This window comes from Aulonocara sp. 'chitande type north' Nkhata Bay, linkage group LG4, assembly GCF_057382095.1.
Source record: "Aulonocara sp. 'chitande type north' Nkhata Bay isolate Kocher_YH1m ecotype deep benthic linkage group LG4, A_spYH_male_GT1.1, whole genome shotgun sequence".
In the NCBI taxonomy this organism is placed as follows: domain Eukaryota; kingdom Metazoa; phylum Chordata; class Actinopteri; order Cichliformes; family Cichlidae; genus Aulonocara; species Aulonocara sp. 'chitande type north' Nkhata Bay.
Window position 1 is genome coordinate 16,536,556 of NC_141347.1, and position 72,089 is coordinate 16,608,644.

The 72,089-nt window shown below is 40.4% G+C and overlaps 2 protein-coding genes across 2 annotated transcripts; both read left to right on the forward strand.

Annotated features, from left to right (window-relative positions):
* The first annotated feature begins 395 nt into the window (after positions 1 to 395).
* On the forward strand, positions 396 to 18,356 carry LOC147332282 (NACHT, LRR and PYD domains-containing protein 3-like). Its single transcript, XM_086290782.1, has 11 exons — positions 396 to 408; positions 931 to 1,167; positions 1,638 to 3,507; positions 4,122 to 4,304; positions 4,389 to 4,556; positions 5,128 to 5,293; positions 5,685 to 5,831; positions 6,989 to 7,194; positions 9,268 to 9,441; positions 9,557 to 9,606; positions 17,103 to 18,356. Exons 1-11 carry the CDS (start codon positions 396 to 398, stop codon positions 17,633 to 17,635), a joined length of 3,747 nt encoding a protein of 1,248 aa, XP_086146908.1. The 3' UTR covers positions 17,636 to 18,356.
* A 3,987-nt stretch (positions 18,357 to 22,343) lies between these two features.
* LOC147332283 (NACHT, LRR and PYD domains-containing protein 3-like) lies at positions 22,344 to 35,060 on the forward strand. The gene is made up of 12 exons (XM_086290784.1): positions 22,344 to 22,377; positions 25,167 to 25,179; positions 25,381 to 25,403; positions 25,496 to 25,732; positions 27,329 to 29,198; positions 30,646 to 30,828; positions 31,448 to 31,615; positions 31,739 to 31,912; positions 32,649 to 32,852; positions 33,326 to 33,499; positions 33,588 to 33,637; positions 34,243 to 35,060. The coding sequence occupies exons 1-12, from the start codon at positions 22,344 to 22,346 to the stop codon at positions 34,752 to 34,754; spliced, it is 3,642 nt and encodes a 1,213-aa protein (XP_086146910.1). The 3' UTR covers positions 34,755 to 35,060.
* The last annotated feature ends 37,029 nt before the right edge of the window (positions 35,061 to 72,089 follow it).

A 72,089-nucleotide genomic window follows, 5' to 3' on the forward strand; every position in this document is an offset into this window, starting at 1 on the left:
AACTTTCAATAAATGCAAATATACACAGGTTTGTGTGAAGTGATTTTTGTGATGGCAGACTAAGCGTGAAGGGATTCAATGTTTCTTTCCCGATTAAAAACATCGCTCAAAAAAACAAACAAACAAACCAAAAAACGTAAGGCTCTTTTTCTTTTTGCGCAACCGAAAACTTATAGTATCAACAAAATGAAACCTCTGCATGAGTGTGAAGCTTGGACAATTGAATTTTTCCTCTAGTTCTGCTACAGCAAAAGCAAACTCAAGGGATGTTGGTTACCAAGGTTTTCAAATATTTGTGTAGTCTCTCTCTCTTCGGTGTTGCATTTGCAGACTGTCGCCGAATACCCACACTTGAGGGACAAAAGCACTGGGACACCTTCAGGAGCTGCTCGGCCATGGATGCTCCAGGTGGATGGTTTTTGTGCTGATTTTAATGCCAGAGGAGCTTTGGCGCTTTGCAGTTACCAAGTCAGCAGATCGTCTGTGTCTTTTACACATTATGTGTCTCAACACTTGGGAATCCTGCTCTGTAACTTTATGTAGTCTGTGCTTGCTATCCAAGTTGCTGTGGTTCCTAAATGCTTCCGCTGCTTACAGTTGATTGTGGAATATCTAGGAGGGAAGAAATATTACAAACTGAGTTGTCTGTGAAAAGTTCAGTGACTGTTTCAGAACAACCTATTCTTTCACAAAAGTTTGTTAGAGTAGTAAGAGGAATTATGTGCCTTGAGATGTCTGCCCTTGAAACTGTGCAGAATGTTTAAATCATCTATGGTGCTGGGTGGGCTTGAGATCTGTGTGCAGCACTCATGTTAAAGCATTGTTTAAAGTAATGGAAACATTATTCATTTCTCCCAGGTTTCAGGATTATGGATTTGTCTTCTAAAGTCCTAAACAACATGTCTTACATTTTTTTTAACCTTTTCATAGATGCAGCCTTGGTGGACAAGAACCGCACTAAGCTCATTCAAAGCGTCACTTTGGTGATGGCTATAGCTGATGAATTGAGACAGCGGGGTATGATCCATCCGGAGATATACAACAAAATCAAAGCTGCTGGGACTAGCCAGGATCAGATGAGGGAGCTCTACAATTCACTGACTACTAGAGAAGTCAAATTTGCCTTCTACAAAATCCTCAAAGAAATTGAGCCACAGACGTGTGAAAGTATGTTTCAGTTGTTTGGTAACTATGTATACAGTGCATAGGGAAAGCATTTACAGCATTTGACATTTTGTCATGTTACAGTCTTAATCCAAAATGGATTAAAGTCAATTTTCACCTTAAAAAACAATAATTTTTTTTCCAAATTTCTAATACATTCATGTGAATGTGAACCAAACAGTTTTCACTTTATGTATCCTTCTCTGTGTAGAATTTATTTTAAAGTAAAAAAAAATGTATCTATTTTGGAATAGGACGAAATGTGGAACACGTGAACTGCTGTGAATACTTTTCGGGTGCACTGTACAATTATTAAATACAATTAATATAATGTTACAAATTTGCGTAAACTGCAAATAAACACAAAATGCAATGGTTTTTAAATCTCATATCCACATTTTATTTAGACAATAGAAGATAATAGAAAACACATGCTTTATTTTGAAATTGGTGGTTTTCCTCTTTACCTACAGCAGAAGATGTCATCAAGGAGGTCATCAAAAAGAACAAAGAATATCTGAGGCAGAAGTGTCAATGGGAGTTGGAAGGCACTGGGAAGTCTCGTAAGGATGAAAAATCATTGGATAAAATTTACACAGAGCTTCACATTATACAAGGAGAGAGTGAACATGTCAATAAACAACATGAGATCTGGGAGATTGAAGATAAAGCGAGAAATCAAACTGTTGAGTGTACAAAAATCAACTCTAATGACATCTTTAAACATGAGAAAGATGACAAAGAAGTGAAAGCAATTAGGACTGTGATGACAAAGGGGGTCGCTGGCATTGGAAAAACTGTCTCTGTGAAGAAGTTCATCCTTGACTGGGCAGATGGAAAAGCCAATCAGGACTTGGACTTCATCCTTATGTTTTCATTTAGGGAGCTAAATTTGGTCCAAGATGATCAGATTAGCTTTGAGAACCTTGTGAAAACATTCCATCCAGAACTTAAAACCATAGCAGTTGCGAAAGCTTTGGCTGATCGTGAAGTTTTGTTCATCTTTGATGGTCTCGATGAAAGTCAACTTCAGCTGAAATTCAAAACGACCACAATACTGGATGATGCTACGAAGGTGTCCTCAGTGGACACTCTGGTGACCAACCTTATCAGGAAACATCTTCTTCGCTCTGCACTTGTTTGGATTACCTCAAGACCAGGAGCAGTTCGACGCATCCCTATTAATTATGTCGACCAGTGGACTGAGGTCAGAGGATTTGATGATCCACAAAAAATAGAGTACTTCAGAAAGAGAGTTGAGGACAAAGCAGTCGCTGAAAAAATAATTGAACACATAACAATGTCACGGAGCCTGTACATTATGTGTCACATACCTATCTTCTGTTGGATTGCTGTGGATGTTTTTGAGTACTTGATGCGTAAAATGGGAAACACCAAAGATGAAAACCAAAAAATACCCACAACTCTTACTGGGATGTACACACACTTCCTTCTTATTCAGATGATGATAGCTAATGAAAAATATGGCAACCAGGAAGAGCAGGAAGAGCCTGATACAGCAGAGCTTTTTAAGTCAAATGAAGAGTTCATTTTGAAATTAGGCAGGTTGGCTTTTGAGCAACTGGAAAAAGGCCGGATCATATTCACTACTGAAGACCTGAAGAAGTATGACATAGATATAACGAAAGCTGGAGTTTACTGCGGGTTGTGTACAGCAATATTCAAAGAAGAGAGTGTGTTCCTAACAAAGAAACTTTACTGCTTTGTGCATCTGACAGTTCAAGAGTATTTTGCTGCTCTCTTTGTATATCACAGTTTTGCAAACAAAAAAATAGATTCTGAAAGTCTCAAGGATTTCATGCTAAAAGGGTCTGATGAAGAGCTCAAGTCTATCTTGGAAACAGTTCCAGTGGATCTACCTTTGAATGAACTGATTGAAATTACAATAGCTAATTCGGCTCCTAGAATGACCGGAGAACTGGACATGTTCCTCAGGTTCCTTATTGGCTTGTCTCTACAATCAACACAAGACCTGCTTCAAGGCCTGATTAAACAGACTGAAGAGCATTCAACAAATATTGAGGAAATTCGGTCAAGTCTATTAGAAATAGATTTGTTTGACTGCTCAGCTGAAAGATGTCTAAACCTTGTCCACTGCCTGACTGAGTTGAAAGACAATTCCCTACATGATTCAGTACGAAAGTATCTGAAACCAAATTGTTTTCCTGAATCACCGCTCTCTCCTGTTGAGTGTTCAGCTTTGGCTGACTTGATTCTGATGTCAAACACACCTCTGGATGAATTCAATCTCAAGAAATACAGACCATCAGGAAAAGGTATCTTTAGACTTCTTCCAGCTGTGAGAAACTGCAGAAAAGCAAGGTGAGTTGGTGCTTTATACAAGAATGTTATTCAGTTTACCGCACTTTATCTATAATTGTATGTTGTTGTTTTGTTTTGTTTTTTACAATTATTGTTATTGAACAGAACCAGATACCAACTATGTGACTTTTACGCTCAGTTCCTGAATACCTTGTCCTATGCAGTTTTACCTAGGACCGAACTTTTTAATCCATACATTCATGTTAACTGATTTATCTGGCATTTTGACATCAATCATCTGTTTAAAATATTGTTCTTTTCATGCTGCAGGAGGTGTTACAGTTAGCTAATTAGCGCCTTTACCATTTTGTGTGCCACAAAAGGAATATTTGAAACATCTAATGCTTATTTTGATTTGGTATGTTGTTGTGGACTGGTTCTATATAAGTAAAATGAAATTGTAAGATCTAATTGATCTTTTTTTTTTTTAAATGTTCAATTAGGGAAAACTAAATCCTTTCCCCTATGGAAATCCCGTAATATTGGACTGTGTCAGGGTGCAGATGGAAAAGGGGTTTATTGAGTTCACAATTTTCTATTAAGTTAAGAAATAATGTATGCTTTTAAAAACTGTATCTGATATTTAAACAATTGTCCTTTTATTAATTCTACAGAATCTCAGGTGTAAATGTTGGTGTTTGGGAATATAAAACTATCTCTTCAGCTCTTTGCATGCCACACTCTGTGTTAACTGAACTGCACATAGTGAATAGTACTTTTGGCAGTAGGGCGGATAAATGTGCAGAAACCTTGGCTGATGGACTGAAAAATTCTCAGTGTAAACTAGAAGCTCTAAGGTTAGTAAAATTATCATATTTATATGATTGTTTTGTAACATTTTGTACTGAGTTCTTTTGATTTTGTGTCCTTTGGTCTTGCAGTCTTTCTGGCAAAGGGCTTGCAGAAAGAGAGATGGAAGATTTTGCATCAGCCATAAAATCAGTCATCTCAAATCTAAGAGAACTAGAGTTGAGTGGTGACATACTTGAGGACTCATTGTTCTCTGTACTGTCTGTTGGTCTAGGCTGCCCTAAACTTGAGAAGCTCAGGTCAGTTTAAGATATCGTGGTATGATGTGTTGCTTTTTGAAATCTTTTAGCCTACTTTACTTTGTCAGACAGGTTCTAGTTAAAGGAAGTCTTGATTCAACAGGTCCGGAAGTAACCAGGCCTGGGTGTAGATAGTGAAATTGAATTGAGCCTTCTAAAAATACCCAGTGGTCAGAACTAGAGCTTCTTCTTCCCTGTAGCTAAAGGAGAAGATTGTGGATCACCAAGTTTTCTGGGGATGAATAAATTTTGTGTTCATGTAAAGTGCTTTGGCTCAGAATGGGAGCACTAATCTGCAGTAGTGGGTCCTGTTTGGCAGAGGAGAAACAGCCTTTGCTGATTTAAGTGGATACATGTGAGGTGACACCATACAGTAACTCTAATTGTAAACAGTGTTTAAAAGATTAACAATTAGTCAAAATCTTCTATGTAAAAGTGTCTCCCCCCACAGTCACTAAAATTCACAACTTAGTGTCTTGTTTTCTTAGATTAGAAGGACATTTGCTAAAACTTGGATAGTATAATCTATGTTTATATCTAATCTAATGTTTTTTATCCTCTGTGCCAAAAGAATGAACCGACATTATAGGACTGCGGAAATCTGCAAAATGCTGGTGACAGCATTCACATCCAAACCTTTTTACCTGAGAGAACTGGAACTAAACTACACCCAGTTTAAAGACTCGGAAATGAAGATCCTCTCAGATGGACTGAAGAACAAAAACTGTAGACTGGAGGTACTGAGGTAAAGCACTGCATCAAAAAAACATTTGAAGCAGGATTTAGATACTTGAGAATTTTTACTTTTGAGTTTAAAATAGCAAAAAATTGTATGTATATATATATAGTGTGTGTGTGTGTATATGTACATATCTATCTATCTATCTATCTATCTATCTATCTATCTATCTATCTATCTATCTATCTATCTATCTATCTATCTATCTATCTATCTATCTATCTATGTATGTGTGTGTGTATATATATATATATATATATATAGCGTTTTAGGTGATCTATTCAGGCAGTTCCTGGTTTTAGTTAGCAAGGTAGCCGACTCCTGAGGAGTCAGCTGGATGGTAAGAACAAGATCCGGGCTATCCAGACCTACAACCTGCCCATGATCAGGTACCCTGCTGGGATAATAAGCTAGCCAATGGAGGAGATAGAAGCCATCGACATCAAGACAAGGAAGCTCTTCCCCATGGACGGTTTCACCTCAAGTCTAGCACCTGGAGGCTGTATGCTACACGGAAGGAAGGAGGCCGGGGACTGGTGAGTGTCAGCACCACAGTCCAGGATGAGACAACGAACATCCATTACTACATCAGGAAGATGGCCCTGACCAGTCACGCATGCTCAGTGAATACCTCAGGCAGCAGAAACCCAAGAAAGAGGAGGAAAAAGAGGAACTATCATGGAAGGACAGGCCCATGCACAATATGTACCACCGGCAGATAGAGGAGATGGCTGATATCCAGAAATCCTACCAGTGGCTGGACAAAGTTGTACTGAAAGACTGCACGGCCATATTCTCTTAATATCATATAGCTATTTCTAGAGGCAAGAATTTTTATACTAGATTCTGTTTTAAATCAGGTTGTGATCTTAAAGTCAATAACACTGATTTTAACGTAATTACAACAATTGTAATGTCTTTTAAATCTTAAACTACCTTTTCCCCAGTAAGGGTTATGGTGAAATTTAAGTTGTCCTTCGAAAGAAGCGTACTTATAGTTACACTCTGGTGAACTGTAATCGTGTTAGGTGATCTGTTCAGGCAGTTCCTGGTTTTAGTTAGCAAGGTAGCCGACTTTGTGTAACTTAGGCTAACGCGTTACGGCGAGCCTTTTCAGTGTCCGTCTAGCTTTAACTTGTTAGCAGGCCACAAACCGTATTAGTGTCTCACTAGCATTAGCTTGTTAGTCAACCTCAGGGTTCGGTTAGCATTAAGTTGCTAACGATATTGGCTAGCAGAATGCAGCTAACATATCACAATGACCTGACTCCCGCTACGACTAGCTTGGATTTAATCCCCACTGCTAGCTCTGACTACGAACAGGCTAATGTGTTGCGATGAGCCTGGTGTAGCCTGGTCTCACCCCCTTTCCGCTAACTATGTCTACGGCTCCTACCCCCGCCAAGGGGTCAGAACCAAAGGCCAAAGAGGCTGCATCCCTCATACAATGTGTATTATCTGTATGGGTGCCAAGCATGCTCAGGCTTCACTGGTGGACCCTCAGGGATGCCCCCATTGTGCGTTTATGCCAGAGAAAGTCCTGGAAAGGAGGCTGAGAGTAGCAGCAATGAACATTTTGGACCCCCACCTGTCGGCTGCTATTGCTACGAGTGACATCCGTCATCGGCGAGCCTCCATGAGCTGGGCGGACATGATGAAAGAATAGTCCCTGCTCATGCCCCCATTGTTCGAGGACTTCCTTGATCAAAACGTGGGCGAGTCGGGTGGCGAGGACGGAGAGGGTGATGCCAACTTCGACCTACTCAACCTAGAGGACATGTATGATAAAGAGGAGCATGACTCCACCTACCCTCCCCAGCAGTCCAGGTCACTGAATGGGGCAGAATTTGCACCCCCGGCGTACAGCAATTTATACAAGGTCTGCAAATGGGCTGCTAGGTATCCCATGGCCAGCCGCCCAGGATATCGAAGGGGCAGGACACAACCTGCATGATGGCAAGAGGCTCCCACCAGCCTCAGTCAGAAATTCTAGAAGACATGGGCTGTCAGCTGGATTCGGGTTCCCTAAATCCAGCCCTCTGGGATGAAATCTGCATGGTTAATGATCTCATCCTTCGCTCCTCCAGGAGAGCAGTCCAAGGTTGTGGGCGTGTAATGGGCCTTGCAGTCTCGGGTGAGAGAGACATGTGTCTAAACCTGTCAGGCTTAGATGATGCTCAGAAGGCTGAGGTCATGGATGCAGCCTATGACCCGACCAAGGGTCTCTTTGGCCCTACCCTGGAGAAAATAAGAGAGACAAGCACCCACAGAAAGCAGGAGGGAAAAGCATTCAATCTCTGCTTGCCCAGAACCCCTAACCCACAACCTCAGCAGGTGCCAAGAGCTGCTTTGCGGCAGCAGCAGTAGCTGTGAGAGGGAGACAGAGTGGGGCCAGAATAGAGAGAGGAGAAGGGAGGCCCTCAATCCGCTTGCTCACCAGGTCAAAGTTGAGAATCCAAGACCTTGGGGCAAGCATTCTGGAAAGAAAATAAAAACAAAAGAAAATCACTGCCATTTCTCCTTGTCCCCAGCTGGGGGAGCTTACGCTCTTTGTGAGGGGGACAGCCCCAACTCCTTCCAGGAGACAAAGGTGACGTCGTCTTTCAGTGGAGGAAAGTTGTGCAGTTTCAACACTGTCTCCGCCTCCTTGGCCTCATAGTCTCGGTGATATCGTGGTACATTTGGAGCTGCTCATGATGAGGGATTTTCAGCAGTGAATTGCCTCTCTGCGGCTCTGCCCTCACCCACATCTCGGTCACAGTGTAAAAATAACACAGTCCTGTATTGCGGCTCTCGGCCATGGAGGAGCCTGACAGCTCTCGCTGCGGGGGTACCTCTGGGGGCAGTATCATCCAGGGGGACTCTGACCATAGACTGTCCCTGTCAGGTTGGGGTGCAACTATGATGGGCAGAGCAGTGAATGGCGTTTGGTCGCGGCGACTGGCTCTGAATCACATAAATCTGCTGGAGCGCAGCGCAGTGCTCTTAGCTTTACAGCATTTTCTGTCATATCTCCGGTGGCAACAATGCCGGAGAGATTGTCGAAAGGAAAGGTCAGAGAAGTTCCGTAGTGTGGAGGTATTTCGGCTATTTGAAATCTGACAAAAAACAGAGTAATGTGCACTGTAAATTGTGCCGAAAGCATGTTCCCACAAAGTCTGGAAATACAACAAACCTTTTTTATCACCTGAAGCAGTGCCACCCACTAGAGCACGCTCAATCTCTGACTGAAAGCGCTAATTCGTCATCGAAAACAACCAGGGGAATCCCTGTGAAGCATATGGCAAAGGGGTGTCTTACCATATGAGAAAAAAGCTAAGAGACATAGCAACATAACGAGTGCCATAGCTTACTGTCTTGCTAAAGACATGCTACCAATAAACAAAACACAAAAATGAAGGATTCAAGCAGCTAATTAAGGTAATGGATCCTCGTTACCAACTCCCTGGACATAAACATTTCTCTCAGACAGCGCTTCCAAAGCAATATTATATAAGTTAGTCAATTTTGTCTCTTCTTCTGTAAAATAAACTAAGATTTATTTTTAGAATTAATATTTTGTTTCTAAGTGGAACTGACAATTTAGTAGTCTGTTTTGTTTATTCTATTTTGAAACTGAAATGCTTTAGCGGCTACCTTTTGTGTAGTTTGTAATATTTGCCTTTATTTTGCCTAAACTGAAGCCTCATTTTAAGTACATCTGCCCTGTTGAACTTATTATGGGAAATAAATATTTAAATCAAAACAAGCTGCTGATTATTTCACATTTTACTTGTGAGCAACAGCACATTTAAATCTTACATATATAGTTATTTGGCTTATATCGTGATATATATCATTATCGCCTGAAATGAAAAAAGCATATCGTGATATGAAAAAATCTTATATCGCCCAGCTCTATGCTCAGGCCATGACAGGAAGTGAAAATGTGCCCTGATCATTTAACACACATCTGCTGTTCGATTTTTGTAGGCTGTCATTTTGTAAAATGACGGGAGATGGAGGCTATTCTTTGGTCTTGGCTCTAAACTCAGACCACTGCAGCCTCAAAGATCTGGACCTCAGCTTCAATAACCTCACCAAAGAAGTTGTGAAACTGCTGACTGAAAAACAGAAGGATTTGTGCTGCAGTCTGGAAAATCTCAAGTATGAAAAAAAACTGTTCTGTTTAGAACAGTTTTATATTTTTATAACACTTTATACTGATTTCTGATTCACTTTTATTGTTTTTCATAATCAACAATGTTTGTTTGTCCATCAGTGTGGACCACAATGAAGAATGTTGGGTTGATCTGAAGCTACTGAGACAGTGTAAGAAAATATTTTTTCTTCATGATATTCTACATCTGTGATGTGATTGGAGAAGAATGCGCCCATGCATGCATGCACGTTCATGCACACGTAAATGCGCATGCACACGCACCGTCCAGAACCGTCTCCTCCTGGCGTGTGTTTTAATTAATTTAATTTAATTTTCAGTGTAAATTTTTACAAGCAGGAATGACTTTTTATAGATGGAGGAATAGGGATGGGTACCGGTATCATGGCACCGGTTCTGACATAAACGGTAGTAACCAGACCGAAAAGCAGCGCACATTTCGGTGCTTTATTTCGGTGCTTTTTTTTCCTGAGCTGTGATACACTTTAGATTCTAGCCAATCATTTTACGTTTCCGAGGATAGTAGGCGGGCCCAGGTACGTACGTTCTTTTAGACCAGAGCTACAGATTAAAAATTCCCAAGGCGAAGCGGTCAAAAGTCTGGCTGTACTTCACAGCAAAAGATGCAAACTCAGCAGCATGCAACAAGTGCTTTAAGGTGATACTGTGATACTGTCAAAGGAGGTAACACCTCAAATCCGATGAAACACCTGGCGACGCATAGCGTTTTTTTTTAAAAGCCGAGAAATGCGCCGTATTTGATAGCTTGCTGCGAGACCTCACACCGTGCACATCTACTGCGGGTGTGGTGCCTGTTATCGGACCCGGAGTTAGCAACATCACCCAAAAACACGAAGAGGAGAGTCCTGGCCCCTAGCCCTGCCAGTGTAGCAGAAATGATGACGGATGATGATGGCAGCAGCAGCCGTTCTTCTCTGCGTGAGTCGCTTAATGTTGTTCGCGTGTAATTTACGTTGAGTAGGCTAACCACGTTATTACATTAATGCATGTAAGGTGAACTAGCAAACACCGTCATAGTTACATGCGGCTGTCTTCTTGTTTGATGGCAGGTACTCCCTTCACCCTGGCCAAAAAGGCTAAAATGACCAAAGAAAAAGTGGAAAACAGTTAAACATGAGAGGTTTTTGGACAAAGTTTGTTTTTTCCATTGTTTAAGCACTGCTTCCAGCCAAGAGTGATACCATATATGCCCCATAGCTGCAGAAAAGGCTAACATTGTTATCTTTTTACAAAAAAACAGCTGAACATGAGAGGTTTTTGGACCAATTTTTTGTTCTCCATTCTTTAAGCACCGGTTTGAGCACCGTTTAAGCACTGGCACCATTTCAAAAGTACCGGTTTGGCGATACCCATCCCTATGGAGGAACCAATTATTTAATGTCGCTTTATTCTAACACTATGGAGGAGCCTTATAGGAAGACCTATTTGCTTTTTAGTCAGCGATCTGAATGGAGAATAAAGCCTTATGTGGAGTGGAAGACCTATTTGGTTTTGTTAGAAGCAATCTTACTGTATTTGGGGTTTGTTTGTGCGACTATTTTTATTTGTTTTAACAGCAGGGTGTTTTCCTCAAGTGTCCTCTGTGGTTGTTTATTTCACCTGTTTTGCTTTGAGAGCTTTTATTGCCCTTTGCCTGTCATGTGTAGTCTTTATGTCTGAGAAAACGCAGTCTAAACCTTCAGTATGTCCTTTCATCAAAAGCATTTGTTTCCTGAGAAGCCGGACACCTATGCACGTGTTCGTGTGTGCCCTCAACTGCCCCCACCCAGCTGTCACGTTTACTTGTCCGTGTAAAACCAAGTGTTTTTGGGATCTAAATTTCAAAATGTAAGACAAATACAGTATACTGACTTTGATGCCATCTTTAAAACGTAGATGTGTAATTAACAGGCAATATATTATTTAATTTTGTTTTATCAAGCGTGGCAAGTATTTCAGATTTCAGTGTGAATTAATACAAACAGAAATTACTTTTATAGACGCAGAATCAAATTATTTAATGTTGTTTTTTTAGACTCTGCTCTGAAAGGTAAATTTGATTTGTTTTTAACTTAGAGAAACATAGTGTGAATCTTTCTTCTCTTAAAAAAGCTTTTTCACAGGTTTAAACTGTGTGGTCTGTCTTTCTGGGAAAACGCAGGACAACTTGTGAAATGAGAGCATGCACTACCCTCCAGAACTCTCAGTTTTGCCCGTCCGTTGTTAGTGAAACGTAATATTTTATGGATCTAAATGTTCAGAGAAAATAGCGATGTACTCAACTATGTGTCTCTTTAGATTGTAGATGCTTATTCTAGGCTACTTTATTTATCTCCCACTGAATCTGCTTGTGATATGCTATGTATAAAGGTTCTGAACTTTTCCAAAATGGCGTAGAGCAGTCAATTTTCCCTCCTGTGGCTATGAGCAGTGTGGCTGGTGGAAGTTTTTAGTTTATTTGTGCAACTGAACGTGATTGTGGAAAATTAGTGTACCCCTTGATTTGAGTTTCATGTTGGATCCCTTTCTTCGATTGGCAATTCTCTTGGAGAAATGAAGACACAGATTAGGGCTTACAAGTTTTGTTCTGCCCCTGGGGTGAGTGAGAATTTGTGCAGCAGATCCCAGCGTGGAAGCTGATGGTCCAGAGTGAGGGACCAAGCAGCCAAGGCAGGACAGGTAAAAATGTCTTCAAAATGAGTTTTCTTTATTTTAACCCTCAAAAAAAAGTTCAGAAAGACAGTTCAAAAATATAATTAGCAGGCCCACAAAAGAGGTCAACTAAATATAACTCTACAAAAAGTAATTTCCAGAAACTTAACCAAACAAAGTGAACCCAACTTAACTCACAAACTGACCTAATCACAAACACAGGAGGGTAGTTTTTATAGTGGTTTGGCCAAACCATTTACACACAACAGGTGAAAACAAAAACAAACACCTAACCATACTAACTAAGCACAGAATAACATAAGTAAACCTAAAACATCCCTGTTTCTGATAAGCACTTGGTTGTTCCTGTTGAGTAGGCATTTTGTTTTCAAAGGCCTTAGCCACACCTTTTGCCCAGACAGGAAACAGCCACCTCTGCAAACCAGGTAAAGCAAAGAAAGAAACCTAATTAATATAACAGAAAACATTTTTAGAAAAACCACACAATGCTATTATGTGCGCGCCTCATAATATCAGTATTAGGTTTAAGCAAAAACATTAATGAATTATATTAGTGAAGCAACTGCAAATCAAACTAATGAAGTGAATGGGCATTGCATATGCAAAAGAGAATTACAACAATCCAATGTGTTCCTCTGCTCCAAGACACCTGCGGTCCTTGATGAGCATGTCTGTTATAGCCTGCCCTTCATAAATATCTGCCTGTTAGATCTGATTTCTCAAACCTTGTTTAAAATGTGAGTTACTTGTTGTCCAATGCAATGTCGCTGATTTAAAAATGTATACATATTTTCAAGGTTTTAGCTGGATGTCAAACATATGAAAGAATCTCAAGCAAAGCGTGCACCAGTGCACCCTAATGTAGTCCATTGAACTGTATGTTAATAAGTACATTAAGTGTACCTCTAACTCTGAAAAGAGTCTGTATCCATAATTTGTGGATCTACTAATTTGTTGTCAATGACACCTTTGTTTTCATGATAAGTTTTACAGATGTTTTACAGATAAAAAAATCCTCGCAAAAGCTAAACAGGTGGTTTTGCTTTTTTACAGCTATCATTTATATTCTTCTGATTTGCATGTGTTTTAGTGTAAATGCATATTTTTGGATGTCCTGAGATATCTTTCAAATCAGGATTTCAGTATATACGCATCTTGAAAAAGCATCCTGTTGTGGGCCTCAGTGCATACAGTTGAGTCTATAATTTGTCTGAAAAAGACAAAGTTTTTGCAGATTTGCCTTTGTACACCATCACGGTGTATTTTTGATTGATTGATTGATTGGTAATTTATTTCAACATGTGAACAATATACAAGTACATTTAGAAAAGAAAATAAGAGAGACAAAAAATACTACACAAATTACATACAAAAAAACATTCTGATTAATTTACATGTTGAAAGGGAGTGGGAAGAAGTATACACTTATTTAATCCCACCCCTTTGCCATAAATTATCAGTTAATATTTAGTCAGCTTCCTTACTGATATAATTTGTAATAAAAATAGTGAACAGATTTCTGATATACTATATACTAGAATATCACATCATGAGTTTTTTGTTTGTTTGTTTGTTTTTAAATAGAGACATTCACTTAATTTAAATATTTTCCTTTTCTTTATAGTTTTTGAAGAATTGCCACATGTCTGAAGTTCAGACTTTAGTTAAAGAATTTTTAGAAAAAAATATTTTTAATGAACAATGAAGTAGACAGTTTTCTAGTCCCCCAGTTTTAAGAGTCTCATTGGACAATTACCAGAAAAGCCATGGTTTTTCACCATAACGAAAGTTATGAGGCCCAAAAAGATTTCAGTGCAAGTGAAAGAGGCCACCATAAAAAATAAAATAAAATAAACATATTAAAACTTTAGGAATATCCAAATTAGACAAATTGATTCATACTTTAAAAGAAATAAATGAACTAGCCAGCTAAGCAACACCAAAATGCTTGAAAGACCACAGAAGACAATTAAAGTGGATGTCATGGCCAGCGGGAGCTGACTGTGTGTTGCGTGAATGATGAACCCAAAACCAGACAACAATGGATGTGGAAATCAACTTGGATTAACAGAAAGCGAGCCTATATTTGTGGCTGATTACAGGGATACACAAAGCAAGGAAAAGTGAATGGGGAAAAAACTAAACTAAAGCCTAAACTGGAAGAAACTATGACTGACTATGAAACTGTGAAATGAACACGATTCTGCACTGGTGTATGTGAGAAACTGTGAATAACGGAACAGAAACATGAACATAATCTGAGCAGAACCGTGAACGGTTTAATTCTGACGTGATGTGGAGGGTAAATACACAGACGACCTGAGGATGACTGAACGGAAACACACAGGCTAAATGCACACAAGGGGCGATCAGGGGAAGTGGAAACACATGAGGAGATAGCTGACCCAATAAATCATAATGACACCACAGGGGATGTGAAACTAAGCACATAGAACATAGAAACAAGACCTTCATAATAACCAGGAAACATGACGGTACGCAGACATGACACAATGTTGACAGCATGAACCACACTGACATGAAACATGACAAGTAAGACACACTAACCAAAAAGGGAGACTTAACACAGGAGGTGATGACACAACAAATTTTAAATAAACAAGGAGCTATAACTAGGCAACCTAGGACCTTCTGACTGGATGGACTTAACCAAAAACAATGAATAACAAAATACAAGGTAACTCAAATCCAACAGCCACAACAAGAACTTAACATACCTTCAATATACCTAAGAAATCACAAAAATATAACAATAACTCACAATGCTCAGTCACAGACCCAGCACCTGACAGTGGATGATGACAGAATTATTTCCTTAGTTAAGAAAACCAACTTCACTTGACTTGGCTGAGTTGACTTGAATTGGCTGAAAGTCTTTAGACATCATTTGAGTGTGACAAAAACACAACACTATAATGAAGGGCATTGAGGGGAAGCTGCTTGGCCTACAGCTCTTTGTCAGACACCACAGTGTTTTTTTCCGTGTAGCCATTTCTCTTTTTGTCAGGCTTCTAAAAATTATATATAGAAGGGCCTAGTACCAGGTATTACCGCCAAATTGCAAACTCTAAAAGCAGAGTCAAGTCGTCATGGGCCAAGCCAACTAGGTACCAGTGGCAGAGAGTCGTAATGTAATTCTACAATCAAGAGATGCCTTCATAAATGGAAATACAGGGTTTACAACAAAGTGCAACCAATGGTTACACTCAATAACAGGAAAGTCAAATTAGACATTGCCAGAAAACAATGCACTATGCTTTTCAGATTATAGATGCAAAACTGAGCAAATGAGCAGCAACTTAAGGTGGCTACAGTAAAAGCCTGGCAGGGCATCTCAAAAGTGTAAGCACAGCATTTGGTGATGTCTGTGGCTTGTAGACTTTAGGTTTCAACTGACTGCAGAGAATTTTCATCCTAAAATGATTAAAAAAAATTCTTCCATTTAAAATGATCAGAATCATCAGAATCAGAATCAGAATACTTTATTAATCCTGAGGGAAATTAGGGTTACAGCAGGCAGCACGCTAATGGCGCATGCGCACTTACAAAGGAACCTTCTGACCAACTTTACACAAACATCACATTGGGCAGACATGTCAGAAAGGTAGGCTGATAGGAGAAAACAACGAAAATACACTACATGAGGTAAGAGGAGGAGAAAAAAAACTCCACTCAGACTGAGCTCCTAGTGGGAGAACAGTTTGATAACAGAAAAAACACCTCAGCACAAAAGCACATGACTATCAATACACCATAGAAACACAAGACAAGCAACAGGGGCGGGTAAAGGGTAAGAGAGAGCCGGTGTAGACAGCGCATCCGGTCCTGCAGCATATCTGCGCTGGTCCAGTTGACTGCCATCTTCCCCGGTAGGGCACAAGCATCGGAGGCGTTGGAAAGGGAGGGGGGATGAGTGAGTGCTTATCAGTGTAAGTGTATGTGTGTGCGTGTCCATAGTTCAGCTGAGACAGTGTCCTTCGGCCTATCAGGCTAAGTAAACAGTCCTCCAGCCAATCCAGGTGTCCTTGCATGGGGCGGGAAGAATAGCCGTAACACAGTCGTTATCAGGGAGTGATTATTCGGCTCCAGCCTTGGGCCTGCAGCTGGCGCCTTTATGGGGGTCCGCAATCTCGATATTGATTTTGTAAATTTCCATGCGAGCAGCCAGGAGAATTTTCAGGCTGCCCTAACACTCCGACACTGGCCTCTCGATCTCCCGTTGGAGAGCCGCGAGCCTCCCCATGATGGTATCAAACTTCTGTTCCATGGTGTTGTCATTCTTTTGATTCTGAGACCTCACAGCTGCAGTGATCCGTTCCGCGATGTCTTCCAACTGTCGCTCATGGGTCCCATTTTGAGCAGGCCTCTCTCTGATGTATCCCCCCATACGCTCAATGTTGTTGCTTTGAGCCTTCACAGCCGATGCAAGCGTCTCCAAGGTGTTGACCATATTACGTTCGTTGTGAGAGGTCGCGCCTCGTCCCATCGCTTCGATTCCAGCGGGCAGCCTTGGGGGGGTTTGAACAGCCGGTTCCGCCCTCTTATTTCTCCGATTATGTCAGGCTGTCTAATTCATTTTGAGCTTCTGAAACTGGAAGACTGTATAAAAATGGCTGTAATTTCTAAACAGTAAATGCAAATGTTTACCAAAACCTTTTTGAATTATCTACCTGATTAAGTTTAATAGTTGCTTCTAGTTTTGTTCTGATCTGAACAAGTGTGTAATTGGTAGTAATTCTTAAAGTTGTGGCCCCAATACCATAATTTTGACTTTATTTTGTAGCTCGCCGCTTATTTCACATCCTGAATATTTAGAGATAAGCCTCATAATAACTCAGTAATTATGATGAAACAGAACAGAGCAGAACTTAGCTAATATAAACTCAGACAGAAACCACACTGACATGATAATGCTGTTACAAATGATTCACTGTTTTTCCTGCACTGATTACAGATGCCTGTGACCTGACACTTGACCCAAACACAGCATCTGTGAGCATTCGTTTAACCGAGGAGAACAGAAAGGCAGAGGCTGTTCCAGAGAACCAACCATATCCTGATCATCCGGAAAGATTTCATGAAGATCAGGTTCTGTGTGAAGAAGGTCTGACAGGTCGCCATTATTGGGAGGTTGAGTATTTTTCTGCAGATATTGCAGTGGCATATAAAAGTATCAACAGGATGCCTGAGTTTTCCTCTTATTCTTCTTCTGACTATGGTTTTGGTGACAATGAAAAGTCTTGGTGCTTTAAAAATCCGGACAATTTTGCTCATAACAAATCATTTGTAAACTTTATTAGAAGTAGAAACTCCGCTGGTGTCATGGGAGTATATCTGGACTGGCCAGCAGGCATTTTGTCCTTTTTTGAAATCTCTCCTGATACAGTTACCCATTTGTACACCGTGCACACAACATTTACTGAACCACTCCACCCTGGTTTTGCTGTTTATTTTAATGGATCAGTTTCCCTCTGTAAAATAAAGTAATTAGACAACTTGGATGAAAGGAAAGAAAAATTATTTTAAGCACCAAAGATTGCACACAACATCCTTATAAAAATATATTTAGTTGTCCTAGACTTCAAAACAGTTTTGAACAGTCCCATATCTCATGCATTACATTTTCAAAAAAAAGACGTGTTGCATTTGTGGCAGTAAGTATTGTCAGCACTGACTTAAGTGTAGTGCTTTACACTTATATGTGTGTAGGTGTGCATGTGTATGGGCTTCCTGTGTTTCCGAAAAATGTAAAAATGCTGTTTCGTATACCTCAATTTTTTATGTGTTCATTCGATTGATATACTACTTTACTGTACTTTACATTTCTGCACCTTTAGCTTCTGAACTTTATTAAACTGTAAAATTAAATAGTTTCATTTTTTCTTTTGTAACATTTGAAAGGTCCTGTATGAATGCATTTATGATTCCAGTATTCATGCACTTTATACTCACCTCATACATGATTGCAGTGCCCCTTGTTTTAACTAAAAAACAGCAGCTATCATAGAAAAAATAACAGTTTTATTCCATGTCAAATAATGAAGTTATTAGTGCACTTTTTGCTCAAATTTGCACAAAATGTTATGGTATGTTATTGCTTTCTAGATGGTACTCTAACTATAAGTCAGAAAATAATTTTGTTAACTATGTCCTTTTGTTTTAAGACCTGAGTCAGTCCTTCTCAAATCATCAAATTTTATTTTAAATCATCTGCAATTTGCAAAAAATTATAGTTATATAATCAAAAAATTATAATTATTATAATAAATTATAAAAATAAATGTGTTCTGTGCAATTTATATTAGCATGTACTCAAGTATGTGACTTTGTTGGATTGTTTGAATTTTCTTAAATATTTTAACTTGTCAAAAGTGGGTGGATGGACTGTTTTTCCAAAACAAACAAACAAACCATTTGATAAATGGAACTCAAATTTCACAGTTATCATTACATTTGTCCAAATTTGTTCTATGAAATTTCTTATCCAAACTGAGGATGGTGAAGCAGAGAAACATTATTGATTTGACATGTGATTTCATTGTTTTTGATCGAGAGAGAGAGAGAGATTGATTTTTGAGTTGTGAGAGATTTGTGACGTTTAGTGTGGAGTGTATAGTTAGTGTGTTGTGTAGTTGTTGTTTTGTTTTGTCTGTCAGTGCGGGCACTAGTGAATGTCACAAAGGCAGATCGCAGGTGGAAAACAGGACGAGTGATACAACTCCTGCTATCAGGTCTGCAGGTTTTATACCTGTGCTGTTCTCCTGTCTTGTGGCAGATAAACATTTTTTTTCACTGGCACAAATAATTTGTTGGGCACCTTACTGTGAAACCTGATCGTTCTCTAATTTTTCTTTTAGTATTAGGTTTAAATGGTTGTACTAAAAAAAACACCGGATGCATTGTCTGCATTTTTAGATAAATAATTGTATATATTTGTTTACAAATTTGTGCATAGGTTTTCTTACATTTACAATTTCTATATGCATTTCATGGTTATGAAGATAATTAACTAAACATACCTGTGCTTTTTACAGTAAAAACAAATATACCTACTATAACTATATGTTTTGTTTTTATGTGATTTCAGATGAATTGTGTTAATACAGATGAAAAAAATAACTGTAGCTTCAGACATGTGAGTAAATAATGTGATGTAAATAATGAAAATAAAGGTGAACTACAAAGGTAATATCAAAAGTCTTCAAAAATGGCCAATTATATTTTGGACCCAGAGGGTTAAGAAATCATGAAAATTTGTTGGGTTAATTGTGACCACACGCTTGTATTTGTCACAATAGCTAGCTTACGCAATAGCTAGTTGTTATAACATGCTGTGTATAAAGGAGTTGGAGTGTAGTAAAGGGAGTTATTAGAACCGCACTGAACACCTGCTTCAAGCATCAACAATACTGTGCGTGTATGTATGTGTATAACCAGGGGGATCCAGTGGCGGTGCACACTAGAGTGATGAGCCTCCTAAGACCACTTTAAATTTTTATTTTTATATCTTCTAAAAAACTGGACTTGTTATTTCTAACTGAGACCTGGCAGCGGGACTTGGACTATTCGCCCCTCATTGAACTGTGCCCGAACGGCTATTCCGTCATCAGCCAGCCTCGGGGATCTGGTCGTGGAGGAGGTCTCGATGTGGCATTTCAGGGCCGTTTCTCCTGCCACTCAGTGAAAGTTGGACACTTTCTTTCGTTTGAACTACAGCTGATTAAAATCGGACGTAAGGATCCTTTTTATTGTGCTGTGGTGTATCGTCCACCTGGCCCAAATAGCTTGTTTTTATCGGAGTTTAGCGACTTCCTGTCCTCTACTATGAGATTGTCCAGACTGCTTTTAGTTGGGGATTTTAACCTACATGTTGATGATGACTCCGACCTCTTTGCCAGAGGTTTTATCAACATTATGATTTTTTTTTCATTTTACCCAGCATGTGTCAGGCCCCACACATAACAAAGGACACACACTGGACCTTGTTTGGACCTTGTTTGGGTTTGAATATTGATTCTATTTGTTCTGAGGACATTTTTATCTCTGATCATCGCTGTATTCTTTTTAACATGTCTTCTCACAAGCCTTTGTCTCCTGTTCACCGGACAATTATCTCACGCATCATAAGATGCGTTGAGAGAGTTGAGGGGACTGATAAGGAATGGGAAGGACAGCTACAGGCAGAAGATGGAGAACCAGCTTCAGCAAAACAACGTTGGTGAAGTCTGGAGAGGCCTCAGAACCATCTCAGGCCACAAACAGCAGAACTCTCTGCCTGGGAGGGATGTGAGGTGGGCAAATGAACTGAATCATTTCTTCAACAGATTTGATTCAACCATGAGACAGTCTACAACATCGGCTGCAGACTCACCCACCCCCACTGCTGCTGTTCCACCTCTGACACCTCAGACACTTCACACCTCCTCTATTCACCCTGCTCACTCCTCCCCACCCCCAACAACAGCATCCAATACACACTCAACACAAGGCTCCAGCCTGTCTCTCTCAACCACCCAGGTTAGGAGGGAACTGAGGAGGATTAATGGCAAGAAGGCAGCGGGCCCAGATGGCATCAGCTCGAGGGTCGTCAGGTCCTGCGCGGACCAACTGTGTGGGGTGATGGAGCACCTCTTCAACCTGAGCCTGAGGTTGGGAAGAGTCCCACAGCTCTGGAAAACCTCCTGTGTTGTACCAGTGCCAAAGACTTCACGCCCCAAGGACCTCAACAGCTACAGGCCGGTGGCTCTGACATCCCACCTGATGAAGACCCTGGAGCGGTTGGTCCTGGCTCAGCTTCGGCGCCTAACAAGCTCATCACTGGACCCACTTCAGTTTGCCTACCAGCCTGGCATTGGAGCGGATGATGCCGTCATTCACCTCCTACATCGTTCCCTCGCTCACCTGGAGACCGCTGGAAGCACTGTGAGAATCATGTTCTTTGATTTCTCCAGTGCCTTCAACACTATTCTTCCCTCGGTTCTGAAGGACAAGCTGGAGAACTCTGGAGTGGACCATCACCTCACTACCTGGATTTTGGACTACCTCACCGACCGACCACAGTATGTGAGGACTCAGGGCTGTGTGTCGGACAGGGTCGTCTGCAGTACGGGGGCCCCACAGGGAACGGTTCTGGCTCCGTTCCTCTTCACCATCTACACTGCAGACTTCTCCCACAATTCCACCCAGTGCTTCCTGCAGAAGTTCTCTGATGACTCTGCAATAGTCGGCCTCATCACTGATGGGGACGACAAGGAGTACAGAGGACTGACTCAAGACTTTGTGGACTGGTGCCAGCTGAACTACCTCCAGATCAACGCCAGTAAAACCAAGGAGCTGGTGGTAGACTTCCGCAGGCACAAGCATTCTCCACTGCAACCACTGAACATCCAGGGTATGGACATTGAGGCTGTGGACAGCTACAGGTACCTTGGTGTTCATCTGAACAACAGACTGGACTGGACTCATAACTCAGACGCCCTCTACAGGAAAGGGCAGAGCAGGTTGTACCTGCTGCGGAGACTCAGGTCGTTTGGGGTGGAGGGCCCACTCCTGAAGACCTTCTATGACTCTGTGGTGGCTTCTGCTATCTTTTATGGTGTGGTCTGCTGGGGCGGCAGCATCTCTGCTGGGGACAGGAAGAGACTGAACAGGGTGATCCGAAGGGCCAGCTCTGTTCTAGGATGCCCTCTGGACCCAGTGGAGGTGGTGAGTGACAGGAGAATGGCGGCTAAGCTGTCATCCCTGATGGACAACATCTCCCACCCCATGCAGCAGACTGTGACAGCACTGAGCAGCTCCTTCAGTGGGAGACTGCGGCACCCACGGTGTGGGACGGAGAGATTTCGCAGGTCTTTCCTCCCCACTGCTGTCAGACTCCACAACAAAGACTTTAACTGAACAAACACACACATCCACACATGTGCAATAACACTAAGTGCAATAATCTTTTCTGGCATCGTTGTATTTTTACTCAGTTGTATATAGCATTCGTATTCTATTTTTATCTTATTGTATATTTTTATTCTATTTTATTCTACTGTATATAGTATATTATTTTATTCTATTCTGTACAGCTGTGTACTGTATTTATTCTTATTGTATTGGTTTTTCCATGCAGTTAGTCCCCTGGCCACTAGAGGTTGCTTCTCTTTAAAAAATAGCTGGAGTCTGTTGGCTAAGACAGTCTGTCTTAGCCATGTTACGTCCCCCCCACCATGGTGGAGGCAAAGGTAGGAAGGAGACAGCAACACTGGACAACCACAATCAATGAAGGAGGAAGACCACAGAACAGTTAAGTATCAGGCAGGATTTATTGGTTGCTTGCCTGGATAGTCAAACTTAACAACAGAAAAGAAGTGGGGGAGGAGGACTGGGCGGTAGGGCTGCTCAATTAATCGAATTTTAATCATGATTACGATCTGGGCTTTCAACGATCATTAAAAATGACTGAGCCGATTATTAGCCCCTCCCTAATTTATCCGCGACACCTTAAAGGCCGGTCCGTGAAAATATTGTCGGGCATAAACCGGTCCGTGGCGCAAAAAAGGTTGGAGACCGCTGATTAAGAGGACCCGAGGGAAGCTCGGAAAGCTAAGCAGAAGTTATTTGGAGAGTGACTGCCGTTGGTTGAAAAGAGAGTTTAAAAAAAAAAAAAAAACTTCAGTGGTGTTGCACACTATTTTATATTATTTTTTTAAAGTCATTGTTAACCCTTTAAAGCCGGTCAGAGCAGCACGCTCCGTTTTGCGTAACTATTTTTAAATCCCTGTAGAACCTGAACCGTGTAAGCTAGCGCAATAATTTGTTTTGCATATGAAACCGGAGGAGTTGTACTTACATCTGATGCCATCAGCTTGTCCTCGGTCATGGTTTCGTTCCACATATAGCTTTGCAAAAATTGCATAAAAAGCGCTTGCAGGAACAAAAACATAATATTCCAGAAACACGCTTTGCCGTTCCTATCAGCTGTTCGTAACACTTCCCACAGTGAAATGATGCACATGCTGTTTTCTTTGCAAATTTGCATCATAGCATTGTTTTTTGTTTTTCCTGCAGTATATAAAAATTGCTGTATCTCCAAAATAAAACTATGAAGACACTCAAAATAAATTTCCTGTGGTGGGAAACTATTTTTTGCAACTTTATTGTATTTAAAGTTTTGAGGGATAAGCCTCTTAAATTTCTCCAAGTAGAAATATATGTAAACAAAACAAAAGCGATTTTCAATTTTTTTTGTAGTTTATTGCACTTTTTTGCAATTTATGTAATTACTATGGACTTAATGCATACATATTATTAAAATATGGGCTATAACAGTTGTATTGATGTATAGCAACTTGAAATGCTCCCACAAATGGCACTACAGCATGTAAAAAAAATAATATAAGCTCTGGTGGACTTGGTTCTATAGTAGGTCTTAAAGGGTTAAATAAATATCGTCAAATAATCGTGATCTCAATTTCAGTGAAAATAATCGTGATTATCATTTTTGCCATAATCGAGCAGCCCTACTGGGCGGTTGATCCAAATCAAAGAAATTAATAAAACAAAAAGAGGTCGATAGCTTCCAGGGCCTAACTAAAAGAAAAAGTGCAAAACAAAAGGCCTACCTAGCTACTCGAAAAAAAAGGTCAGTGAAAACATACAAGAGTGGCATCAACCGCATAACCTAGTGTGACTAACAGAGTAAAACCTACAACCAGTGTATAGGGTACCCCAGCTTACCTGTCCAGCCTCCCACCACACACAATATAAAGAAGCCTGTTCACGAATGTTTGTCAAAGCAGCCGCCAGCAGTCACCAGCTGGCCAGGGGCTGCTCATTTGTAGTAATCCTCGGCGTGTGATTGGCCAACTGGGCCCAGACCAGCCAACAGACACATGCCAATCAACTTCGAATTGGCCAATAGGTGGCGGCTTGACACCTTAAAAAATAAATAGAACACAAAAGCAAAGCCACATCTCTTGGCACATAACAGCCAACATTTGGTTTTATTACTACCTTGATTAAGATTCTCATTAAATAGCAACATGAGAAGCTACACTTGCACAAATTAAGTATTTGACACTTTAAATTTATAGGTTACAAAAGCTTTGTGAATGAGTGGATTATTATTATTTTGTACAAATAACATTTAAGACAAAAGGCCACACTGAAATCATGCACATTTTAGAAGCACAGCTGCAAAAATGGCTTTAATGTTTATTTCAATGGCACGTTACTCTTCACATATAAAATGCAAGGGACACTAATAAAGGTAAATTAAACATTTTAAAACTGGCAGTAGTCTACCGTGAATGGGTTTACCTTAACAAATTAATAACGTGTTTGCTATTACTATCTGAACATAGAAAAAATAACTCACCAAACCGGTGGTGTTACATTGTATCTGATTCTTTACACAATGTACAAAGCAAGAGAGGGAGAGAGAGAAAAAGAGAGCGCAAGAGATAGAGAGATAGAGAGAGTGAAAACGATCAAGTGAACAGAGAGAGATTCACCCAGCCAACTCTCATATTTACTGCAGCTACTACAGGACATCGAACACAAAGGTAAGATAAATATATTAACCACATATCACATTCACCCAATCAAATATCTTAGATGTCAATGATCATTAATTCTCTGAATGCTTCATTTTTTTTTCTTACTTTTACTTTTACAGACACCGGATGCGGTTGTAAAGCCACAGCACTAATGCGATAGAGCGTGGTAGCCTAGATCGCACTTAAACGCTTTGAGTCATTGAGCTGACACAGAAGAACAAACATGGGCAGCCAATGCTCTACGCACAGGAGGGGTCAAAGGCAAAACAACAAATCTGACCAAAAGAAAAAGGTTGTTTGCAGCACAGAGGAAAGTGGAGCAAATTCCTCCCTCCTAAGACGGCCGTCTGTGCAGGGGCTGGGGACTGCATTGAAGGAAGCAGAAGAGCATTTATCCAGACATGCAGAAGAAACATCTGGAAAAAACAACTGTAGTGAGTGCACATGACTGTGCTACTGTCCTACTGCTGAAGGTAACACCTTCAGGTGAGATTTCATTATTTTTCATTCATAAAAAAACTGTTTAGTCTTTTATTATCACACTGATTTTATTAAAAAAAAAAAACCCGAATATACAATCAGTGTAACAACATAAATATAAGATGCAACTCTTACCCTTTTCTTTTAAAACATAATATGGTTTACACATTAACCACTTACAGTAACTTTGTTTCTGTCCTTTGTCAGTCCTTGCTTCAGCAACAAAAATGGTGAGTTAAAGTTAATAATTTTAAGACAAACTCTGGTCATAAAATACCCATTAAAATGCAGTCTCTTACAATTAATTTGTGTTTTTTTAAAGAAGCTGACTGGGTGGACAGCAACAGGTCTAAGCTCATTCAAAGCGTCACTTTAGTGATGCCAATAGCAGATGAAATGAGACAGCAAAAAATGATCCATAAAGAGACCTACAACAAAATTGATGCTGCAACAACAAGCCAGGACAAGATGAGGGAACTCTACAACGCCCTGACTACTCAAGAAGTCAAATCTGCTTTCTTCAGAAGCCTCCAAGAAATTCAGCCGGAGACATGTGAAAGTATGTAAGGTGTTTGGGTGAAACATTTTCAACTGCCCTGTTATCTCTTTTGTTTTTCATTTAATGCATAAAATATAAGATAGCTATGACATGCAGATAATTCTGCAAAAGTTGTTGAGAAGGCTTTCTATACTTTGCCACGTTAAAGGATAATACATAACTAAAGGCTAGCTAGTAAGATTTTTGCATAAAATCTAAGCACATAAAATCTGTGGAAATATTTTCTGTGTTAAAAAAATGTTTTAGACTCAGATACTTTAGTGCATATTTGGAACCAAGCTCACTTTTTCAGATCCAAGTAAACTGATCTCAACAAGTAGATCACTGCATTTGGCTATAGGTGTGGTTGTAGCACAAAACGCACACCAGTACCTCCAACACACAGCTACAAGCTGCTCCGGGTCACTCAGCTTTCTGAAATGATTTCTCTGCTTTCTAAGATGTGGTCCCAACTCTGTTAACAAGAGCTCAAACAGCGACACCGAATATATGTATGATAGTGGTGTAATGAAAATTCAAGTGCTCGATCAAACCATGAATTTGCCCCTGCTACTGCCTTTTCAGAAAAAATGGATGAACCCAGAATTTCTTTGTTTTTTGTTTAGAAACAACAGGACGGACTTAATTAGTTTCACAGGTTCTCAGATGGCAAATCTTATGCAAAAACACGTGTTCGGTGTGTAATGGCCTGAACGCTGAACACGTGGATACACATTGTTGGGTGTAACGAGTTATAAAGTAATGCATTGCTGTAATTACTTTGGATTTTTCAGTAATGGAGTAAGTTAACGTGTTACTATACTAAATTCAGTAATTACACAACAGTTACAGTAGAGAGGAAAAAAAATCAGATGTTTATTTTCCTGCGTCCTTCCTGCGCTACAATCAGCTGATTTGTGTTTGTATGCGTGGGGAGGAAAATGCTGAAGAAGTATATCAATGCAGCTTTTGAGAAGTGGCGATATGGACATTACTAATTTGTATTGCCCAAAAGGACAAAAGTGCAACGGTAAAGTCGAAACTATAATTCGGACTAAAAAAATGCATAATTGGTAACACAACTTTGGTTCTTTACAAGGACAGCATGCTAACACCCAACTAGTCAAAAACCCAGAGTAATTTTAAACTGAATCCAACCCCAGCCCAGCACCCAAAGTCTGATCTTCAACAGGTAACAAAGGCAGTGATGAGCAGTCAGGCTTGAAGTGTCTAGAGAAATAGTGGCGATCAATTGGAATTGTCTATGGACTGAAAGTTGATTCTGTTCATCTGAACCAAGCGTTTTCAGCGGGAGAAACATTTCATCACCCGTAACTTCTTCAGTCTTCAGGTTTCCCTGACCTTGTAAACAGTACATTTGCATACAGTTGTGTAACTAACTAAGTCCTCTGGTTAGTAATTAAATAACATGCTGCATTACTTTAAAGAACTCAACACTGTACATATATACATATATAAATAGTTGAGTAATAGAGTCCACACAGACAACAAACAGACTTGTTGGAAGAAACAAGAAATTTAAAAAGAATCTAATGCTGGAACTAGACCAGGGATAATGATAGTTATAAGATTGTTCTTTTTCCTCTTCACCTACAGCAGAAGATGTCATCAAGGAGGTCATCAAAAAGAACAAAGAATATCTGAGGCAGAAGTGTCAGCGGCAGCGAGAAGGCACTGAAAAGACTACTATTGAGGAAAAATCATTGGATAAAATTTACACAGAGCTTCACATTATAAAAGGGGAGAGTGAACATGTCAATGAACAACATGAGATCTGGGAGATTGAAGATAAAGCAAGGAATCAAACTGTTGAGGGTACTAGAATCAACTGTAATGACATCTTTAAACATGAGCAAGACGACAAAGAAGTGAAAGCAATCAGGACTGTGATGACAAAGGGAATCGCTGGCATTGGAAAAACTGTCTCTGTGAAGAAGTTCATCCTTGACTGGGCAGATGGAAAAGCCAATCAGGACTTGGACTTCATCTTTATGTTTCCATTCAGGGAGCTAAATTTGGTCCAAGATGATCAGATTAGCTTTGAGAACCTTGTGAAAACATTCCATCCAGAACTTAAAACCATAGCAGTTGCGAAAGCTTTGGCTGATCGTGAAGTTTTGTTCATCTTTGATGGTCTCGATGAAAGTCAACTTCAGCTGAAATTCAAAACGACCACAATACTGGATGATGCTACGAAGGTGTCCTCAGTGGACACTCTGGTGACCAACCTTATCAGGAAACATCTTCTTCCCTCTGCACTTGTTTGGATTACCTCAAGACCAGGAGCAGTTCAACGCATTCCTCGTGAGTATGTTTACCAGTGGACCGAGGTCAGAGGATTTGATGATCCACAAAAAATAGAGTACTTCAGAAAAAGAGTTGAGGACAAAGCAGTCGCTGAAAAAATAATTGAACACATAACAATGTCACGGAGCCTGTACATTATGTGTCACATACCTATCTTCTGTTGGATTGCTGTACATGTTTTTGAGTATTTGATGCATAAAATGGGAAACACCAAAGATGGAAACCAAAAAATACCCACAACTCTTACTGGGATGTACACACACTTCCTTCTTATTCAGATGACGATAGCTAATGAAAAATATGGCAACCAGGAAGACCAGGAAGAGCCTGATACAGCAGAGCTTTTTAAGTCAAATGAAGAGTTCATTTTGAAATTAGGCAGGTTGGCTTTTGAGCAACTGGAAAAACGCCAGATCATATTCACTGCTGAAGACCTGAAGAAGTATGATATAGATATAACGAAAGCTGGAGTTTACTGCGGGTTGTGTACAGCAATATTCAAAGAAGAGAGTGTGTTCCTAACAAAGAAACTTTACTGCTTTGTGCATCTGACAGTTCAAGAGTATTTTGCTGCTCTCTTTGTATATCACAGTTTTGCAAACAAAAAAATCGATTCTGAAAGTCTCAAGGATTTCATGCTAAAAGGGTCTGATGAAGAGCTCAAGACTATCTTGGAAAGTGATCCAGTGGATCTACCTTTGAATGAACTGATTGAAATTACAATAGCTAATTCGGCTCTTAGAACGACCGGAGAACTGGACATGTTCCTCAGGTTCCTTATTGGCTTTTCGCTACAATCATCAGAAGAACCACTTCAAAGCCTGATTCAGCAGACTGAAGAGCATTCAACAAATATTGAGGAAATTCGGTCAAGTCTATTAGAAATAGATTTGTTTGACTGCTCAGCTGAAAGATGTCTAAACCTTGTCCACTGCCTGACTGAGTTGAAAGACAATTCCCTACATGATTCAGTACGTAAGTATCTGAAACCAAATTGTTTTCCTGAATCACCGCTCTCTCCTGTTGAGTGTTCAGCTTTGGCTGACTTGATTCTGATGTCAAACACACCTCTGGATGAATTCAATCTCAAGAAATACAGACCATCAGGAAAAGGTATCTTTAGACTTCTTCCAGCTGTGAGGAACTGCAAAAAGGCAAGGTAAGTCTATAGTGAAGCAAATCTATCAGACAAACACCAGTGAAACTGTAGGTCTAACATATGTCAGTGTACTTTGATATATTGGTATGCCAGTTCAGAAGAGTCATAACAAGACTACAGTGTGAAATATAGTTTACGGTTATGATCAATGGAGTCTTTGCAGTCTTTGCTGCTTTGTCTGGCACTGTGAAATAAAAAAAGCTGTTTAAAATGAAACAGAAAGAAAACACAGCGGAATTGAGGCCTTAGAATTAGGTGCTCAGTGCTATGGGTGATTAGTGGGAATAACTGTGCACATACCATGTTACTGTCCCATATAGAATAAATAAAATTAATCAAAACCATTTAACTGAGCACAGGTTTTGTAGAATAAGGAGGGGATGTTTTTCTCATTATCATTTAATATTTTAATATGCCATTATTAGTTCATTAGAAGTATATAACCAGCTTTGCATTAAGCATGAATTGAAGTTTTTGATCTTACATTATTCTTTGCATTACAGTGATGGTGATAACTTTAATTTGATCTTTCTTACAGGTACCAGAATAATAACATGATTTTCCATTGCAGATGTAACCATGATCATTCCATACACATTGCAGTTTGTTGCTCATTTTAGAGTTGTGCTCAAGGTAATTAAAGGTTAAAAGCTACAGCCAGCGCGAGTCTGGCTGATCTATGGAGGGCAAAGGCTTTGAGCTTGGAAGGCCGCACGCGCTTACACAGCACTTATAAGATGTCATTCTTGGTGATTTTGTGCTTAGTCATGTTTTAATATGTTTTAAGTAGAAGTAGCTGATCCAGCAATATTCATTTAATATTATATACTTGATTTAGAGCAATACACACTGATGGTCTTAATAAATGAAAGAGTCCTTGTAGCTGCCATGTTGTGTCTCAGCAGGGTACAGACGGTTCCAGGAGAAGGGGGGCAGTTAGCGTCTGCCCTCGGGAAGGAGACAATGTTATTCTTTGTGTTAAATAAAATTGTCAACATTGATTGTATTACACCTGTCACTACGCATGAGGGGGCGTTCTAATACCCTGATTTCATAAAACTATGGAGATGTGTTTTTTGAGATGAGATCTGAGACTGTCTGCATACAGTGTCCATCTCCCACGTGTGTGATCATTAAATCATCGTTTGACTCAACCCGACCGGACCAGTGTTGTTATTGTGGGTTTTTCCTCTGGTGTCCATCTCCAATATTTTTGAACCATAACAGTTTCTAGTGCTGAGTTGGAAAAAATTATATCATTTTTACTGTAAAAATTCTTCAGATTAGACAACAAATACCGTATTTTCACCGTATATATATATATATGTATATATGTATATATATATATATATATGCTAGCAAATGATCTACATGCCTTTAAAACTCTACATTGCACAATGATCTTTTTAAAAAAATTAATTTAATTTAATCAAATTGTTTTTTGCAGAATCTCAGGCTTGGATCTTAGTGTTTCGGAATATAAAACGATCTCTTCAGCTCTTTGCATACCACACTCTGTGTTAACTGAGCTGCACCTAGTCAATAACACATTTCTAAGCAGGGACTATGAAGGTGCAGAAATCTTGGCTGACAGACTAAAATATTCTCAGTGTAAACTAGAGGCTCTAAGGTTGGTAAAATTATCATTTTGAGGGTTTTTTCTTTCTTTTTTTTGTACGATCTGTCATTTCTTATTATGATTTTGTGCTTTTTGAACAGTGTGCTTATATATTCACTGGAAACTTTGTTAGGTGTACCTGGCTAGTAGTGGGCTGTACCTTTTAACTTCAGATGTCTTCTTAACTTCTTCATGACATAGATTCAACAAGGTTCTGGGAACATTCTTCAGAGAGCTTTGTATGGTTTCCTGCTTGAAACTGTTGTTTCCAGACAATCCCCCTGTAACCATACACATGTGTATACTATGGTTACAAAGGAATTGACATGGTCAGGTAGACTGTGGTGTTTAAATGATTCTCTATTAGTATTAACTAATCAGTAGTTAGTACTAACAGAGAATCTGAGTGTCTTGTCAAACAAACATGACACATTCCCAGTCACTTAAATCACCTTTCTTTTCCATTGTGACTCTCGGTTTGAAGTTCAGTGGGACATCTTGTTTCTACATGCCTAATTGCACTGGGTTGCTGCTGTGTGACTGGTTGACTAGATTTGTGAACAGGTATAGCTGACATAGTGGTGAATGTTATCATGTGGATCTTTTCACCTATTGTCCTTTACCCTTGCAGTCTTTCTGGTGAAGAACTCACAGAACAACAGGCTGAAGATTTGGCATCAGCCATCCAATCAGTAATCTCAAATCTAAGAGAACTGGAGTTGAGTGGCAACATCCTGAGGGACTCACTATGTTCTGTGCTGTCAGTTGGATTAAGATCCCAGAAACTGGAGAAGCTCAGGTCCGTTTTATATGTTATTCTTCATCTAATTTTTTGGCTTTCTCATATGTCAGAAATTCAGTTGCTCTGAAAAATTTCAGCCAGATAAAAACAACAATCCAATTTTATTCTCTGCAACAAAAGACTGAACCGAAATCCAAAGCCTGAGAAAATCTGTGAAGAGTTAGTGGCAGCGTTTAAATCCAGCACCTGTTATCTGAGAGAGCTGCAACTGAACTACGTCAATTTTAAAGACTCAGAAATGAAGAAACTGTCAGCAGAGCTGATGAGCACGAAATGTAAACTGGAGGCATTAAGGTAAAATTCTTTACTAAAAAGTAATTATTGGTATTATTAAAGTTTAGTCAACAGGAAGAAAGCTCAGTTTGAAATATTTTAACTCTAAGTACTTTTGACATGGAGTATCATGGTTGTGATGCTGGTGAACAGATTCTCAGTGGGGAAATTTAACTTGTTTTTTCTAGTGTTACTATTTAGGAAAAATCTGTTTATTTATTATAAATATCATAAATATAATTTATTTATCATTCAACAACACAAGATTAGAATGAAAAACAAAGATTGTCATTCTAATCTTGTGCTGTTGAATTGAACAGCACTTGGCAAATTTATTAGACTACCTGTCATAAAACAATAAATAATATCGACATATAACTAAAACAATTTTTCTGTTCAGAAATGCAAGTAATAATTGTAACATGGCACAATAATTAGAAAAAAAAAAAAATAAGGTCGTTTTTAAATTCATGGATAATAGCAATGATTGTATATTAGCATTAAAATGTCATTTTGATTAAAGTGCTTTTGCATACTGGTGGATTACACCATTACACAAGCATTAAAAAAGATATGATTATAATTTTTAATAAAGATATAGTTACCACTGCAGCTGTGGCATAAACCTCTCACACAGTCTAATAAATGTGTTAAGAACTGTATATGAGGAAAAATGAGAATTATTGTCACAGTAATGTTTTCTTTCATTTATTTCAAATATTTTGGTAATTATTGTATCGCAACATTTTCCATCCAGTCTCACTCACAACAAAGTCACAGAGAAAGGCTGTGAAATGCTGGCCTCAGCACTCAGCTCCAGACCTCCCCACCTGAAAGAGTTGGACCTGAGCTACAATGACCTACAAGACTCTGACAGGTTTAAAAACACTCAGGTTAGTACAAAAAATAACTCAGACAAAAGGTCATGCTTTTTAAAAAGAGAAACTGAATATACGGTACAGTTGAGTTGCATTTCAAAAATGAGAGATAATTAGAAGGAACTGAACATGATTTACTGATATACAGAATTCAGCTAATTTAACGTTCAGTTAAATTTGCTCAGTTAAGTACGTGGATTTGAGGCTGATTGGCCTCAAGAAGGTGCGCAGAAACATGATCGGACTAGTCTGTAATGTCGCAATGAGCTTGACAGCGTGGGAAAGTGAAAGTGACGTAAGCTTAGATTAGCCACCAAACGCATGGGAAGCAGACAGATGTGTGACTGCAGGTCTTCCTTATTGAACTTAAGCATAACACTTTTTTGCAATAATTTTTGCAATCTAATCATTTGATATCACTCAAAAAAAGTGAGAGGCACAAAGTGCTGTCCAAAGGGACACTGAGAAAAAGCTATGAAATGGCACTTGTGTTATGACAGAAAGTCAAACTTGGCACTGATGAGAGCATCTACCACTCATTGTTTGCTTTCTGTAGGCTATCATTTTGTAAAGTGACAGACGATGGAGGCTCCTCTTTGGTCTCAGCTCTAAACTTGAAACCCTGCAGTCTCAAAGATCTGGACCTCAGCTTTAATAATCTCACTGATGACATAGTCCAGATGCTGAAGGAAAAACAGAGGGATTCATGCTGCAGTCTGGAAAAACTCAAGTATGGAAAACCAATAACAAACACAGTTTTATACTTGATAATATTATAATAATGTTTGCAAGTTGATTTTTATCATTATTCCCATCAGTGTGGACCAAAACGCAGAATGCTGGGTTGACCTGAAGCTGCTGAGACAGTGTAAGAAAACCTTTTCTTGTTCCTGAAATGTTACATGCTACATGTGATTTGCATCCATGCAGTTATATTTGCAAGTGTTTACAAGTCCCTAAACATTTTCCAAATCAGGATGAATATACAAAAATGAACAATGGTGATTTATTATAAATAATATTTTCTACATCACGAAAGTGTAAAGTCCAATGCGGCCTTGTGCTTAATCAATGATAGTCTATAGTTTAAAGTCATATCCAAATTAGAGCTTTTTCTGTGGCCAAGGGACAATGTTCTGTATAAAAGCGGCTTTCATTTATTCCAGATCTGTTAACTCAACTGGTATAAGGGCAATCAGATACAATCCACATTCCTCATGCATCAAAGTTAAAACATTTAATGTAAAACAACAAGAATAACAACCAGGAAAGAACTATGCAAAATGAATGTTCACGTAAACAGTTTACACAGCATGTCAATTGTATGAACAGGGACTTGGGGAAATGTATAAATACTAAGTAACCTAGCTTTTTTTTAAAAGTTTGATGATACAATAACCAGAGATGAAGAACCATACTTACATAATATTACTATTACAAGTAATTAATTGTTTTTGCATGCTCTGATTCCAGTTGCCTGTGACCTAACACTTGACCCAAACACAGCAGGTGTGAATATTATTTTAACCAAGGAGAACAGAATGGCAGAATATGCCCCAGAAAAGCAACCATATCCTGATCATCCAGACAGATTTAATACCCTCCAGGTTCTCTGTGAAGAAGGTCTGACAGGTCGCCATTACTGGGAGGCTAAGTGTTCTCATGCTAACGTTGGAGTGGCATATAAAAGCATTGACCGGGAGGGAGACTTTGCCTCTGACTATTCATTGGGAAAGAATGAAAAGTCTTGGTGCTGGATGAATGATGGTTGTTTTTATCATAACAATTCCTGTATAAACTTTGCAGCACTTTATAGTCCTATCATAGGAGTTTACCTGGACTGGCCGGCAGGGATTTTGTCCTTCTTTAAAGTCTCTCCTGATACAGTTACCCACCTGTACACCGTGAACACAACCTTCACTGAACCACTCCATGCTGGTTTCAGTCTGGATAATGGATCAGTTTACCTCTGTAAAATTAAGTAGGTAGACATTTTGGATGAAAGGAAAGGGACCCTATACAGTTTACCATACATTGCATTACAGTATACTACAGCCCTGTCACACATGGAACAAGTAAGCCGGTTGGCTATGTGATCGTGGCTTTGATTATTTTTTTAATGTTTGTCAGGGTCTTATCCAGACATACCAAGAGTAGCAATATATACACACAAAACTGATGGAGAAAGACTCTTTGTATTGTCAGTGTCAGCATTAGTTAACTGTACTTTTTTTGTATTTAGCTCTCCCTTTTTTTGACACCACAAGCAATGTCTGGAAAGGTGCTGTACTTAATTAAAAAAAATAAAAATCGCGTTTGTTCATTTTATTTTCTTGCACCTCATACACTATGGCTGGATCACCCCAGAATTGGGAATGATAGCGATGCAGAACTGCCAAAAAAAAAAGTATTGTTATTCTTTGCACACTTCATGATTCGATTTCCCTGGAAATAGGTGAACCTCACCCTAAAGGCTTTTATTGGTTGGACTGCATTCCTTGTGACACTCCTCTTTACTTATCTACTTTGACTGACTAGGGTGAAGGGAAAAGACATATCAGATGTTGTTGGTTTTAGGAAGAATATTTATTGCTCAAACACAAGATATAAGAATCACAAACATTTACCAAGAATCACAAACTGACTTAAGACTAATAGAAGCAAAATGCTGGTTTTATCAGTGTTGCCAATTCAAATTCTAAACTAAATCATTCAATCACTGTGTTTCTCTTTGGTTACTAAAGTACAATGGAAAATCTGAATGCAAATAACTTCCTGCCTAAACTAAAGTACAGAATAGTGACAGCTATGTGTCTAAATAAAAGGTGATATAAAGAATTTGTAGTGCGATTCGAGGTTGCGTGACTGTGTTTCTAAACCTGTCCCAGCCCCAGGCAGTGACACAATTAACTCTGCTTTGTACCTGAGCTCAACCTTTTAGACTTTATCTGTTTTGAAGGAAGGAAGGTTCAGGGCTGAAGCAATCAGCATCATGGGCTCATCCGGTTAGAATAAGAAAAAGCAGCCATCTAATTCAGAATTATTCTCAGGGTTCTCCTTTTATTCTCAAATAAATAAGGCAAAGAAGGAAGGAAACAAAGACACACATGGACTGCCACAGCTGAAAGAAAACAGGAAAACAGATTTAAGTTACTCATTCCCTTAAACAATACATAAAATAAAACCCAAATAGAACCTCACCTCAGCTGCCGCCCCGTGTGGAAGTGAAGAAAAAGTGAGCCAAAAGTGAATGCAGTCCTTATATAATGTGTGACATATAATGTGTGACAGGTGATTGCAATCGAGGACAAGCACCACACCCAATCAAAGGTGAGAGAACTAAACAAGGTGCATCTGGTGAAGTGAGTGGGTGTGCTGGGATGTGCCAAAGGGTGGGTCTCTACAACAGCCGCCCCCATATTTTCTAGAGAGAAATATGTTGATATGGTCAGGATCGATCTTCGTCAGGAAGCGGGGGCAGGGGGATCAGACAGGAGACAGGGCGGATATAGATTTTATCCTGTACTAAGACCTCCACAGTTCTGATGCGGTCATCTGGGCTTTTCAGCAAGCGTGTCACTCTCCCTACAGGCCAAAGGGCACGTGGAAGGTGTGAATCCATAATCATGACAACAGAGTTCAATGTGAGATCTGGGTTCTCCTTCTGCCATTTGGGTCTTCTTTGGAGGGATGGTAGATAGTCTTTTATGAAGTGCCGCCAGAAGTGATCTGCCAATATTTGTGCATGTCGCCATCGTCGTCGACCTAGGAGGTCAGAATCAGAATAGGATACTAAGGGAAGTGACGAATCATGTCGGCCCATAATGAGAAGGTTTGGGGTTATGGGATCAATATCCGCAATGTCTGAGGATACATAGCCTAGGGGTTTTGAGTTCAGAATGCCTTCAATCTCAATTAGGACTGTTCTTAAGACCTCTTCAGTGACCATTTGTGCACCAATGGTTCTCTTCAGAGCATTCTTCACAGAACTTATCTCCCTCTCCCAGGTTCCACCGAAATGGGGTGCATGCGGGGGATTGAATTTGAAATGGATTCTTTTAGTCATCAGGACCGGCTGTAGAGTCGGAGCAAGGTTGTTAAAAGCTGCCCGTAGTTCCTTATCTCCTCCTTTGAAGTTAGTTCCTTGATCACATATAATTTCCAGGGGTGTTCCTCGTCGAGAAATGAATCGCTGGAGGGCCATGAGGAAGGAGTCTGTATCCATGCTGTTTAGGAGGTCAAGATGTATACACCGAGTGGTGAGACATTTGAATATTATTCCCCACCTTTTCTCCGATCTGCGGCCGGTCTTGACCTTGTATGGTCCAAAGCAGTCTATTCCTGTGGAGTAGAAAGGTGGTTTGAATAACCTAAGACGAGCAGCAGGCAAGTCTGACATTTTTGGAATGATGGGCTGTGCTCTCCATTTCTGACATGCGACACAGCTATACTGATGCCTGCGTACGGCTTCCCTTCCTCTGAGAATCCAGAATTTCCGACGTAGTTCAGCAAAAAGTCTTTCTGAACCAGCATGATGCAGTTTGTCATCATAATTTTGTATGATCAGTTTGGTCACTGGATGAGCAGGATCAAGTACTATTGGGTGAATGACATTCAATTCCAAGTCTGGGCTTTGCCGTAGTCGGCCTCCTACATGGATAAGTCCAGAATTCCTGCACAACACTGGTGACAAACACAATAGACGGCTGTCGGATGAGAGGGGTTTGTCTGACTGTAAACGGGCTAAATCTTCGCTGAAACTGTCCAGTTGTGCCTGACGAAGGATTTCTTGTTCTGCTGTTTGATAATCAGCTGCAGAAGGAATGTTACCCTTTTGGTTGGAGAGTGAACGAGCCGTGAAATCCAATAGCTCTTGATACGTTCTAAAGCTGGGTGTGTATGTATGGGAGGGTATACTGACAATACCAAAGAAGTAGGCTTTCTTTAACTCAGTCTGATCATCATCAGGATGGAGATCTGTAACTGTGGGCCAGTTATTTGGAGGTTCATGCAGAAACGAGGGACCCTCGGTCCACCTGTTTGAGCTAAGGAACTCTTTCAGGGATTTACCTCTCGTAACATCATCAGCAGGATTTGTGGCTGAATTGATGTATCTCCAGTCTTGGCTGTTTGTGAGGTTTTGAATTTCTGAGACTCTGGCTCCTACGAATACCTTGAAACGGCAGGAATCTGACTGAAGCCAGTGAAGTACAGTTGTCGAGTCAGACCAAAGGGTGGTAGTCCTGACTGGTAAGGTGAGTTCTGTTTGTATGAGCTCACAGAGGCGTGCGCCTAGTAGGGCTGCGCATAGCTCCAGTCTGGGTATTGTTAAATGCCGTTTAGGAGCAACACGTGAGCGAGCTAACAAGAAACTCAGTTCTACATGGCCTTCAAGATCATCTGATCTCAAATATACGACAGCACCATATGCTCGCTCTGAAGCGTCACAGAAGACATGAATGTCTCGAACTGTGGTAGAAACATCCATTTCCTTAGAAGTATAGCAACGTGGGATGGCAATTTGTGGGAGATAACAAAGTTCTTCTTCCCAGGACTTCCATGCCTCTAAGAGGTCGTGTGGAAGGGAAGGGTCGTCCCAATCTCTCTCTTTTCTCCATAGCTCTTGCACCAAGGTTTTGGCGCGTGTTGTGAATGGGAGTAAGTAGCCTAATGGGTCATACAGACGAGCAAGTACTGCATAGATACGACGCATTGTGGTGGGGTGTGAGGCTAGAGTTCTGTATTTATAGGCAAACAAATCAATCTCACAATTCCACAATAATCCTAATGTGCGTTCATGTGGGCCAGATGGCTTGTCTTCAGTCAGGCAAAGTTCATTACTTGCCGTTCTTACCTCAGATGGTAGATGGCTAATCACAACAGGATTATTGCTGGCCCACTGGCGAAGGTCGAAGCCTCCTTCTGATAGATGGTTTCTTAATTTGTCTAGGAGTGTTCGAGCTAACTCTGCTGATGGAAAACTCTGCAAGCAGTTATCAACATAGAAACACTGCATTACTGAAGACTGCACATCTTTGTCAGATTGATATTCCTTCACATGTTTCTGCAGTGCATAGATTGCACAACAAGGGCTGCAGGTCGTACCAAAGGGGAGTACCTGCCACTCATACACTGAAGGGGGAGCTGCTTTGTTCATGTCACGCCACAGGAATCGGAGGAGTGGTTTATCAGGAGGCAGAAGACGGACTTGGTGAAACAAGCCTTTGATGTCGCCACTTATTGCCACTGAATGTTGCCTAAAACGCAACAAAACACCGAGAAGTGTTGGGCCTAGGATTGGTCCTGGCAATAGGTACTTATTGAGACACTGACCTTGAAATGTGAAAGAGCAGTCAAAGACTATGCGATCTTTATTGTTGTGACTTGTCATATGATGAGGAATATACCAGGTTTCTTTGCTATTGTGCATCTCCTCCGGGCTAAGTTTGACTACATAGCCTGCCTGCTCCAATTTCAAAATCTGATCCTTGTAAGACATGGCTTTGTCAGGATCTTTAGCTAACCGAGCCTCAGTGTTGCGGAGTCTAGACATGACTACAGTTGGAGGGACATTCAAAGGAGGAAAGTTTGCCATCCGAAGAAGAGGAGTGGCGTAGCGATTAACACCATTGATCTCAACCCTTTTTGTGGCCTGTTCAAGGAGTTCCAGTGCCAGTTGATCTTGCTTTGATCGGATCACAGATTTCTCACTGTATTCAGGTAAAGTGTCTAGTTGCCATAGCTTCTCAACATGATAACGCAGTACATCTGCAGATGAACTGAGAGATGTGAACAAACACTGCACATGCTCTGTACTGCTCTGGGGCTGAAAATCTGTGATCGGACCTTGAAGTGTCCATCCTAATTGGGTTTTAACTCCTGCAGGAGACCCATATGGTCCCTGCCTCAATGGAGCATTAGGCGTGATGAGGTGAGTATGATCTGAGCCTATGAGCAGGAGTGGCGCTGCTTTATTAATAATGGGTAATGGGATACCTTGAAGATGCTTGTATCTCCGTTGGAGAGATGATACAGGGTAGGTGTGGTCTGAAAGTGCTAGGTGACTTGCAGTGAAGGCATTATTAATTGTGTAGGTTTTCTCTGGGTGTGCGATGGGTGAGATTTTGAAACTTACGGAAGAACCATGAATAGTTTCAACTTCTTGACGGACCGTTCTAAGTGATAATCTCTCTGCTTCCCCAGTTAGGTTGAGATGCTGTGCAGCTGATGTCAGAAGAATGGTACGCTGGGAGCCATCGTCAAGTACTGCATATGTTTCAAGGGTTCTTTTGCCGTTTCGCAGGAGCACTTTCACAACCTTTAAAAGGACACTAGGACAGTCACTAGGTCTATCAAAGTACAGTGTCCTCACTACAGGATTAGTTTCAGTTTTAGATCTCTTATTTACATCACATAGGATCTGTAGATGTAGTCCCATACAGGTGGCACATGCTTTCCTCAGGTCACACTTTGCGGCCTGATGAGTCCTAGCACAACGCCAACACCGTTTGTTTGCTTTTATCCAGTTTATTTTCTCATCCTTTGTCTTCTGAATGAACTCGGGACACTTACTAATGTGGTGTTCAGGTGAGCGGCAATATGCACATGTTGCCTTAGTTATGATGGGTTGTGCTGCCTGTACAGGATCATCAGATGTATTTGCCCCATGTAATATTGTTGTAAGTGGAGAGGTGTACTTACGGGAAGGTCGTGGCTGGTTGAAGGATGAAACAGGACTGGCCTTCCTTGGTTGACACTTGCATTCCATTTGCAACCAGGATGAGAACAAAGGCAAAGTATACGTCATTTCTCCCTGTTCCCTGTAAACATGCCGTTTGAAGCGACTGAAATGCTCTGCAGGCAACTTCGCTAACAAGCGATCGACATGGGAGCCACAATCTAGTTCTGCACGTCCTTGTTCTCCCATAGTGCTAAGCAACCCAACTAAAGCCTGTACTTGAAGAGCAAAATTATCAAGGCTCTGACCATCACCTGCTCTGATAGGAGGCAGTTCCAGTATATTCTTTAGCTCTTTCAATGCCAGCTGTCTTGGTTGCCCATAACGCTCATCAAGGGCTTTGATGGCTTGTGTGTATGGGTCAGGAGCGTAGGAAAAGGCAAGAGCTAATCGTTTAGCTTGGTCTACTTTGAGGTGATCAAGAAGGACGTGATATTTGAAGTGCTCTGTCTCATGAGGATCAAGAAGGTTTGTAAGGGCCATCCGTAACATCCTGTATTGCATTTCGTCTTCTCTACTAAGGTCTGGAAATGAAGGACCTTCAAGCTTATATACATGTGTTCTCGTGCTAGAGGAGTGACCCGAGCTAGCAGTACCAGGTATCAAAGGTTTCTGGTCATATCAGAATCAGAATCAGAATACTTTATTGATCCCTGGGGGAAATTATTTTTTGTTACAGTGCTCCATTTTAAACCAACATTAAGACAAGACAGACAATACGCTAACTAAGAATAGTACAATATATACATATATATACATACATACATACATAAGTCACTTATAAATAAATAGTTGGAAAAGAAACATGTGTAGCTGTAGCAGCAAACAGTGTGTTAAGTGGATGCGTTGTACAGGGAGATGGCCACAGGCAGGAATGATTTCCTGTGTCGTTCAGTGGTGCTTTTCGGTAATCTCAGTCTCTCACTGAACGAGCTCCTGTGACTGACCAACATGTCATGGAGTGGGTGGGAGGTGTTATCCAACATTGTCTTTATCTTGGACAGCATCCGCCTCTCCGACACCACCTTGAGGGAGTCCAGCTCCATCCCCACAACATTGCTGGCCTTACAGATCAGTTTATTAAGTCTGTTGGCATCTGCGACCCTCAGCCTGCTCCCCCAGCATGCAACAGCATAGAGGATCGCACTGGCCACAACAGACTCATAGAAAATCCTCAGCATTTTCTGGCAGATGTTGAAGGACCTCAGTCGCCTCAAAAAATAGAGACGACTCTGGCCCTTCCTGTAAAGTGCTGTGGTGTTGAGGCATTGGATGTAGCTGGTTGCTGCTCTAGAGGAGGGCAATGCTTGTGGTCAGATATGCGAATGAGAGGTTGAACAGGGTCTTCAGCTAAAGGAACAGCAGGTTGAACACATGAGATCTGGTGGAGATCCTGCCGTGATAAGGCCAGGAAATCAAAGGGAGTCTCATCTTCTGTAGCAAGGACTGGTCTAGGCAAACCAGTTGAAGGGATAGCAGCATCTAGTATTGTTGAATTAGGTAAAGGAGGGCTGGCAGCTGTAACTAAGCCAGACTGACGGCTAATCTGCGGGGGCTGGAAGGGTGATTGACAGGTTACTGTATCAATCACTGGGAGCTGCTCATGTCGTTGATGTGTTTGAGGACTGGCTCGTAAACTGCATACAGAAGCTTTGATTCCATCAGATGAGACTGTGCGAATGGAAGATCTGGAGCTACGAGAATGGGAAGGAGATGATTGAATCATAAATTGCCTAATCTCCCTCATTGTTGTCAGGAGTTCCCTCATGACCTCATCTTGGTTGGTGGGTAAAGGAGCAGGGGATGTCTCTGGTTGTCTTTCTGACTCTCCGACAGGATCCTGCGGCCCATGTGTGTCTTTGTCACTATGCTGGCATTCAGTTTGGCTCTCTGTCTCACATGTAGCTCTTCTAGCTCCAGGATACTGAACGTCATACTGCTGCAGGTAGGCAGGAGGTCGACTATCACGACTGGATCTTCTCAAACCTTCAGTCAATGGCTGCTTTGAATCCATGACGCTAACACTGCTCCGGCTCGGAGGACCATGTTTTGAAGGAAGGAAGGTTCAGGGCTGAAGCAATCAGCATCATGGGCTCATCCGGTTAGAATAAGAAAAAGCAGCCATCTAATTCAGAATTATTCTCAGGGTTCTCCTTTTATTCTCAAATAAATAAGGCAAAGAAGGAAGGAAACAAAGACACACATGGACTGCCACAGCTGAAAGAAAACAGGAAAACAGATTTAAGTTACTCATTCCCTTAAACAATACATAAAATAAAACCCAAATAGAACCTCACCTCAGCTGCCGCCCCGTGTGGAAGTGAAGAAAAAGTGAGCCAAAAGTGAATGCAGTCCTTATATAATGTGTGACATATAATGTGTGACAGGTGATTGCAATCGAGGACAAGCACCACACCCAATCAAAGGTGAGAGAACTAAACAAGGTGCATCTGGTGAAGTGAGTGGGTGTGCTGGGATGTGCCAAAGGGTGGGTCTCTACAACATTATCATAGTCGTACATTCTCCAAATGTCTGTCTGTTCACAAACTAAAAAGGAATTTCAGACAAGAGGCACAAAGGGGTGACTGCTCACATTAAATCCAAGACCATGTCACTGAGTGAAATTTTAATAAGAGGAGATCTTTAGGATAAATTTAACATAATTTATTGATAAACAGAATTGAAACAAGCCGTCTGGTGATTGGACTCTGATGGCTAAATAGATCCAGATCGTTTATAGGGCAGGACCCCGCCCGGAGTCGAGATGCTTGTGATGGTGATGAAGATAGAGACTTGGATAGAGCTCTGAGTAAGGTGGGTTGAAGCAGAGATGGAGAGGAGGTGGGTTGCGGGAAGTAGTCAGAGGAACCGTGAGATTTAAAGTATGTGAAGTGGAGGCTGATTGGCTTGAAAGTGGCAAGTTGAAAGATGATTGGACTCGACCTGAGCTTGATGGTTTGGGAAAGTGGAAGTTGTGCTGGGCCCCGGTCTGGATGGGCCTGGGCCCCCTTTCCCTGGCGGGTCGCGGAGTATGGGAGTGCCTACTGGGGTCAGCGGGGGAGCTGGCCCCAGGGAGGGGTCACCTGCCCCTCCCTTCCTTCCCTCCCCATCTCCAGCTGCCTCCCTCTTCCCGCTCCACCACAACCACCCACACATGTAGGGCCTTGGAGTAGGGGTATGTCACCAGGGTGCAGAGGAGGCTACCCCCCCCCCCCCCCCCCGTCCCCTTCTGGCTGCCTCTGCCTCAATTTTATCCCACAACTTAGACATTCACATTACTCACACTCTCATTACGCATACATATAGGATCTTGGGGGTGGGCACGATACACGGAGTCCAAATTACCATCAGGGTGTACACCCCACCCCTGGCGTCGTTGCCCACCTCTCAATGTTAAATACACGTAGACATTGAGGGCTAGCAGGAGGGACTATGCGCTTACCTGCTGCTCTCTGGCAGGTAGCTCCATGCCCTCCTGGGTTTTAATTGCACCTTAGAACACACATGCATCAACACTACAATGAGCGAGTGGAGGGAGGTTTGGAGTCTTCTCTCACCCCCGTTCTCTGCGGCCTGCTGGAGCGGGGGGGCTAGGAGGAGGAGTTGGCCGTCCGACTGCGGTCTGGAGTGTGGGGCCTCCCTGCTGCTGCGGAGTCGGGGCGGTCTGCCTCTCCCCACCGCAGGGAAAAGGGTAACACCACCTGGGTCTGGGTGCAGTTCCCCCCTCCAGGGGCAAGGGTACCTAGACCCGGTTCGTAGAGTACGCTTGGGGAGTGTGACCGTGTGTACAGCGTCTCTTTATGTCTGTCTCCATGTTGGTTGAGTGTGGAGTAAGTGCATATGAGAGCATGAGGGTGGGAATGGATGTTTGTGTCTGTGTGTGCCTGTATGTCTGTGTCTATATGTCAGGTTGGGTATCAGACACCACCTCTCTGGGGACATCTCAGGCCCTCCAAGGTTTGGAGACCTATCTCCACCCACCACCACTTCCCCTGCCAGTGGCGGACTCCCTCAGGTGTCGGTGCGTTGGTGGTTCTTTGTGTCTGGGGGTGGGCGTCCGGGTACACACCGGCTCACTCCTTGGCGGCCGCTTATCGGGGCCTGGAGCCTGGGGCTCGCTCGGACCACTTCAGAGGTGGGGTGCCCCCAGCCTCTCGGCCTGGGGCTCGGTCACTCAGGCACAGCTGGCTGCCGGCGGAGCTCACGGGCGCGTCACTGCAACTCCCCCTGGCTTCTGCTCCGCGGCTGCTGAGTGAGCCCTCATCTGGGACTCTCCTCAGCTCTTACTGGGACAGTGGCGCAGCTGCCCCTCTGTTGGTCTTCCTTGGTCTCTTGTGTTCTGGGGGCCTCTGGATGTCTGGAGTTTTGATCTCCTCCATACCTGCTTCATGCCCTGGAGGACGGGGCTGTGGCTCCCCACACTCCCTAGCAGATCGTTACATGGAGAAACCTTTGGAATGCAAGCATGCTGATCCACACAGGTATGCACACAGGTGTACACACGGGTATTCACAGACGCGGACTACAGCTTTCTTGGCTGCTGCCTCAAAGCACATTGTGCGCTGTCTATCTTGCGTGCTGCACAATATCGTTTATTATTTAGTATCTACTGATATCTACTGCTAGCTAGTTTATTGTGATGGTGCCGTTTTTTTATTTTATTTATTATGTTGCTCTTTGTTGTTTGCTTTCTCTTCTGTTTTTTTTTCTCCATACAGGTGACCCAGGAGTTTTGTTCTTTTTTTTTTTTTTTTTTCTTTCTTCCCCCCTTCTCACCGTCTCTTCTCCCATTTGGTTTTCTTTCTCTCCCTCTCTTTCTTTCATTCTTTCTCCCTGTCCTATCCTCCAGTCATGTCTGTCCCGTTTGTAGCAACTGAAAATAAAATAAATTCATAATTATAATAAAGGTCAATCAAATGGACCAATATGGCAAGGCCATGACGATCCACTTGGTAAAATAAATCCGCTTGGCATCTTTCTTGGCCTTAAGACAACAATTCTGATGGCTATAGATCCAAACGGGACACAAAAAAAAAAAAAAAAAAAGAAAAAAAAAAAAAGAAAGTGGAAGTTGTGATAGATGTGTGATTATTGATCTGGCAATAACCAGATGAATCTCCTGATTGGTGGGCTGGACTGGGCTGTTTACCAAAAATCAGTTCAGCCAGGAAGCCAAATGCTTTCATACACAAATGAAAACCAACCAAAAGACAATTCACTAACCTAACTTTCTAACAAAAAACAGGAGAATACTTAATCATCAAAAATGGCTTCTCACGCCTACTAGGCTGCTGCAGTGAACAATATATACAAGGTAAAAAAAATACACAATTGCTACTTTACAAATCTATTTACAAGATTAAGGTTCTATTGCCAGACACACACACACAAAAACATTGTACTTGGTTATACTTGCAAATCAATCAACTTTAATTTAAATACACCCTCAATAAAAAAAAGTTCAGAGTACTGAATTTTTCCATTGCAGAAAAGTAACTGATCAATTTAAAACCTCAGCCTTCAAAGAACATCTCTTTCACTGGTAAAAGTGACGGGCTCTTCAAGTTCATTTATGGCATCCTGAACAATTAAAAGGCGCATCCTGATTGGCAGATGCTAACAAGAAGTATCAAATACTTTAAATGCTGGCGTCCTCCTCTGATTTTGGGCTAGCCCTGGCATAGCTGCACCATTCTCCTATAGACTATCTGTGCCTTTGTTACATTGACAACTAGACTAACATTTTACATTATCATGACGTAATTTTATTGGCCTCACTACCAAAATATTTACCTCTTTTACAATCATGCTACAATCTTGGAATAATTTTACACCAAAATTTGAGAAATACAGACGATTTAAAAATAGATCTTAAGGCCATTGCTCCCTTTGGCTTCAGTGCACTGGTCATGTGCCAACTGTGTCTATATGGTAGTCTTTCTTTGCTTGTTATTACCAAACAGCTAAGCAGCTGAAAATGCAGAAGGGCAGGTTAATTTTCAGGTTAATTTGGCCAAGTGGTAAAAAGTCATGTCTTTGCTGCTGAACTAACACACAGGTTAGACACATTGTTTTATATGACAAGTTCTCAGTAAATTCTTCCCACAGGTTGACACCTGGTTTTCTGGAAAGGAGTCAACCTACCACCATGCAGCATGTACAGACAGGTTCGAATTATTCATCATAATCCGCTCCTTCCCGTGTACTTTTCTAACTGAGATACCTGCAGTGTTTGATATTTTTCTCATTACCTGCTTGAATGAACTTTCTGGTCATTTTGATAGCTCAGAAAAAACAAACAGAAAACAGTTCATTTACTAAAATATGATATTTTTGTTTCCACCTTTGATATTCATTTAAAATGTTAGTTCAAACAGAAGGATAATTGCAGGGTGTGAGTTTGTTGAAAGGAGTCCTCTTCTTCATTATTGTTTGTTTTATGTGTGCATACTGATTTACTCAAAGATATCATCTCAGCTGCTGCTGCTGCGCTGAGATAACCAGAGTGCAATTTTCTGCCTCGTACAGGATTCATATCCCACTGCAGAAAACTTCAAACTCACATATAATGATGTAGCTGTCATATCATTTTTTTTTTATCATTGCCAGATACAGTTAAAAATGAAGAATTAAAAATGAAAAACAAGACAACTAGTCAATCAAATAAAACCTATGACACAGTGCATACAGGAGATGACAAAAAAATAATGTGAAAGGATACAACAGCAATATTTTTCCACAATTTTAACAATAAAAAGACTTCATATGACTTTTCTGTGAGATGAGAAGATTTTAATGAGTTTAAAATCTTTAAATCTCCAGCCAGTTTGGATAATATGTACAGATTATTTTTAAGAAAGCAATAATACCTACTAGAGTACAGCTGTGCATTGTATACACTCACCAGCAACTTTTTTTAGGCCTGTTCGTCGCAATTACCAGTATATAATCAGCCAGTCATCATCAAGACAACCTGCTTAAGTCCAAACCAAGCATCAGAAAAGTTATTTAAGTGATCTTGAATTTGGCATGGTTTTCGATCTGACTGGTTCAGAAACTGCTGAAATTTTCCAGGGTTTACAGAGAATGGTCCACAAAAGGGAAAACATCCAGTGAGCAGCAGTTCTCTGCGTGAAATTGCCTTGTTGATGCAAGAGGTCAGATGAAAATGACCAGACTGCTTCCAAATGATAGAAAAGCAAAGGTAACTCAAATACCTATGTGGTACAACGAAGGCAGACAAGCATCTCTGAACACACAACACTTTGTTAGGGTTCAAATATTGAGGAAGGATACAGGAGGAATTCCAAAATAACAACACTGGTCCGGCTGGGTTAAGTCAAACGATGATTTTAATGAACACGCATGGGGAGATGTACACTGCACAACATCAGCTGTAGATCTCCGCCCCAAAACTACACAGGAATGGTTTTATAACATCAGGGTATATTTTCTTGACGACCCCTCATGCGTCATCACATGCATAAGTTTCAAAACCACAGTGACATTTAACACAATTAGAAAAGAACATCACCATGTCTCCATCCCAGGTGTCTTCCTGTCGCTCGTCCTGCCCGCGCTTATCTTCTGAAACATCAGGCCCACATTCTGCAACAAACTGTTCTTTTGCAGGCACAATTTTGCAGTCACAAGAAAAATATGTCTGAACTCTCACCTAGACCTAAGTTCACTTACTCTGTATGTGTATATGTGTACGTGTGTGTGTGTGTGTGTGTGTGTGTGTGTGTGTGTGTGTGTGTGTGTGTGTGTGTGTGTGTGTGTGTGTCTCGACCTCACACGAACTTTGTCTTATGAGAAGAGAGGCCAATTCTCATCTATATCTGTAATATGTTGAATAAATGTTTTAATCAAGAACCTCTACTAAAAGCTTAATCAAAAGATATAAATGAATAAAAGACAATAATGAATAACCTGGTTATTCAAATAGCATCCTCCCAACAGCTCCTCAAAGTAACTTATACTTAGACTCTGCTTTAGTTTCACTTTCACAAGCACACTCTGCAAAAGCATGCGCTTCCTGTCTATTTTGGCACAGAGTGTACTCAGAGTTAGGCCTTTCTTTTATAATGCAATATAATCTGCATATAAACATTTAAGATTATGAAAAGTATTCAAAAGCATTTAAGATTATAGATTTAACTCAACAGTTTAAAGTGGTTATAACTGCACCTGTAATAAAGGCTAATTGGGTGCCAATAAGTTTAAACATCTGAATACAATATCAATGCTGTAGATTATATTATTAATGCAATGGTAGTGACGATGACCATGAACAATAGCAATAAAATATTTCCCTCATATCAATAACTTCAAAGCTTGAAGTAGATTGCCTGTATCAGGGGCCTCTCCTGCCAGCTAAGAACTGGAAATTGAGGCTGCTATCCACATGGACTCACCAAAATGTGACAATAAAATTGGAAAAAATTTTCCCTCGTATGATGAGTCAAGTCCTACAACAACATTTAAATGTTAGGTTAGAATTTTGTGTAAACAACACAAAAGCATGGATCCATCCAGACTTGTATCCATGGCTCCTTCTAGTGGTGATGGTGGTGTAATGTCATGTACAACCTGATGGCTGTTTTAAATGTAACAGCCTACCCTAGAAGAGTTGCTGTCCATCTCTATACCCTTATCAAAACACCTATGTTCTGATGAGGCTCAGATCATCTCAAACTGGTTTCTTAAACATGACAATGACTTCATTGTGTTCGAATGGGCTTCACAATCCATCAGATCTCCATCAGCCTGGGTGGGATGTGCAGTTTGAGGGTGTGATCTGTCTCTTTAAAACTTGATTTGACAACATTAAAGCAGTATGTGCAGCCTTCTGTCAGCTGTGTGACACACATGGGGATTGTCCCGTCTGCTGTTTGTTTTGTCACTTTGTTTCTCCCATGGTTCCTTTCAGTTGTCAGCAGAGCAGCAGCCTTGTTAGCGTAGCTCCCTCTGAGTTTCACTGACACACACACCTCAGCACCAACAGATACACACACACACACACACACACACACATACACACACACACACACACACACACACACACACACACACACACACACACACACACACACACTGGTATGAACCCTCAGGTTTACAAAAGTTTTCCAAGTTATTTGGTTTGACAACCACAGTATCACAACATAGTGAGGCATACTTCATCTTATACTTAGGCACCTATTGTGAATGTATGCACAGTAACATTAAAGATTAGTCAGAAGATATTGAGAAATAAATACACTTATGCTTTCATGCATGCTTGTTCGTTTGGTAAGTATACAGTTATGACCAATTTAAAAAACATTAATGTGGCTTTGTGCAAAATTAACAGAATATCTCCCTTGTTGGTTCATGTTTGCAGGCAGAAGGTATCTGCTCTGGTGCAAGACATTTTGCGGTACATGCACTAAACACCTGTAAAACTGCAAACCTTTTTTACTTTTATCGACTCTAATCAAGAAAATATTATGTATTATGTATATGTATATGTAATGTAAAAGGGATGTATATGTAAAAGGGATCTTCAGAGGTGTTAGGAGAAGTGAATGCTTTTTAAGTTTTGGAGATGGAAACACAATCTGTACACATATAGACAACCAACTGCTTGTCTCTGTTGCAGGTGGTTGCACTAAGCTAAGCTAAGCTAAGAGAATCTGTTTATGCAAACACACATAAATCCCCTCCCAGCCCACCCCTTCCCCTTATTTCTGCATTATCAAACAAATATATAACCTGGTTACTGTGTGGTATCAACAGTTTTTTTAGAGACAACATTATAAAAAAATAAAATAGTAAATCATCTGCTGTGTTTTCAGTTACTCACAGATAATGTACTTACCACAAACGAAGCATTCAGTATCCTAATACTGTGATTGTATACCCGAATAAATAAAGTTGTTGTATACAGTTGCAAATATTCACAGGTTTTTCACAGTTTTGCAACTTTCATACTTTTTCCAGAGAAATGAAATGTATCAACACAGATATATTAAACCGATGTAATTTTGCATTATGAACAAATACAAACACATTGATTGAGAGAATATGGCCTTAACTATGAAGCCAACTATGATTGTAGCTTATCCAAGTAACTTGAAATTAACCTGCTCCAGGGTAGGATTTGTTCTAGATTAGAGATCAGCAGGTATTTTATTTTTTTAAATTTTGGCTACAAACAACGATTTTTGATTGTATAATAATTGTATTCCTCTATAAGCACTATTATTATATAACAGGACTATCTGTGACTGTTCAGATACTGCCAACAGCAGCCCTGTCACCTGAATACCCTATGGAGCCAGAACAATACCTCCTGATTTTGCTATTGGAAAAAAATAAAATGATATGTTAATAAATATAATGGAACGGTACCGTGGGCATATTAAACTTGTTTTGTAGTATAGGGCCTTGTTGGATAGCCTTACTGCACTTTGATTTTCTTCCACTGCAGTCTAATAATATGACACTAGAGGGTGATGCATAACAGGATATGGCATGCCAGATGTATGTGTGTAGACCAGCATATGTGTGTGTCTGTGTAAAAATTAAAGCACTTGAAGGCATATTTGCTGCATATTTGTATGCTGATTATAAGGAAACATATCCTATAAAAAATTCCATCTGTGAAGGTTTCAGGGTTATTTCCTGAGAAATCTTTCTGTGTGCAATCATTTTTTCTTCTATCAATACTTTAAGAACACACAGTAGCACATGGACACACGCACACACACGCACACACACACACACACACACACACACACACACACACACACACGCACACACACACACACACACACACACAAACTGAAGCAGTAAATGGAATTAAACACCCTTTTAGAAAAGACAAGACCAAATCCTTCACGCTTGAGTCACCTTCTGTTTGAGATTATGTATGCATATTATTTATTCATATTCTCATCTTGACTTACCCATATGTTTTAAAGGTCAGGGTGCTATTACTGTTTTAGAAGGTTAAAAAGTTAGTGGAGGGCCAAAATCATTAAGACACTCTGTGTATGCCACCAAATTGTATAGTTTTTTTTTTTTTGTTTTTTTGTAGCTCAAACAGGCTGCATGTCAAAGTGTGCTGTAGCCTGTAAGAGCCAAACCCCCCACAATGATAAATAGGATAACGAGCTGATTCTCATGTGGTTTCTCTTTTAGCATGCCACGGTATCTAGTATAATACTTGCAATAAACTTTTTAGGTCTGCACATTAATCCAGCACATGAAGCTCATGTTTTAGACAGCCTACTTAAATCATTAGTTTTTGGCTAGCTACCAGTCCACGAGATACAATATTAAACCACAGCTAGCAGTTAGCTTAGTGGAAAGACTATACATATGTGAAGGTATGCGTTTTATAGTCTTAAGCTGTATTAAAACACAATACTTTAAATGTGTCTTGAATAGTCTATTATATTTTGCTGCTTATACATGGTTAGCATGTGACAACTAGCTAGCTTCCTGTAGGCTAGCACTCACAATCAGCTGAAAAAACAAAACAAAACAAACACCTAAAAACCCATAACGTTACTGCACCTTTTACCCGTTAATCCCTTTTATATTTCCACAGACTAATTCTCTTTGTTATTAAGAGCTTCAAAATGGTCTATGAACGTGACTTTTTGTGCATCTGCCTTTTGTATGTGCAGTCAGAAATTGGTTTAGAGCAGCCAGAGGAGCTGCTGGCAGCTAAATTAGGAGCACATCAATCTTTTATGGACGTTGTTTTACAGTTCCTATCTCACTGTTATCTCTCTGTCTCTTTTAGGCCGGAGGGGCTAGCTGATTTGATCACCAGCCGTCTTATGCACACATCTTAGGAGATGTGGAAACTAATTAATTTGAAGGACCATTTAAAACACAACATTGTCAACACAACCTGTCTATAGAATCTCTCAGTTATACACGCAAGTGGGTGATATAGTAACTGACTTTGTTAAGCATGCAACCCATATCAAGGAGTCATGCAGGAGTCTGGTTTCTAGTCCACTCCATGCCATTTTCATGGTACCACTCCCCAAACTCTCTCCATTCTTTCCTGTCAATTGTCAAACAGTTAAATGGTGAAAATGCACACATACACACACCACCTGGGCAAATTTACGTACTAATTTGAAGTTAGGGTTATTATTCTGTCAATAGATTTTTTTTCTTCAGTTCAGTGAAGAAGTCATGTCTAATTAATTTTAATTTTTATTTCTTTTTGCCCTGTTATTGTTGATCCCCACCATTCAAACCCTGGAACAAATGAAAAATCATCATCTGTTATCTGATCTGCAAAAAGCAATCAGAGTGTAGGGAGGTGATTAATGTTATTTTTGCACATGTGTTAATGTACGCTGGTGCGTGTGTAAAATAGGTAATTGTCATTTTCCTGAGCATGCATCGGGACTCTGAATTTTTTACACGTTTTCACAGCCACCCAGTGAGTCATATGGGTTGTTGGCAGTACAAATGTGATTTTCATTGCTGTAGTTAATTCACTGCTACAGCATTAGGCTGTAATAAAAACAATATTCATAATTAGGAATGAGGATAGGTAACTCACACACATTTGTTACCTGCTCTACATAGTCATGCAGCATTGGGGGTCATACCAATCTACTGCACAAGAAAGAGAGGTATGTTTTTGTGTGCTGATGGTTTAGGAATGAGAACATAACAAAATTATCTGGTTCATAACGAGTTAAAAAAATTAAATAAATAGAACATCTACAACAGAAGCATTGTGTGAAAAACTAAGTACACCCCATGACTTAATAGTTTTTAGCAGCAAGAAGTTGATGTATGATTTTATCAATCTCTCGCATCATTATGGTGGGATTTTGGCCCACTCTTTACAACATTGCTGGAGTTCATTGAGGTTTGTGGACAGGTTTTTGCACAGCTTTCCTAAGGTCCTGCTACAGCATTACAGTCGGTTGAGTTCTGAACTTTGACTTGGTCATTGCAACAACTTGATTTTTTTTTCAACTGCTCTATTGTAGATTTGCTGCTGTGTTTAGGATCATTGTCCTTTTGCATGGCCCACTTTGGGCCAAGGTTTAGGCCAAAATTGACAGATGGCCTCACATTTGATTTAGAATAGTTTGGTAAACACAAGAGTTCATGATCAACTCAATGACCATAAGGTTACCAGGTCCTGTGGCTGCAAAACAAGCCCAAATCATTGACCCTCCACCACCCTCTGACGGTGTTTGTACCAATATGCTGTGTTTGGTTTTCTCCTAACATGGTACTGTGCATTATGGCCAAACATCTCAATTATGGTCTCATCTGACCAAAGGACATTGTTCCAGAGGTCTTGTTGTTTGTTCAGATGCAACCTGCTCCCATGTTCTTTTTAAAGAGAAGAAGCTTTATCTTTGCAACCATTCCAAAGTGACAGAGACTGATAAAGTCACACAGAAATGAATGTTTCAGTGACTAGATGGGTCCATAGCAATTTTTTTTGTCATGAAATTCGGTCCTGATGCAAAATCCATGAAACCCTGAAAAAAGTCTACCTCTCAAAAGACTACATCATAACCCAGAACTTAAGAGCAAGACTGTATGTTTGATTTATTTCCCTCAAATAAATCAAGGCCTAGATTCAACTTCTAAATCTTTACTCACAACTCTAAGGGGAAAAAATGAGCAGGTGTACGCTCTAGGCTGTATTGGATCTTACTGAAATTGAACCACACATTTCTTTTACATGTAAAAGTTGAATGGCTTATAGCTTATACAAGAGCTTCAAAAGGGACCATGGCTAAATTGCCAGTTGTCTAAATAGTGTTTATTTATTTTTACATAGGTAATGAATTAGATCTGGATAGTTTTTATGTTTGTTACACCATTGATAAAGTGATGAGTTGTCATGTGTGAGGGAGGCAGGATTAGAACCCAAAATAAGACATGGAGACAAGCTAGAGACAGAAACCATACACAACTGACTACACACTGGGGATGGTGGGGAGGACACACAGAAGCAACCAAGAAAAACGGGACAGAAAGGGGAACGAAACTCAACGAGTTGGGTAAACAAATTAATACTCAAAAATGAATATTAGAATCACACAATCCCCAAAATGAATAAATCTAAACAATGCAGAACATATCAGATAATACAAAACACCTTAACAATCCAAGAGTCAACAACCCAGGAACCATGACACAATGACAGCTGGGTTAGTCTTCAGCCTCACTGTCACCCGGAAATAGATATGCGGTTATGGAAATGGATGGATGTAGCAAACATATTTCTACTTATGTATTCTACTTTCCCTCCACATACTGAGATTAATGATAAAAGGGGGCCAAGGCTAATGCTATGTGCCAGAATTTCAAAGCAAATGATGTGGATCTGCCTTAAAATTGAAAAATTTCTCCTGTTGCTCAGGCTTCATTATTCCACCATGTTTCATGGAATAGTTTTTGCCTAATCTCGCTGTCAGACGGGCCAATAAATAATCACAAATGGAGAGTGCTCAGAGAGCTCATTCTCCACTAAAGCAAGTCAAAGCAATGCAAGCTTTAATGCAAGCTTTAATGGATTCTTTCTTTGCATAACTCCTTACCAAGTCAACAGAACCTAAACAATAATCAGACACAAAGTCAAAGGGACAGACAAATGCATAAGAAACACTCCTGTCTTGCTGGAGAAACCGTTTATGACTTGCCAGTTTAAGATTACGTGTGACTGGCACGGCTGTGTGTACAACACAAACCGAACATAACTGGTGATAATGAATTACATCCACATGTGGAAAAGAAAAAGGGACAGATTATCCAGTAGTGAGACTGAGGCTATATACAGTATTATGTTCCTCCACAGGTGCATTTATCACAGAGCCTTGCAGCTCTTATTTCAGCCAGTGGAACTAAGAAGATAACAACACACAGAAGAAGCACTGACAGCTGCTGATTCAAAGGAAAAGACAGATAAGGCAAAGAGGATGGCCATCAGTCTGAAACATGACATTAATAACACTACACAGTATGTTATAATGAGCCTGTACAAACCAAGCATGCATTTTCTCTCATTATATTGTCTTTACCCCCCTTTTCTGCTGGATTTACTTTGCTAACTACTTGAGTTTCACACTGTTACTGTTTTCTGTTTACTTTTGTAAATCTTACAAATAATTTAAACCCCTCTTCTGAGTGTTTTTCCACCCTGTTTTTGGCCTGTGTCTTAGTTCTGAAATGAAGCTCTTCAGGTGCCACGGGGAATCATTTGGCGGTCCATTTTTACTCGTTCCGTACAGTACTTTGAAAAAGCAGTACCGGTGGGCTGCAGCGGCGTAAGATGGCTCTGTTAAGAATGTTAATGCAACATCCTTGTTTGACAAGATCTTGCCTTAATATTTCAGGAAGCAAGCTTTCAAAGGTAAATGTTACATGTAAATGCCTCATTTTGTCAGGCTCCCTGAGCAGATTGGCTTGGAAAACAAAAGGTCACGCTGGGTTTCTTGACAGATAATACACAGTGGAGGAAGCAGTGATTGAGTTCAGTAGTTCTGATGAGTAAAAAACTTTCCCATTGGAAACCGTCCTTAGAAACCAATCACTACATGATTAATATATCTGAGACATTTCACCTCACTTATAGGGGTTAAAACATGGCTAACACACATATATTTAAGGATCCTTTACTTTTCTTTCTCTGTTTCTGAACAAAAGTACGTTTGTGTGAACACCGTGGTGGTAGAAGTAGGCCTGTAGAGTTTGATGTTTCCTTTCTTTGCTTTCATGAATATTTAATCCAGCTCACCATCCCCAGAAGGTTCTTTCCAAATGAAAGCTAAAACAGCATCGACAACAACTACAACAGCAGCAACCAATATGGGAACATGCGCCCAATCACCGTATAGCCTCACAGAGATTTTTCGGTGTTACGTAATATTGTTGAATTTTCTTGCTAGTTAGCCTTTTGTGAAAAAAATAAAAAGCTAAATTTGAAAAAAACTGAAATATGAAATTGAAGAGTATAGCAAAAAGCACATGCAAGTTGTGATCCACACACCACACACTCACACACACCACATATACATACACTGAGAAAATTAAGGAACATGAGGTAAGAAAAACTCTGCAGCAGAAGCTAGATAATAACATAAAAGCTTAAGAGGAGATAGTGAAGAGGGCAGAATGACTTAAGCAGTCTTTGCTGTTCCTCCTAAAGCAGTGTGTGTGAGTACACACATTAAGATTTTGTGTTCCACACATTTTATTATTGTGTTTGGTCTTTGAAGGAGAGAGAAAGCAGAAGAAAAAAGTGACAAGAAGAGGACAAAGGATAGGAAGAAAAGATAGAAATCTATATTGTAAGCTTTATGGATGAAGTTCTTATTCTTAGCCAATTATACTGCATATTTACCTGCTAAAACGACATCTGATTCTCACATTATTATCTCTAGATATCCAAACTTCAAGATCTCTTTCCACTGCCCAGTTACATCACTTCTGTGAATGCAAAGACAAAACTTTCTTTTTACATTATAATTTTGAAGTCCTTAAGCATTTCAGTAGAAAGAAACCCTTTATTTCTTCACTTTTAACATCAGAGTTTTCAGAATCCTGTTATGCAACACCACCTTTTGAGATTAAAGCAACAAATTGAAGTGGATCACGATGAAAAATCATATGCAAGGAAACAAAGTAACATTGCTGAATGATAAAACTTACATATACCTGACTAGCACGCACCTTGTAGGATAACATTTATCAGCTCTAACCTCCAACATAAGGACATACAGAAATTACATTTAGACTCAAGCCTTAAAAGTCACATGAAAATATTGGTTGGTTTATAGCAAAGACTTACAGGTAAATTATGGTTTAACAACGCTGGTGGATTAGCATCTGTGGGCAGTTTCAGACTGGCCATCTACCTGCAGAGAATGTCTGTTATTGGATGGGGGGGAGTGTCAAAACTTGTAAAATCATACTGTGGTCTTTCAGAGAAGAGTGAAGTGAATAGCTGAAGTCTAATCAAATGTTAGAAACCTGTATTGTTTTTTTATTTTTTATTTTTATCTTTAATGTTTTTGTTTGTTCTGCTTCTGCTATTCCTGGTGAACTCTGCCGTCACCCCCTGCACTGTTCTGGCCCACTTGTCAGCCAGTCAGCGTACAGTGCAGTTGGGATTTTGGAGGAGTGACAGTTAGGATCAGGTGTGGTGGTGGTATGCTTTTGGAAAATGGTGTTAGTAATGCTTGCTTCAAAGAACAGAGCGCTTAGCTCTTACCAGACAAGAAAAAAGTAATGCAAGGCCCCATGCATAACTATACAAGAGTAGATATATGTTGTGATGTACTTATGAGAATGAATGAAATGAATTGAAAAAGCAAATACTCTTTCTTTACTTATACAATGGTTAGCATAACTTTCCTAACATATCACTAACTGCTAACTTACCTGTATGACTTTAATACGCACTTGAAACAGGGAGGACATATAAACGTACAAGGAAAACATTAAAAAGGATGAGTGAGGAGTAAGGAGAACAGGGACTCCACATGCTACACCGATAAACAAACTGAATGTAACAGGAAGTGAAAATATGTGTATTTTAAACAAAAGCCAAGGGAAAAAAATGATATTCTGCATAAGCAAAACTATCTAAAAAGCTGGGCAGCGCTGATAGTGACAGCAGAGTAAAGAAAAAAAGGTGAGCAGTATTGTTTGCCAAGCAAATTAAAGGATGACAGTCAAGTTGTTGTGTTACTCAGTGTTATAGTTGCTAACACTTACATTTTACTCTGCAGTCTCATTGCCCCAACCAAACCAGCTGATAACAGTTTTGATGAGATCAAGGAAATACTAAAGACGCATTTATATCTGATACCAGTGATAGTGGAACGTGTCAGGTTTCACACAAGGAATGAATCAAAGATTGAATCTATACCTGAGCACGTGGCAGAGCTCCTTAGATTAGTGGAGCATTGTCAGTGAGGGGAGAAGCTGTCAGATGCACAAGTGACAGGCTTGTGTGTGGGCTGCACAATGAGGGCATTCAGAAACGGCTTCCACAAAGGATAGACTAACATTGACTTGGTTTGTGAAGATCCCCATATCTAGGAAGCACAGCAGAAGATATTGTCAAGTTACAAGATGAAAATGCGACATATAAGCACGATCAGTACACAAGGTACTTTCTATTGTGTATCAGAATCTCATATCCCACCAACAAAAATCTCACCTGTATATTTGGAATATGTAACATTATGATATTTGCCACTCATAATGCCTCTACAGAGGCAGTGATTTTAGCTTTTAACTACTTCTTTTCACTTTGTGTGTATGTGTGTGTGTTGGTGTGTGTGTGCTTGTGTCACGGGACTGTGCTAACGCAGTGAAAGACTGCTGGGCCTTGTATGTAAACCTAATCTTTAGACAGTACTCTTCCCCCCAGAACATCTTCACAGTCTCCTTGCACAGCTGTTTACACATAACCGTAAAACTGAAGTCACACCTAACAGATGTTTTAAGATTTTACAGCAATTAATTTAAGCAGCAAAAGACAAATCTTCAAAGCTTCCTGTATTAATGATTACAATTTTAATTTTATATCACAAATATCCATCCATCCACTTTCTTCCTGCTGCCGTAGGGTGAGAGCCGGGCTACACCCTGGACAGGCTGCCAGTCTGTCACAGAGAGAGACAGACAGACAGACCTTTCACACCCACTGCCACTTTAGAATCACAGACGCCACTAACAACGTGTCTTTGGACTGTGGGAGCTGAGTTTAGAATAAAGGGAGCTTTGCTGCTGGAACAGATTTACTAACTTAGTTCATATCATCTGACTTTTTCACCTCTTTTTAATAAAGATATCTCGAGCAGCAGTCATGCCAATAGACAAGTTTCAAGTTCCAGCTGAACAAATGTTATGTTGTTATTTTTGTTTATGTATTAAATAAATAGCAGTAGGACAATATAAATACATACCTCTACACACATCAGGATAGTCTGGTGTTTTTGTTCTTTATAAAGTCAAATTACTGATGTCATTGATATTTAGCTTTTACAGGTTTTCCCGTTCTTTATATGTTTTCAACACAGTGGACTCATCAACTGTAAATAAAAGATGGACGTAGCTTCTAAGTATGACAAGTGAATATCTTATCTGCATCTTATATTTATATATACAGCTGATGATGGATGCAAGAAGAGTGGCTGGTGTGCCTTACTCTTCCTATAGGGTGTAAAGATGCTGGTTAGTGGGGCTGTTGGAATGGTGGAGTACTGCAGCTGGTTGAGTAATGGTGATGCTTTAAGTGCAGCTACAGGAGATGGGCTACACCTGGGGGCAAGCTCAGTATGTGGCAGGGGACAGGATTAAATGGAGGGAACTTGGTGTGGATTTATATAGCAGCCAAATGCCGCTGCTAGCGTTCCTCAAGAAATCTCATTTCTGACCTCTTGCATGGGGAACATGTAGCATTAAGTTTCAGTGAGGAGCCTTAAAAGTGCGCAGACTTTTACATCATAATAAGATTTCTTTTACATGTGAACACCAAGCAACTGAAACCTTGACAGCAAGCATCAAACATCACTTATTAACCATATGAACAACATAAAACATTTAGAAAACATATTTCAGTGTGCTTGGGTGGGTTAATAAGAATCCGCTGACTCTGTGTGTATGCGTGTGTGTGTGTCTGTGCTAATGTGTACTTCCTGTGGTGTCCTAGTTTTTGCCTGGCAGTCTTTGAGGTCAAATAAGGAGCAAACTTTCTGCATCATGTAAAGAAGAATCCCTCCCACAGGCACAGTACACACACATATGCATGTGTTGCTACATGCACACGCTCACACACTCACATGTGAACATGGATGAAAACAATAATTCTTAGTACATGTTGGTCATGCTGTCATTATACACTTCCATAGATGCAATTAAAGCAGTACTATCATCCACATAATCACTAACATACACAAGGCAAAGAGACAGCCAGTATCCATGGGTCCTGCAGGAATGGGAAAATACACAGACACACACACATACGACACACACACACATTCAAATCTTGAGAACCATGCACCATGACAATTTAATGCACGTGAAATATAAAACTGTCAGAGAAAGCACAGAAGACATACAGACACATGCAGAGGGCAGAGCGGTGTCACATACCATCACCATAGACAGGTCAGCATACGATGACACAGCCAAGATGGACACCACAGCTAGCAGGCATATTGCTACCCAACAAACACACACTCAGGAACAATTTATTGCGAGCAAAAAGGAGACATCATGGGACCTGACGTGGGCCGGGGGTTTTCATCTGATTGGCTGTCACATGCACTCTGGTTATCGTGACAACGGCTGTCCCTGCAGGATAGTGGCAGCCTGAGCTCGACGTGGAACTGAGCCATGACACTGATGAGGGAGATGGAAACTTTTTGAGCTTCCGTGTGGATTTCCATTTAGGGAACACAATTAATTATAATTTAATCAGCTGTTAATTTACCATTTGTCCACAAAGGCTTTTAGAAAGTGTTCCAAAAACAGAAATCTGGAAGATTTAAAGCTTCTGATTTCTTTCAATGTCCCAAAGTCCTCTCAATTCCTGTCCAGTTTGGGGCTAAAGTTGTCGAAAAAATGAATTTCCACCATCCACTAGTTGGTTCCTCAGAGTATACTCACTCTTTGTTGAATATCACATTATTGCTGATTGCAAATATCTTATTTCACCTCGGCATGTTTGTGTGTATTGCCTCATCTCATTCTTTTCCATTTTGATGAAAAAAGTCCCATTAAAAGGTGATTCTGTTGCCTCAGTGTATGATTCTCCAGCTTGGATAATGAAGCCGCCAGAGACCAACATTCATAGCAGAGTTAAATCATTTCTCTCTCTCTCTCTCTATCTCACACACACACACACACACACACACACACACACACACACACACACACACACACACACACACACACACACACACACACACACTCATGCAGAGGGGACACAGAGTCTGTGATTGGAGTTAAATCACTTGACCTTTGACCTCTTTCTGGACCAATGAGAACATCCCAGACGCCTGGGTGCAGTTCTGAAGAAAGCCTATAAATAGCAGGCAATTTAGAACAAGAGAGGAGCGGGCATCCCAGATTAATGACTTCTCTCTGCATGCATTTTACTACTTTTTGTTCTGCTCGTCTTATCTTTCTTCTTCTACCACCACGCTTTGCTATCTCGCTCGCTCTTTTTTGTGCTCTCCCAGCACATTCTTACTGCCTGTCACTTCACACTCATTGTCTTTGGATGGTGCTTGCTGTTTTGTGCGAGTGTGCGTCAAAGTCGTACAGTGACACAGAGATGTGAGTTTTTCTTGTGAAGATTCTTAGTCATCCAGGTCATGGTTATACAAGATTTGAGAGTTTATGTTGATAAGATTACCGTAAGATAAATTCTATACCCTTTTTTTGTCATTGTGCCAAAGATTTTATAACACGGGGAAGTTGCAGAGTGCCCTCTGATGGACAAACTATGCAACATTAACCCTTGTACCATAGCGGATGGATGTTATTATTCTTTACTTTTAAAATTTTTATCAGATGTTATACAAGCCAATACTGAAATACTGGCAAACAGCTAATATTAACGAATATATTAACAACACTGAGGATGTTCAGAGGGTTGGTGTTAAAGAGGAGGATAATCCACTGTGTTGACTCCTAAAAGGAGAAGCTGTGAAAAGATACAGCGACTGGGCTATATTTTACATACTTGATACCTGATTCAAGCTAGCAGTGCACACCTATAATCATACGTTGCACTCTGCTTTGTGAAAACAGCCGTGAGGCCTCTTAAATTGTTATCATCTATTATCATTTATGCATCATGATTGATGAGTTTTATTCAGTGAAGCAATAATGTGTAGTGCTCTTCAAACCGTCCTGATTGCACAGAAGAAGCTTTTGCTCATAAAATACTCCCTCCTCTCAATATCCTTGTTCCTAATGATGGGAAATCCATTTTTGCTGTGTAACTCCATTAACTGTGCGAGAATATGATGAGGCACGAAACTTAACCCAATAACAAATATGAAAACTCATTTAAAGGAGACACAAACGGCAGGAATGTGTCGAGCAAATTTAGATCTAAGATGTAGTAGTGGTCGCATAATACCATCAGACTGCTCCTAAACAGCAGATGAGCAACAGTTTTTTACGTTTTTTTGCGTTGCTTGCACGTGCGCACATACACACACACACACACACATAGTCCTTTCCTCCGTAGAGACCACATGTGATTACAAAATCCTGGCTACAAGACAGTGACAAGAAGACACCCCTATATAATAATAATCCACAGTGCTTATTGATTAAACCAGTCACTTTTGGAACAGCATTCAGGAGTTGATGAACTAGCTTAGCACGATTTCCAGATTATTATTTCATCCTTTGTGCAAAACTCGAAACACATTCTGAGCTGCTAAAACACCTTCTGCTTTGTGACTCACTTGCAAAGTGTCGCTTGCATGCAACAATGGTTAAAAATAACTAAAAATAACCACTGCGTCGTTGTCATCAACACAATGGCTCACGATTGCTAACGCATGCATCTAATCATGTGATGCGCTAAAACCAATCAATAAATAGGATTAGGGGAAAAAAAGCTGTGCAACTCCAAGTGGCGTTTTTGAGTTCAACTTTCATTGATTAATGGAGCGGAACAATAAAAGAGAAAGATTAGCACTGAAAGACGGTGCAGCTGATTTAAAAGGCGAGAGCAGAGGAAAAGCAACAGCTTTATTTTATTTGAAAATAGATAATAGATCACATTGTCGTACATTGTCTGATTTTTTTGTTAACGAAATTTTATGCATGTTTTTCCTTCTATCTTCTACCTCTAACCCTTCCTCACTGCCATCAAAGATTTTTGCCTCAGCTGGTGCTGGAAAGTATTTATTGCAATCGTTGGAAGTTACTCTTGGATATGTAAATGTGGAATTTTGTAAAGGGTGGATTTGACACACTTGGGGCACATCATCTGTGTTATAGCCTGGCCTAAAAACAGACCAGAAGCTTTTGCTGAATCAAAATGAATAACAATAGTAATTTGTTTTGAATAGTCTGGTTGAATTTGAATAGCCAAAAAGGTAACTTTCTCTTCTCTTAGCTTGTTTTGAGTACAAAATATATATACAGTGGGGCAAAAAAGTATTTAGTCAGCCACCGATTGTGCAAGTTCCCCCACCTAAAATGATGACAGAGGTCAGTAATTTGCACCAGAGGTACACTTCAACTGTGAGAGACAGAATGTGAAAAAAAAATCCATGAATCCACATGGTAGGATTTGTAAAGAATTTATTTGTAAATCAGGGTGGAAAATAAGTATTTGGTCAATAACAAAAATACAATTAAATACTTTGTAACATAACCTTTGTTGGCAATAACAGAGGTCAAACGTTTACTATAGGTCTTTACCAGGTTTGCACACACAGTAGCTGGTATTTTGGCCCATTCCTCCATGCAGATCTTCTCGAGAGCAGTGATGTTTTGGGGCTGTCGCCGAGCAACACGGACTTTCAACTCCCGCCACAGATTTTCTATGGGGTTGAGGTCTGGAGACTGGCTAGGCCACTCCAGGACTTTCAAATGCTTCTTACGGAGCCACTCCTTTGTTGCCCGGGTGGTGTGTTTTGGATCATTGTCATGTTGGAAGACCCAGCCTCGTTTCATCTTCAAAGTTCTCACTGATGGAAGGAGGTTCTGGCTCAAAATCTCACGATACATGTCCCCATTCGTTCTGTCCTTAACACGGATCAGTCGTCCTGTCCCCTTGGCAGAAAAACAGCCCCATAGCATGATGTTTCCACCCCCATGCTTCACAGTAGGTATGGTGTTCTTGGGATGCGACTCAGTATTCTTCTTCCTCCAAACACGACGAGTTGAGTTTATACCAAAAAGTTCTACTTTGGTTTCATCTGACCACATGACATTCTCCCAATCCTCTGCTGTATCATCCATGTGCTCTCTGGCAAACTTCAGACAGGCCTGGACATGCACTGGCTTCAGCAGCGGAACACGTCTGGCACTGCGGGATTTGATTCCCTGCCATTGTAGTGTGTTACTGATGGTGACCTTTGTTACTTTGGTCCCAGCTCTCTGCAGGTCATTCACCAGGTCCCCCCGTGTGGTTCTGGGATCTTTGCTCACCGTTCTCATGATCATTTTGACCCCACGGGATGAAATCTTGCGTGGAGCCCCAGATCGAGGGAGATTATCAGTGGTCTTGTATGTCTTCCATTTTCTGATGATTGCTCCCACAGTTGATTTTTTTCACACCAAGCTGCTTGCCTATTGTAGATTCACTCTTCCCAGTCTGGTGCAGGTCTACAATACTTTTCCTGGTGTCCTTCGAAAGCTCTTTGGTCTTGGCCATGGAGGAGTTTGGAGTCTGACTGTTTGAGGCTGTGGACAGGTGTCTTTTATACAGATGATGAGTTCAAACAGGTGCCATTCATACAGGTAACGAGTGGGGGACAGAAAAGCTTCTTACAGAAGACGTTACAGGTCTGTGAGAGCCAGAGATTTTCCATGTTTGAGGTGACCAAATACTTATTTTCCACCCTAATTTACGAATAAATTCTTTACAAATCCTACCATGTGAATTCATGGATTTTTTTTCCACATTCTGTCTCTCACAGTTGCAGTGTACCTCTGGTGCAAATTACTGACCTCTGTCATCATTTTAAGTGGGTTAACTTGCACAATCGGTGGCTGACTAAATACTTTTTTGCCCCACTGTAAAACACTTTTATTTTTACTTAACTCAATAATAATGCTTTAAAGATCAATTTCAACGTGATCGGTTACATTATGCCTCTGTGTTAAATCTACACCACAACTTAAGTCAAATTGGAAACACCTTCCTAAAAAATGTAACTACATGTCAGTGGACTGCTATGACTGGCCCATTCAGTACTGTTACTTCCTATGCATATCTCACCAAGTAGGTAAAGAATAGTTCAATTTGAAAAAGCAAACTCTTAAATCAAGAGCATAGAGTTGATTTAAGAATGCAAAAGTAAAAACTAGCCATAGTCATTAGAACCTGTGACTAATTCTCTTTGTGGTGTTTTCTGAGCTCTCTGTTGTGATACATGGCTAATTCCATTCATGTGTTCTGGCAGTCCAGTGTAAACAGCGCCTAATTAGACAACCGAAATGAATAAAACTCAGCAGAATAAAAGCCCAGCAGCACTGTGACCTTGAGGACCTATTCTACAGGCTTGTGACTCAGAAAAAATAAAGGTGGTTTGCCTAGGGAGCCCTGGCTGCTCTCCAGCTGTTCAGGTCTTTGCAAATCACAGAACTCTAACCTGCAAACCCAGGCAGTGTGAAAGGTTAAAATGGTGATAAATATAACAAGCTAACAGAACATATTCAAATGAGACAGGCTGAAATCATGAATAGAAAAGCGAGAAACACAAAGAGAAAAATATAGAAAAAGAAACAGAAGAAAGGGCAGTATGAGAAAACGAGGCACATGTTGTATATCTGCAGATTGCAGAGTAAGAATAGCCATCAAAATAACATTACAAAACACTGAAAAGTCTTTTGAAGGTGCACACAGGCCCTACAATTGTTACAGTGCATCAGCTTATGTTAATAATTATCCATTGTTGCACTGATTTTGCTTAAAATATTTTGAATGTTCTAAAAAGTAACATTTTCACAGGAACCAGAAAAAGCTAAACTTCAGACCTTTCCCGCTATGTGTAAATAAAGGGTCTTCTGACCATACTGCAACTCCCGTTGTGCATACCTAATCTTGCTTAAAATCTTACAGAGTTTTCTTGTTTGTAGATTTTACACAACAGACTGTAACGTGTATGCTTGACAACTTGACACCTATTAAAAAAAAATTGTAGTAAAGCAGAACATGACTTAACTGTATTAACTGCATTTTTTGCCGAAGTAAGTAAATATTAGTAAAATAACTTTGCATTTAAGTCCAATATCCCCAAGTAATGTAAATATGTTAGCAGGGGTGACATTGTTTGATCATAGTTCATGAACAAACAACAAATGCTGTTGTTTTTCTCAGAGGGATGGTCCCAAGATGGAGGTATAAATGGCCTGTATTTGTATAGCGCTTTACTAGTCCCTAAGAACCCTAAAGCTCTTTACACATCCAGCCATCCACACACACATTCACACAATGGTGATGGCAAACTACATTGTAGTCACAGCCACCCTGGGGCGCACTGACAGAGGCGAGGCTGCCGGACACTGGCGCCACCGGCCCTCTGACCACCACCAGCAGGCAAAGGGTGAAGTGTCTTGCCCAAGGACACAGCGACCGAGATTGTCCAAGCTGGGGCTTGAACCGGCAACCTTCCGATTACAAGGCGAACTCCCAACTCTTGAGCCACGATGATGCTCACCTGACATCATCGTGGCGATGTATAGGTGAAATTAAAGTTAGATTCATTGGACCTTTTATAACACCTTAGTGTGTCCCTCTGTTAAATTTAACACAAGTGCATGCACATGCACGTCCGCACATGCATTCACTTTGTTTGTAAATGTGCATATGGATGTTAGAACATGCCCGTTTTTGTATTGTTATGCATGCAAACACTTGTATTCGTGCACATAGGTGTGTGCTTATGTGCAAGTGGCTCCCTGCAGCGGCCCTCTGGCCGTGGCTTCATTAAACATTTCATTAATGTCAAACATAATTTGCTTCATCAGATTAAACAAGCCCCGTTCATACACATACTCTCACACAGTCTCCGACAGAGACCCAAACAGCGTCAGAAAAACCTGTGTGACATGTTCACAGCAGGAAGACGAAATTAAAGCTGCACTCTGCAAATTTACTGTATCACACATGTCAACACAGAGAATCCATAATGACAGGCTGATTTTTACACAGACGCACAGGACACACATTTTTTATGACAAGTAGGGTATAGATGAAATTATCTGGTTGTCTGCATATATTATCGGGATTATTTTTTTGTGTATGCAGCGTGTGAGTCATCATTGAGATCCACCCTCTGTGGCTGAAAATGAAGACAATTCAGAAATCTTACAGTAAATGCTGCTGTTCCTCATAGGGATACTTGACTAGCTTCACCAGTGTGTTAGTCCACATACTGTACAGTTGTGACCGATGTTCACACTTTTACAGCATATATGTTGAGATTAAAATATAATACATGCTTAAATTTTATTAAGACAAATTTATGAATAAAAAAAAATTAAAAGTGTGGTCAGGTGTGGCAGGTTTTAATGTCACCTAGTTGTTGGTTTGTTTGCAATGTGTTGATTGATTGATAATACTTTATTCATCCTGAGGGAAATTGTACTTGTAGACTAACATATATGAGCATAAATTACCAGATGTTTGTATAAACATTAATAAAAACATCTTAAAATTGGGCAGAGTTTCATATTGCAGTAGAGAGAAGGGGGGGGGGGGGGGGGGATGACAGAGCAATAGCAATAGTTTCTTTAAAGCAGAGAAATTCAGAAGTCTAAAAAGTCTAAAAAGTACAGGGAACCTCTCGTCCAGACATCTTTTAGACAGTGAAGTATAACTCTTAGCAAATTGAGGTTTTTCATGTACATTTCAAATTAAAAGTGATAGAACCAACAGTTTTTAGTGTGTATTATAAAATTTGTATTCCCAAACTGGTTAGCAAGTGGTAGTGAAGATTGCCGGCTTTCTGTGAAGCTGATCACTAAAGCCCAAGTGACGCAAGCCTGGGAACTGGTCAGTGACACAAAACAAGTGTATTCCCTGACCAGCTGGCAAGTTCCTGCTGGAGGGTGTTGGAAGTCTCTAGATGCAAAGTGGTATATGGTGCTTCACTGACAACCACCAAGTGATTACTTGCTAGCAGGTTGCTGTGGTCATTTTTCATAGAAGATGTATACTTGCCCTCATGTCTTTTGTCCTGTCTTCCTCCTCTTACCTCCAATTGGTTGTGGCAGGCGGCTGCCTTACCCTGAGTGTGGTTCTGCTGGAGGTTTCTTCCTGTTAAAAGGGAGTTTTTCCTTCCCACTGTTGTCAAAGTGTTTGCGAATAGGGGATTGTCTGATTGTTGTGGTTTTGCGGTATTATTGTAGGGTCTGTACCTTACAGTATGCCTTGAGGTGACTGTTGCTCTGATTTGGGGATATACAGTATAAATAAACTGAATTGAGTTGAATTCAATTTAATTCAACTGCAAACCAGAAAAAGAGACTACTGGCCTTCAAAGTAAAGGTTGCACATTTTCTAAGGTGTTGATTTCAGAACTAAGCTACAACTTCACAAAGCTGAATGTCCTCCATTTGTGTTTTGAACTCTACTTTTTACTTTACTTTTTGAAGTTTCACTACTACTTGGTGAGTAGGTGGTACAGGCCACCAAAGAATCTTGCTTTAGTTAATTACATGGAGATTTTTGTCCAGCACGTTTTTCACAATCAGCTTCCCATGTTAGTTGCCAACAAGCTCCAACAACCACTTGGCCAACTGGTTGGTGAATACATGATTTTGCTAAGTGACAGGAGGTTGCCATGGGGTCACTCACCAGTCTTTAAGCTTATGTGCCTAAGGCCTTGTTTTTGTTTTTTTCCTATTACTAGGACCCATGTGGTTGGATCATATCACCCCCAATGCTAGGCATCATCATCGACATCACAAGAGATGACAAAGCCTGATGGGACTATTCATTATGCTTAAAGTATCAGTTATAGCTTTGAAGTCTTCTCACAGCAGAAGTTTAGTATCACATTTATTTGAAGACACAGAAGCAGGAAACAGAATCAAGAAAAGTTTGATAAACTTTTTCATTACGTGGAAAATCCTGCAATGGTTTACATAAATGATTCACATCTACACTCAAATCATTTAAATTGGCTGTGCTGAAACCAGACAGGATGCAAAGTGCTGAAATGGCAGGAAGCCCTAATGAGGACACTGGTGGCAAGTGTGTGTCCATGTGGGTGTGTAGGATAGAGAGATAGGGACAGAGAGAGCACTCGCTACGAAGAGCCGATAGCCAGAGCTCGAGCTTTCATCAATAAGATTGAGCCTTACAGAAAACCAAAGACTTGAGTATCTGAACACTTAATATGTCATTTTTTGATTTGGGTTTTCAAAAACAACAAAAACCACACTTGTACAGATTGTTGATTCTTAACTGGGAATATGTTGAATGCATTCATATAACATTATGTACTATGTGTACTCAATGGACATGCCTGTTACTGTTTCACGTGTTACTGTGTCAGGTGTCTTTGAAGAGGTTAATTTTCCACTCCAGTAACAAGCTCATCTGATGACAGACCATCTCCAGGGGGTTTTTCCACTGTCTCTGCCCCTCGTGCCCTCCAGGCTTTTTTTTAGTATTTAGCTTTGGAAAAAAGTGCCCTGATTAAAGTGAGGTTGGGGTGGATTTGATTAAAGGGGACACGGAGTGGACCTGACTCAAGGCTGTATTTTTCTCCCCATCCCCCCTTACTGATTAATTGGGATATTTCTCATCCCACTCCCGAGGCCATAGCAGATTGCAGAGTCAGATTTTTTTTTTCAACTTAAAACCACAGCCCACAGAAGTGAGCTTTCTGAACCATTTAGTTGCCTAAAGTGTGGCTTAAATGCAATGCAGAGCTGACGAAAGACAATCGATAGTGGAAAGAAGTGGCTGTGTGTGTGTGTTTTGTTTGTTTGTTTGTTTGTTTTTTTGGGGGGGCTGACTCAGTTTGCGTGAAGGTGAATTAAAAGTTCTCCAAAGTGCAACAGTACAATAAGAACAACTGTGTTAAAACAAGCTGTGGAGTGCACTGTCATCGGCTAACATTTAATTTGGAATATTGAGATTATTCAAGACTGTGTTTAAATGCAGATACATGTCAATGTAGGTCAGCAGATTGCCATGAAAAAACAATTTAAGTCTATAGGCATTTCCAAGAACTGCCACCTTATCACGTTGGAGGGTTTGTGCATTCCAGTGATCCCAGGAGCTATGCTGCCGTAGGGTTTCCGATGGTAAATTGATCCTGGGTGATGGGCCATGCAGAACGCTCCTACTTATCGAATGGAACCAGTTGAGCTGGTTCGAACCCAGGGCTTGCTGGGCTGATTACATCTCTCAGCTGGCTTGGAAAGATCTTGGCGTCCTCTTGGATAACCTGAAAGAGGTGGCCAGGGTGAGAAAAGTCTGGGCTTTTCAGCTCAAACTGCTGTCAATGCAACCTAAACCTGGATAAATGTCAGAAAATGGCTGGATAGATGAATGGTGGCATTTTATGGAGAAATGCATTTAATTCATTTAATGCATTTCTTTCTTATGGCTCTACAACTCCTTCTACACTGTCACAATGCACAGCTTTTACAAACAGAAATTGTCAACATGTTAAATGTGAACTTTATAAGTTACACATAAGTTCAGCTGCTTGCTAATCTAAATAGCTAGTAAGCCAATTGCACAGCAATAAACTGATTTGCTAGGCTAGTAACGTTGTGAGGATGGAACTGGGCTCTCTGAAGGTGGTGTTGGATAGATGGATACTGTCTTAAGTTAAGGACAATGCTGCACAATACCTCCCACCCATTCCATGATGTGCTGGCCAGTCACTTGTAATAAATTAGTCTGATTCTAATGCTAAAATTGGGAAAAAGGTAATTTAGGTGATTTTGAATGTAACTTGATTGTTGTTGCCAGGTGGTCCGATCTGAGTATTTCAGAAACTGCTGATCTGCTGAGATTGCTTTGGACAAGCATGTCTAAGGTTCAGAGAGAACAGACTGAAAAAGAGAGCTGCTGTTTTCTGAGTGAAAATGATTTTGCTTATGCCAAAGGTTAAATAACTACTCTTTACAACCAAGACGTACAGAAGATCATCTCTAAATACAAAACAGGTTGAACTTTGAGGCAGATAGGCTAAAGCACAGCACCACACTGGTGATAAGTGTTGCTGGGGTCTGGGGTGGCTAACCAAGCTTGTAGTATGATGCGAGAGGTGGGGAACAGCTTGCCAGTCCATCACAAAGCTAACACAGAGCGCAGGGACACAACTCTTGGTGCTCACCTTCACAACTACGATCAAATATTATGCATCTGTGAACTGTCGGGGGAAACTGGAGGACCTGGAGAAAACTTACACAGATACATTGAGACTGAGAAAACCATAGCCAGTGCATTATCAAATTCCTAAAAACCAGAGTTCTGCTTGTAGCTGGCTTTAAAAACATATTTTTAAGGCAATGTTTTAAATTTCATTGACATTATTAAAGTGTTCTCTAGTTTGTTTCTTCATTTCCAGGTGAATATTTTTACCTCTCTCCATGTTTTTATATTAATTGTGAAAGGTCAAACACAGCAGTCTGCCGCACAGCACAAGTGTCCGAGTGAAACAGTCCATTAGGGCCTTAAATATCAGAGACCTAAGAAAGACTTTCAAGGGCCCTATTTATGCACAAGTATGAATGAAATGACCTTCAACATGTATAAACAAATCAGTGACTCAATGCCTGCCATAAAAGCTCCAACTCAGAAACTCTCGAGCCTTTAGAAGAAAACAGATACAATGAACAAATGTTAAGGTTTTAT

Excerpts from the sequence above, each read along its gene's own strand:
- LOC147332282 (XM_086290782.1), top strand. Across the intron at positions 9,442-9,556 it reads TGCAGTCTGGAAAATCTCAA|TGTGGACCACAATGAAGAAT; the intron begins GTATGAAAAAAA and ends TTTGTCCATCAG. Across the intron at positions 9,607-17,102 it reads TCTGAAGCTACTGAGACAGT|ATGCCTGTGACCTGACACTT; the intron begins GTAAGAAAATAT and ends CACTGATTACAG.
- LOC147332283 (XM_086290784.1), top strand. The coding sequence starts at position 22,344 with ATGTTACGTCCCCCCCACCATGGTGGAGGCAAAG. Across the intron at positions 25,733-27,328 it reads TCAGCCGGAGACATGTGAAA|CAGAAGATGTCATCAAGGAG; the intron begins GTATGTAAGGTG and ends CTTCACCTACAG. Across the intron at positions 33,500-33,587 it reads TGCAGTCTGGAAAAACTCAA|TGTGGACCAAAACGCAGAAT; the intron begins GTATGGAAAACC and ends TATTCCCATCAG.